This window comes from Colias eurytheme, chromosome 15 (genome assembly GCF_061535395.1).
Source record: "Colias eurytheme isolate Ceu_HAF_F1 chromosome 15, ilColEury1 Martin Lab GWU primary, whole genome shotgun sequence".
NCBI classification, from domain to species: domain Eukaryota; kingdom Metazoa; phylum Arthropoda; class Insecta; order Lepidoptera; family Pieridae; genus Colias; species Colias eurytheme.
The window spans coordinates 4,622,841-4,694,929 of NC_142994.1; the positions used below are offsets into that span (position 1 = coordinate 4,622,841).

Sequence of the window (72,089 nt, forward strand, 5' to 3'; positions counted from 1 at the left end):
ATCAAAAATATCATGAACGTTAAAAATAGTGTTTTTTCTTAATATGTGTGTGTATGTATTATCTTACAAGTGCAATGTATGATACATAAAGACATTTTAAGTTTGAAAAATCTGATGTTTTGCGCGAAGTGACAGTAGTACCCACCTCAACGCTTCGCTTATGAGGCGTGCAATTGATCAGAAGTTGTGATACAATCTATTTAGCCACAGATAGAAACTGCAAACTATAAATTATTTTTATATAAAAGAAATCCAGTTTTTTATACAATTAAATAATGAAGAATCTATTTATAGTCAACTTTTTGTTTCTAACGCAATTTTAAATTAGATTCATTTAGCGATTAATCTGACCGAATTATCACCTTAAGGTTATTTCTGTTCTTTTTATTTTGACCTTATTTTTTACTTAAAACTTTTTGTTTTTGGTTACGTATTGCATGGAAAAAGCGTTATTCTTATTAAATCTGTCCAAGTATTTGGAAATCTTATAATAATTTGAGGTGTTGCTTGCAAATTGCTTAGTTTTTAAGTAAATTTATTCAGCGAATTAAAACCAGCTTAATTCTCAGACGGGAGGACTGTTATTAAAACAAGTGGAGTAAACAAAATTCAAATGAGTAAAACAAACTTGGCTACACAGACTGCTTTACATGCCATCATTTGCTTATTATTACACCCTCTGTAGCAGTTGATGAACGTTTAAAATTATTCCACTTTAAAATATTTTTAGAATATAATTTTACTGGTAAATATTTGATTTTTATTTGACTAACAATTGTTAAAATTAAAATAGACATTAACGTAGACATAGACAAACATACAACTAACAAAAAATAATAATGAAACAGGATTTTTTTATTTTTTATTATTAGGTACAATTTACTAATTTACATAACATCCTGCAATACGTCATATATACATATTATTTAATTTATGACAGTTACATACTGTGTATCAATAATGTAATCATTCGAGATTTTCATTGAACGGTTTTAACAAAAGTAAATACTTCAATACTAAACAGTGCTTGTTGGTCACTCAATTTAAAAATAAATCATAAATTCATATTTTACGCGAAATGTTTCTTTAAATTACAATAAGTAACTCTGAAAGCGTCACGCGATATCAGTTCGCGTGAGAGCCCTTAAGTAGACATGCGCAAAACAGTACGTCAAATAGTAATGCAACATCACGCATCACTTCCACGGAAGTGATATTACTCCGTAACATCACACATTACCCGATCGATTTTTAATGAAATGATGAGATTAATAATATTATAATGTTTATATCTGAGGTTTATATTATATTAATGGTGAAATGTGAAGTATTACAGATCATATTGAAAAATAGCAATAATAACTGCAATACTTATTAGTTATTACATATCGTAAAATTACAATTTAAGTAAATATTTAAAAAATGTAGTTGATTTTCCTTCATACTTGGCCACGTACTTTATGTTGTTTGTTAATAATTATAATGAACGCAAGCAAATGTAAAACAAAATAAAAAAAAGTGAGTGATGCGAGTGATGTTTGTAACTGATGCGTAATGCGTGATGTTGCATTACGTGTCAAAGTGATGTTACTTTTGTACTATTACACGCATTACCTACCCATGTCTACCCTTAAGCCGTCTCCGTCATTAGCACACTTTGTAAACTGACGAAAGGTTTAAAGCTACGTTTAATTTATGTAAATTTCTTTTTCGTTTTCTTTGCTAGGACTTAATAAGGGACGCGTTAACAACGACTTGAGGATTATGCACAGACTTCACTTAACACATTTGTGATCAATATTTGCAAGTATAATTCATTAGCTTTGCGAATTATTCGCATGTTTTGATTTATTCAATTGTATGAATGTAATGTCTTTATGATAGTAAACATTTTTAAACTTGAAATAAATAAGAGATTTCACCTTTCAGAACTACGAATAGTACCTACCTCATAGCAAGTATGTTATATTTAAATGGCAAGTATTCATTTTAAATGAATATAATAATATAAAGAAAAGTTTATGTTATTCATTGTCATTTATCAGATTTTAGTTGCCAATGTGCGCTTAGAATTTTTGTCGCATATCACATAAGGGTGCACTCACACACATCAGTCACCGTCAAGTCACCGATGACTGATCGGTGACGGTTTGTGTACGTATCCACAAACACCAGTCACCGTCATGTTGTCCGTCAGTCACGTCGCCGGTTTGACTGAATCATTGAACACATACATCAGGTTAGTCAGTGATTAGACGTGTGTCACGCTAGAGAACATGTAGCAATTGACGGTAGCACGACGCTGACTGAACTGAGACGTGACGGCACCGGGTGAGTGGGGATAAAAGTATGATACATGTATGGAAAGATTATTTGACGTGCCTGACCGGTGACGTCACTGATAGATTTCGTGCCGGCGACTGTCGTGTGGGAACAGAGTCATACTAGAACTATTGATACATATTTTTTTTAAACCCTGTCCGGTGACGTGCCGTGACGGTGACTGATGTGTGTGAGTGCACCCTAAATCAGCTAACGTTTTCGTAAATCGAAACGTCAATGAAGGCAACCTTTTTATCGGGCGTATAATTGTATTTCTTGAGCGTATCTGAAGACTAATCGTGGGCTTACACTACGCGGTCGGCGACACCATCAGTTTCCAACACAATGGCCATTCACAATAGGCCAAAACGGCACACAATAGTGGCAGTTTACCCCACAACACCGGCTCAATGGTCAGCCGTCTATCCCTCATTCCGAAAAACTCAAGGAAACAAGCAGATAAGAGTGATTAATTGGTTTAAGTCGATTTCAATGAAAGCGGCAACGCTGAGCCGATTTTTTACGTAAAGGATAAGTTTTAATCTGTTCCGTTTATTTCAGATTCGTTGTAATATATCATTTCTTATTTATCTTGTTGAAAATTTGCTTACCGTAGGCAATTTTTTCTTGAAAATCTATTGTTAAAGATGATGTTTTTGTTTCATTATTACATTTAACCTACCTGTCTATTATTAACCCGTATGTGACGTTCTGTTGTCCAAAAGGCAAAAACTAAATAGGTTCAATTTGAAGTAAGTATCTAGTTCATACAAGTTATGTTTAAAAATATATTTTATATAATATATGCTACATCTTGTAACCTCTAGGGTATCGGAACCCTTCTAAAGCTATCTGACTGACAAAAAGGCGATGAAAATTGTTAAAAGTTGTCATGATTTGTTGGGTTACATGCTTCGAGTTACCCGGCAATAAATTTAGCGGGTATAAGAAATAAACGCGTCAATGTAAACCGGGTTGACGTGTCTCTAGTGATGTGCGCATGTTTATCGATTTATCTATTAAAAATCATCTTGATTATATCCCATTCAGTATTATGAGTTGCTCTTAGAGCTCTATGTTTCATTAAACACACATTTTCATTCACATTTTTTGAATTTTGCTTGAATATTTTTAACATTCTCTTGTTTACCTGATTAAACAAGATAAATATACAAATAAAGAAAAATATAACTTATACAGTAATTCAACATTTTGAGTCACCATAATGTGAGAAATAAAGCTTTCAACAAATGTTCCATTGACTTGACTTTGGACAGTGTGTTGAATAATATCGATTTGTAATCTATCGATAATGTCATGTAAACAATGACATCCCTAGCAGTGGGGCTGTTTATGAATGGATCGCAAATTGATACAGAACGCAAGGCGTTCGTGTCGATTTATTTAGGTTTTTGGGTATTCAATATTCGAGTCATATCTATGTTAATAAGCGTTTTGTACACGGGTTTCATATAATTTTGTCTTATTACTTATACAGACGTATGAATATTGAATAGATGAAAAGTGGTCGTTTAATTATATCACTTCAAAACAGCTCTACCATTTTGATACCTATTTATTGTGTTGCAATAGTCATATCAACTCAAATAAGATATCTTACAAAGAAAAACAAAAAAGTGGTTACAATCTAATTTGAATTGTTTTACATATTTATAGACTAATATTTTTGAATAGATTTTTGAAAGATATTGGTTAATAAAACTCATATCTAATAAAATAATTAATCTTCTTGTTATAAAATTTTGTAGCGTCGGTTATCACTTATATTACGTATCACTAATACTCGTTATAATAATATAATAGTATAAAGGAGTAATAAATCATTTTATGACAACCCTCATGTATGGCTTAATTGATTTAATACAGAGTAGAGCTGTAAGAAAGATGGATAACAAGACGGACAAAAGGTAATCCATTCTTATTCATATTCAATTTTGTAATATACATCTACGGGGATTGAATATCGTTGCATTGTAAAGAAGTGAATAGAAGCATAAGGAACATGTATAATATAGGAACAAAATATGTTGTTACGATGCAAGAATTTGTTTTAAATATAAAATATAAATTATTTTTGTTGAAATAAGCATATTTAATGAAAATTTCATATAAATATAGGTTTTTAATATTTCTACAATCAGTATTTAGCTGATAATGATACAAAATTTATTTATCTAATTTTTTATTATAAAATTTATTCAAAAGGAAACTTACTTGGCTAAATTGTCAAATTATATAATTTTTGTGAGTAACTCGCGAGTGACCTGTTTTTTAATAATAATGGATTTTCTACCATGTCAGAATGGTGTCATAAGCCTACTGAAATTATTAATTAAAATTTTATATATGATTTGCCTTAGAATGTGGACGCCGACGGACAGCCTTTGCCAATGGTTTCATGATGTTATCATCTTTATCCCTTTTCCACATAAAAGATTATTTAATATCATATTCTGAAGAGAAATTTTGACGATAATTTATGATTGTTTTTTTTAACTAAATAAAAGAGGGTCATTGACCACACTAGAATAAATTATAGTTTAGTAGATATAAATAAGGGTAAGGGTTGTTTCTGTGTCGGTAACTTGCGGCGTGGTGCCAACCTGTTTTATTGATGGTGTCTTCAACGAGCACCACTTATCTTTAGTAACTGCATTTAACATTTGAACATGTCATAAATGATGAAAATTATTTTTAATTCATACAATGTAACTTTATTATTAAGAGAAATTAATTTTATTAAGTATTTTTAAACCTAATTGTTAAAGTAAATATGTAAAAATTGTATTTAAACAATGCCGCGTTCTTTAATTTCCGATTTGGTAAAATAATAAATTGCTAAATCTCCTCAAAGTTCATCTAAACCTAAGTTCATCTAAACCTAGCTTAAAATAGTTATAATAATGTTGTTTACATTGTAATGGACCTAGTTACGTTTTTTTTTATGATCCGTCATTATCGGTACTCGCCTATCTATCTAATATAGGAAAATAAACTTCCAAAAAATAAATGGTGAAGCATTAGTACAGACTAATTGTCCATTAAATTAATAGAAAACGAATTATGCGGGACTTTATCATTTTAATGAACAATTAAGGCTGTTTTAATTTTGTAAAAGAAAATTAATACACCATTAATTGCTGAAAATAGATTTGAATATATCGCGTAACGACGTGTTCGTTACCTCCATATTGAATTGCAGTTTCTAAATGACAAGTAATCTAGAGTATAGACCGTAAAATAGTTAAAAGCTATCGTCCGATCGTAATTTGATTCAGTATCGTTTTTATTTAGGCCTAAATGCAATACCGCACAATCTGCCCACTTACGGTGCTAAGCGTCGTTTCAGGGGTAGAAGGTCGTAAGTGCGTAGCCGGCTTCGAACGAAAAGCTCTATTACAGTAGAGCTTGCGTTCAGAAAAAGGAAAGGGCACATCCCCGCTTTGGGGTACTATAGTTGGCTCATTCATTCGCTTCCCGCCGGTGGCAGCGAGCGCACGTTTCGCGACTCGGGCGAATTGTACTAAGACGATCGCGAAAAAACTTTTCAGTGCAGTGTCGAACGATCCTTGTAAGCACTCGAATATGAACAAGATTCTCTCGTGCTGTGAATTTAACTAAGTGAAAAGAGACTGATCGGCGGCTGGAGTGTTCTGAAGAGGCTAATTAAGAGCTAGGCTAATTGGCGGGGCCGGCGTTTCATGAAGGTGAGCCGACTTTTATTTCCGTTCAGCAATCCCTCTAATTGCGTCAATTAGTGTAATGCGGCGACAGCTTTGAAGAGTCCGCTTAATGATCTCCATGGTTGCTTGTGTAGCCTTTGAAAAACTAATGAAAATAGTGTATAACGAATTGTGTCTGGTTTCAGAATAATTAATATTGAGCCTTGGGCCGTCACCCTTCCCTGTATTCTTTCTTGCAGTTAATTAACTATTTTAACCGATAAAGAGGTGCTTTTAACAATACCGGTACACGTATTTTAAATTGCTTTTATGTGATAAGGAGGTGTAAACTATTTAAAAACTTTATCGTTAAAAGTTTATAAAGTTTTGTATGTAGTGAATTTATCATTCGTAATTTTATTAGCTTTAAAACAAAAGTAATTTATATAACTCCTTATTTATAACATTTCCTAATTATGAAAAAGCCTCTCTAACACAAAATAAAATAAAACATTTTCGCGAGTTTTTATTTTATTTTCAAAATCAAGTAATTACAGGGTAAAATATATTGTTTATTTTTTCATTCTAATTGGAGTTGAAAACGCGAACGTAACGAGTGAATATATTGCCGCTAAAGTTGTCAGTAAGCTCCTGAATCATAGGCAGTAAATTCTCTTTCTGAGAACTGTCTATTTGTACAAATTGTGCAAGTGACGTACGACATAAATAATATTCTAATAAATTATCCGGAAAACTGTTTATAATATTACCTACAGCAAGTTACATCACTAGCAGTAAAAACATGGAAAATAAATAATTTTATTATTTATTTAATACTTACATAATTTTTAGGCAAAGAAGGTTTATTATTAATTCAATAAACATATAAAATGTTCCACAAGAAAAAAAATCATGATTAACTATTTTGGGATATTTTATTAAAAGCTATTTGTTCAATCAATTTATTCCTATAAAACAAAATAAATAACTACGCAAAATATTATAAAATGAAGCCCATAACTGTAAACTGAGTATTTCTCATAACAAATACACCGAGTTCCATGAAAAACTAATAAGCTAATAAGAATAAATAAAACGCCTTTGAAAATAGCATTATTAAAATTGCCAATTAAGCGTACAGTAGCAATTCTTTATTCCCCTAATGAGCTCTCACAGATAATGTTTCCTGTTAATTTGTTTGTAGATATACCTACGTTTAGAATATTTCTTTTATTTACTCAAGTCGGATGTTTGTAAGCGTCGCGGTAGATTAAGCATCTTTAAATGTATGGACCAATTATTTTTTAAACTTACATTAATGACGAGAAATAAATTGATTGTGACACAAGAGCAATCAATATTGATATAACTGATGATAAAAAGAAGTTCAATGTGATATCTACTAACTGAAGAGAGCAGTCTGCAGTTTTTATCATTTATTAAAAACTACCTTACTATACCTAGCTGAGTATGATCTATTAATCAAAACAGGACACAGGTATAAATATAATATTTTGTCACTTAAAAGTAAAATCTTATCACTTTTGTCTAAAATCTAAATATAATGTTCTAATTCTAACTCTATCTATTTTTGTATAACAATACAAAGATAACGAATTGCGTTTGAAGTTAAAAATATACGAAGATTTTTGTAAAAGTGTAATTCCGTTGAGCTCGAAGCGACATGGTTGTACCAAAAGCCAATTAGAATGGCGTATCCTGCTTGTTTATTCTCTAATTAGCAAGTGGCTCATTAGAGGTACATCACTAGACCAGGAGAGTGCTATGCTTCATTCGTTTTAATTAAAATCATTGCTCATTGGGTTCTTATAAATACTAATGACAATTAAGGGAAGCTTTATTGCGCTTCTTAAATAATGACTATGATTCCACATGTATTTTATGTTGCTGATTTATGAATAAGTTTACACGTAGATCGTTCTAAAATGTAAGTTACACGTTTTTTTGTATTGTATGTAAAAAAACAAAAAGAAGTATACTTTCCTGGGAAAAAAAACCAAGTGATTTTATACATTTCATTTCAAATTAGTATAAAAAATTCCGCATTTACTATTTAGGTACTACAATCAAGAACCACGCTATGAAATACCCGTGGTTCATAAGCTCGTGCGCAGGTGATATAATAATAAAATCTGATTTAATTCTGAGTCTCGCGGGCAAGATCACCATTAAGCTTTAACGTATTTTTTACTTTATTTTATTAATGAATATTGTAGGTAGGTATGCCTGTTTCAAAAACCTAAAACAAAATTTTGTTTCCATTTGTTATTTAAATAATGATAAAAATAAGAAATATGCTTGTTTTAATTTTCACATCTGAATATTGAGCAATCTTTCAGTTTTGTTTATTAAGTCAATACAATTAGAAGTATTGTAATCTCATACTATTAAGGGATTTCCGTACCTCATATTCTAATCGGAATTTAAGCCATCGAAATTATAAATTTACTCTACTTACCGATCTAATTCCCACGATGTGATTTAAATCTAAACACAGTCAAAGAATAACAAAAATTATACGTAATTGATGTTAAAGATATCTAACCCGGTTTACCAATTAGTCTATTGAATACAAAGTTTTACATTACCTGTATAAAATTTTGTGCATGCAAATTAATTAATTTCAGCCAATTAATAAACCCGTTTTAATTAACGAGGCTGTTAGGATAAATTAATCAGCAGTGCTTCGTCCGTTCACAATGACCGCGTTTCTAATATTAATTACAGATAGGATTATATCATTTCTATCTGTCCGTAATTTTCTAAAATAACCCCACCGCGTAATAATCATGTTGAGTACGACCGCGGAGCTTATATGTTTTAATGGATTTAATTTCAACTAATTCTCAATCAGTTTGATTAAAAAATTTACTTAACACTTGGAGTTTCGACCTCACCCAGCTTTAGGTTACATTAACTTAATCACGCGACCGTAATTTTAAACCCATTTTTACTAAAATAATTGAAGTTCACTTCTTCGCTTATTAACCGTCCTATTTATTTTGTTACTATGCCGTTGAACAATAGTTTTATTTCAAATGATGTTTATGATTTAATTACGTAATACTATTTATACAATTAACGACACAGTAGGCACCTTTATCAACCGTGCCTTGGAAATTAAAATAACTTGTTTTATTATCACATACTCGTATTATAATTATTTATTACAAAACACTTATCAAACGTGTACTTATGCTATTTGTTTTCACGACTAGAAGACGATATGGAAAACATCTTCGCGAAAGCAGAGGTTTATTAACTAGATAATGTGGGAGGCCTTCGCTGTTCGAATTTCAACCTTAAAAACAGCCTAATTCATTCATTTAATAATATTTTAATAAATGAAAGTGACATGTGCGGCGCGCGGCCGGTCGCGATGCGGTAGGGTTGTCATTAGCGATTGCCTGCAGTGACACGGGGTCACCGGGCTTGCTAATTGGTCCGCTCCACAGTTTTCTCTTTCCTGTATAGCAAACAAATTAGTACGAGGAACACTTGACTAGGGTTATCGCTGGGCAAAATTGCGAAATATCGGACAAATTTCGGAATAGATTTTTTCATTTTTATTGTAAGATTAAACCATAAATGATTTCAATTTCGGATTCATACCTTAAACATCTGTAAGAAAATTATATATTAACAATGAAGCTATTGCTTCTATTATAGAAACAAAATCAAATATCAAGTAACATTTCAATCCAGCTTGAAAGAAAAGCCACTCGTCTTTTTAATTTTTTAGGAGACATTAACATTTACAGAAATGCTTTTGGATGCTATTTAATATTATATTTTAAGGCAAGTGGAAATATATATAAACTAGCACTGCGCATGTTTCTGGGCAACGGTTGTCACTAACCCAGATAGCCCGTGCCCTATAAAAAGTAAATTTTAATTGTTATCGGTAGCCCTGAAGGTCACTTGTAATTAGGTTGTAGTCGAGGCTTGTTTTTCAGTGGCGGCGGTTGCGCTTCCTCTTGTTACTTATTTAATTACCAGGCGGCTGTCTCCTACTTGAATAAGCCTTCGTCGAACAGACTGTACGACATAAGACCGAATACGTTTAATAATTTTAGTTACAATTTTACCTTTGTTTTTGTAGACGTTTACATCAAAGTTTTTTACTCTACATTTTTATGATATAAAAATACCATCATCGGTAAACTCGTTAGCTTTTTCCCGAGCAGATTATTTATTTTACAAGCAATTATCGACAATCCTACTCGTGGAAGGAAGTAATTGTTTCCCATCGAGGATTATATTGTAACAACCTACGTAAAATCTGGGAGAGCTAATTAAGTCAAAATCACTCAAGATACGCTGAAATCATCTAATTAAAACAGATACGCGAGAAAGCGTTGTTATTTCTAAAAATAATTTGTATCTTATCGCTTCGGTAAACGTTTCTATAAGTACACAGAAGTCAATTGTTTTACATATTATCTGTGTGTTAACTGTTATCTTAATAACATCGTATACATAATTAGAAAGTCTTGGACCACTCATTGGTTTATGTTTGACCAGATAACCTCTCGTGGCGTGACTAATGACGTGCGTTCGAGTACATTTGTTTGTATACAGGGGTACTACGTGCATCAACGTCAATATTGTTTTTCCTATATGAATTTTGTTTGCTGCTCGATGTGTTGTGTCGATAAAATCTTATTATTATTGATCTGATCTTCAATAAATTGTTATGTAATATATCTACATATTATATTTTAAATATGTTAAAGCCATTCATGTATTATTCACAATTAATAAAGTATTGTATATTTAGATCAATTCATTTATAAACATCAATACAAGCCAGGTAATTAATGTACCCTTAATTTTAAAATTGATGACAATTATCATAAATACAGTATTTTCTATTTCCGACGAGTCCCTAATAATTAGTGTTCCTACGTTAGCGACTTGAATGCAAATACTGTGTTATTAGGCAGGTTAATTAAAGAGTTATCGTTCGTAATTAACCCGTTTCGGTACAGTACGTGTGCCCATAGCTTGTACAAACACCACTAATTAAGAAATTCCTCTTCATTAACTCAATTAGATTTATTCACATCAAGACTATGTACCTAAATAGCCCAATTAAAAATACTGAGTTAATTCTAGCATAATTAGTGCATTTCAATGTAAACATTGACGTTGTGCATACATTCTAATACTTATATGCGTTGCATAATCGGATTACTTTCTTTGTCAAGAATTATTTTAATGAAAGAAGACTTTGAAGTGCGAAACTGTAGTAGGATATTGGTTTATTCTTTAATGGGCTTAACTTAATCATTTTCTCGTCTCGCATGAGCTTACTCGTAAAGTATGTATCGACTGCATTTGTTTGTTATCCAGTAATAGGTTAACAATACGTGAAGAGTTTATAGTAAATGTACAAACTGATATAAAAGTGTCACAATCGACAAAAGTTCGGAAATACAGTACCATTGTCAACATGGTAGGAAGTCGCGACCCGCCTTGGGTTATCTATTATAATTAAGAATGAACTATTGACGTCAAGAACGAAACGTATCACAGCGGTTGATAGCAACAATCGCTTTTTATTAGAGACCCGCTCTAGATAACCCTCATTAAGTCGAAAAAGTCGAAGCTTCATTAATGCCATTATCAGTTGAAGGATTCTTAGGACTAGGAGTTTACATATCACAACATAAAGACGTCAGTCTTTTATGGTTTGACGTTCGTAATTGAATTTAATTAATTGACGCAGGCTTATTAACTTTGTTGTGCTGTTAAATGATTTTATAACGTAATTACTCAATAAAATTTATGAAAGATATCATATTTTGCCTTCTTTTTTTTGTTTAAACTAGTCATTAAAAATATCTACGTCAGTATTTTTTAAATATTCGAAACATTATATAATATAGGTAGCAATACAAGATTTGATTGAACCTTCCTAATAAGTTGTACGAAATAATTTTATGTACAAAACGGTACGAAAACAGGCGTCAGACTAAAAATGAGGTCGGGCATTTATTGGTCGTTTCGATTTTAGTGCTTTTAAAGTACAGTCAAAGTTTGTAACGATGCCTCTGTTCGACAGATTTTATGCAAATTTCTGTAACTTTTCATTAAGTAGGGGACAAACTGTTTTCGTTTTTGAATACTTTGCTCTACCTAGAGCAAAGTGAGTAGGTACATATTTCGGCCCTTAAAGTTTTCTTAGAATTGGTCGAAACATAATGTTAAAAAAATACTTTTTTCTGATAGCCCTCCATGAAAAACTGCCAAGTTAATTTGCTGCCCAAGTTAATTTAAGCGCCTGTAAGAATTATGTTAGGCATGCGCATGATTCTTATTTCTCTTTCTATATAATATGATTATGGTGGTAAATAATTGATCAATTTAATCGTAATTTACCCTGATACTTTGAGAAATTCATAACGGGGCAAAATTTTCAAGTATCGAAGTAATTGCGCCTCCGGATCGCGACTGACCGATCAACAATGAAATTCACAATGGGGTTAATACCCTCTTGATAGAAAGCGCTCATTTCCTCTGTTGGTACTTCATTCGTGGAGTAGCAAACACAGGTCGTAATGAACGGCAATGGCGACTAACGCTACGGCAATTTGAACGTTCAGTGGCCCGGCGCGCACCAACAGTCCTCGAAATTAGTAATACACACTGCCTGATGAATACTTCACAATTACACATACGCTTTGCTGACTATTGTGATTCGAATGTAATTTAATAATTAATAATGCATGCCTTATAAAAAATCATAGACTATTGCTATCTGAGGGTATGCAAATAAGAGCACAACATTCCCGTTGGTATGTTTAATTAATGAATAAAAAACTTATTTTGCTGAACCTATACCTTATAGAAATAACAGTGAGAATGTGTATTGTAATAAGAAAATACGTAGTTTATATTACAACCACAATTTGTAATATGATGTCTCTGTTTCACGCTAGCGTGTGGTCGGCAGGAGTGATATTTGCGTTGTTATTAATTCCGCAAAATTGAAAGCTGATCCGGTCACAGTGACTCTAGCAATTATTAGATCAGATTCAAACTGTTTTGCTGTTTCTCTTTTTCACTCCTTAATATTTGTCGTATTTGTTTGCTGTTCAAAATGTTTGCATAACGTAATTTATTCATTACACTAACTAAATATGATTTGAATTATAAATATTAATTTATAGTCAAAATCGTTCCCAACATAATTTAAATAAAAATCAATAAATTATAATTGCCGCTGTTAAGGTTTTATTCACTAAATGTAGTCTTCACGGTCCAATTAAACAGCTTAACTGAGCGACGAGAGCTACTAATTTGAGACTTCTGTATTGCTCTCATCGATAGGAAGCTTGCCACCTAGTTGTTTCAAGTAGATACAAATTAGTAACATTGTTTATAAATTGATGTTTATAAATATTTTATTATGATGGAAATTTCCAAGAAAGTTACAAATAGATCAGATAATCAGTTTTTAATTTCGCTGAATGTAACATCTCATTTTTCCTATAAAATAAGATGATACGTGGGTGCAAGCGGAAGATACTAGGTATTAACGTAATGCAGAACCTTTAGTAACATCATTTCTCGAAAGTTCTCAAGCGGCTTAAAACATCTCCAAGAATTTTTATTATAACTAAACAACATCATTAAAAAAACAAATATTATATACTGCTGTTTTATCGATTTAGGCTTACATAGAAAAGTAGTGTACTGCCGTCGCATTCAATGCAAAACATAAATAAAAATATTAAAAGTCAATCCGTAGCAATTTCGCGTATGGAAACGGAGCAAACTCCCCGATTCAATTACAAGCGAGCATTTATCATCGAAGCTGACAAACGATGTCGACTTGTTATTTCCAGGACTAATGTTTGAGAACTATTGCGTACTGACCCCTAATTCGACGATTTTTCTCTGCAAAACTGGTTTGTGACAACGCCTATAAATATCACTAGTTTGCTGAAAATATTATACAAGAATTATACTTGTATTTGGAAGTAGGAAACAGAATAGAAATTCTGTATTATGAATTACTTAAACCTTTTCAAATATATAAACTAACCTTCATATATATAACGTGCAATACGTTTCTAAGAACGCACGTCTGTTTTTCTTTTACAAGTTCCTAGTACTGATAGACTAGAGTAGATAATTTTTGAAACAAAAAAAATCGCAGTCGGATGAAACCCATTAGAAAAGGAGGGGAATATGATAAAAATGTAAGGAAAAATAAATTACGGTCAATCCGAGTTCGGGAAGCGGGAGGGGGGAGCTTTAAAGAGAAAAAAATGGTTTCTCTCGATTTCCGACAAAACTACAAGTCCTATAGAAAAAAGTTCAATGGCAAAGTTGTAGGTAATTAAAAGTTCTACAACTTTTGTATTCACAATTTTTTCACATAACCTAAAAATTTAGGTGAAAAATTCAAAAAACCAAGTTTTTGGTCTTTTATTTCTATCTACTTCAAAATTTATTTTTTTTCTACGAAATTTGGTGGAAACTTACTTTATTATGTCCCAAATACACTGTAATTTATTTGATTGAAAATATTTATTTTTTCGCCTTATTTTGAATTAATACCAAAAAAACAACCTAATTTTCAATCGAAAAGTCACCCGTCAAAATATCAGCTTTTTTCAAAAACTTGGGGTGCCTTTTATTCATTGAAATCTCTACTTTCATATGGTGTAAAAAAAATAAACACCACCATAGTAAATGTTCTCAGGAAATGCATACAAACAGTCTGAAAATTAGCTTTTACTAAATCAGGCACACTTCTTGAACTCTATATCTTCTCTTGTATCGGCTTTTCGGTAATATTTCAAAAGAAAAATAATTATCTGTTCTAAGTTTAATATTTTACAGCATATTCAAAAGCAAAATGATGTCGATAAAAACATTTCAGGTAGTTCGAGAAGTGTGCCTGATTTAGTAAAAGCTAATTTTCAGACTGTTTGTATGCATTTCCTGAGAACATTTACTATGGTGGTGTTTATTTTTTTTTACACCATATGAAAGTAGAGATTTCAATGAATAAAGGCACCCCAAGTTTTTGAAAAAAGCTGATATTTTGACGGGTGACTTTTCGATTGAAAATTAGGTTGTTTTTTTGGTATTAATTCAAAATAAGGCGAAAAAATGAATATTTTCAATCAAATAAATTACAGTGTATTTGGGACATAATAAAGTAAGTTTCCACCAAATTTCGTAGAAAAAAAATAAATTTTGAAGTAGATAGAAATAAAAGACCAAAAACTTGGTTTTTTGAATTTTTCACCTAAATTTTTAGGTTATGTGAAAAAATTGTGAATACAAAAGTTGTAGAACTTTTAATTACCTACAACTTTGCCATTGAACTTTTTTCTATAGGACTTGTAGTTTTGTCGGAAATCGAGAGAAACCATTTTTTTCTCTTTAAAGCTCCCCCCTCCCGCTTCCCGAACTCGGATTGACCGTAATTTATTTTTCCTTACATTTTTATCATATTCCCCTCCTTTTCTAATGGGTTTCATCCGACTGCGATTTTTTTTATCTTTTCATTATTTTCAAAGGCTTCTACCCCAGTCTATGATTGAAAGCATTGGTTTAAGAGAATGCATAATGGGCGGAAAAATGTCAAGCGTAAGTGTATTAAAGTTGGGGTCCGTTAAGTTTCCGCTGCGTGCCGTTCCTGATGTATGGTTGCGACGACAAATTGAAAACTGTACCAAATGGCCCGCGGTTCGCAGAGGGCACAACGGTTACCGTTTAATAAAAACCCACTGTTTTGGATAATTGAAACGTACGTACATTTGTAAATATATCGAATTATAATCGTATGATTGTATCGCAGATATAGCTGGAATATGTAGGGCAGTTGCGAAATGCTTATATGCAAACATAGCGGTAATACGCAGTTTCGATTTTATTGAATAATAATTTAATTTAGAATATAATTCAATTTGTTCTATTTCAAGAAATTATGATTGCAAAACCGTAAACAAAAATAAACATTAAAAGAACATGACATCAACATTAACCATACCTAAGTAATGGTATATTAAATAAGTGTCCTTCTTATTCTAATTCAATTATAAGTATTATTGTTTCCCGTAAGCAATGTGGAATGAAGTTTCTGTTACAGTTGTATTCAATATAGAGTTTCGTTCGGCCAGAAAATAGTTGGGGGACGCGTGAGCGCGCTTCATACGGGACCCGCGTCGCAGACCTACGAATTATATCGGTAAACAATTGTTACAATTTTGCAACCGATGGAACCTCGATTTTGAGTTAAAGTAAATTTAATATACAAAAAAGGCCGTGATATCGAAAACATGGATACCAGTTTGATTTTTGTTTTATGAAAGCCATTGCACGAAAAATAACTGAAAATAAATGAGCGATGATCAGATATTCAGATGCAGAATGAAAGTTAACAAAAACATACTTAACACTGTAAAAAATAGGATTTATTCACTCCTGATTGAATGCGAAAAAGAATAAGTCGAACCGAATGTCGCAAAGTAGTAATAAGTAATATTACCCATCTCATATCCCTAAAAATAAACTTTACTCTAACTAGATGTATTTTTCGTAACTGAGTCAAAATAAATAATACCGTAAAGGGTGCTTGTCCCTAACAAATAGTTATATTACATAAATAAGGCGGGCGGAAGAGTTTAGGCGATAGCAATCTGCGGACGGACGACGGGATGAAACCGTTTCTACTTATATTAAGTGGGCTTTACATACATTGTAGCCTGAATTTATATAATTTGTTATCTCCTTTCAAATTTTGATAACTCGAATGAAAGTCTCATTTGATAATATTCTCATTACAAAGCAATGTCTGGAATTTAGGTCCCTGTTTAAACGGTTGTGTTGTCGCGTTATTGGAGCCGTTGACATGATAGTTCTTGGTAAATGTAAAGTATAGTTTGTGGTTTGGTATCGCGGTAACTCGATATGGAGACGCGTCGCCGCCCACGGGTAAACGGGTTAAAGTTACATTTCTATCCAGCTTACTGATACGTTACAAATGGAGCCGTTGACACACGATACGGATATTGGCTCCGTGATTTAATTACTCTCGAATATTTGCTTTAATCAAATCATCAAGCCCGTACGCCCTGGACTTTCGTTTATTTATATTTTACAGCGGTTATGGATTTATACATGACAAGCATAATTGATCAACAAGCCCTTTTACACGTAGTTGAATGTTCATCAATAAAATACTGATGTCAGGATATTAATAGTTTGCACTATGTAGTGTTCTGTTCCGATAATTATGCATGTAGATATTAAATATTTATTTAAATAATATATTCAAGCGAAAATGTTTAAAGTTTTACGGAGCGGTCGATTGAGGGTTAAATCGTGTAATACACGGCATCAGACAAAATCTCGGCTCGAAAATAAGAAATGCAATCTTAAAGCGAAATCAAACAAATAGCTCAGTTTCTGCAGTGACCGTTTCAAATTGTAGGAACAGACGGGTCCGCAGCGGGATGGAATCCAATCAACGAAACTAGTTTCACTGATGCCTATCGCTTGTTTCACATTCTAAGATTTGTTTCTCGAGATTAAATCAAAGGCGAATTACAGTGGCGGCGAAAAAGAAATATGGTGAGTCCGGCCCCGCGCAGGGCGGGGGTGTCCTGCTGAAATTGCTTTTCAATCCCTCGGACTTTGGACTTGTAAAGAAGTTATTACCTTCCTACGAGATAGCGGCGGGTCCGGCGATACGGATATATGTCTTTTTCATATGTAATATTCCTTTTTCGCGTTTTATTAATGGAAAATGTTTCGTGGGACAGTGCGGCTCTCGCCTCTGATATTAAAAAGCCTCAGCCGATACAGTGTGGCGTCTTTACGAGATGCCCGTAAATAGATTTATGTTTCGAAGCTATACATGTTTTTATACTGAGATTTGAGCAAATCAGGCAAGTATTGTTGTAGATGAATTGCTTCTGTGCTACAATTGCTAGAGTTCGCGGATTGTCAACTTTCTTTCACTTGGTTTTCTTATTTATAACGCCTTTACACCCATAGTAAATTTCTTTAAATAAATAACCTATTCAAAAATAAACTGCATACGCTCGAAATATTTTTAATATGAAATATCCAATACGCTTACCTACGTATTGTTCAGTACCTGTGTGCATTCCCGTTTAATAATGATGCCTACTCTAATTAAGTCCACTACACCAATTGCAATGTTTGGAATTAATTAGTGTATTGTTTAATTGGCATCTCTTGTTATCTGTTTGTTTGGATTATTTATTCATTAGTGGTGCTTGTGACAGCTGTTGCTGAGGTAGATGTATTTTATATAAACGATTGTTTAAAATATCCTAATTAGTGAAATGTTATATAATGATTCTGTTTCATAGCGATTAGCGACATTTGTGTGATTAATTAGAACGACTGTCAATTACATTAATTTATATGACGCGATGTTTTAAACATTTTCGAGTTTTGTTGCAAGGCCATTTGTTAAGGCTAGTAACAATTATTTATAATATCTAGTAAAAATGTGAATTCTATGTAGCCAATGTGCACGGTTGGTGCCGCGCGTCAAACGCAGGGACATCATGCGCAGGACAATAACAACGCGGTGCTTGATTACACCTGTCCGTCACGATTAATACAATATTGTGTGTGATTCAAATTGAATTAGCCCTCCATTGTGGAATTACCCGTGTATGTTTCGTATGGAGTATTGGTTTTGAATATTTAGTAGCCAATTTAGATCGTGTTGCTATTGTGATTTGGTAATAGAATACGGCGTTCCCAATGTTTTGTGGGGTGTCATTAAATTTGTACTAAACTATTAGCTGGTACGTTCAAATTCATAATTAGTTATTGAATTACGGTAGCAATGCGGTTGCGGTTTAAATTAGTGTACAAAGGGTGGCAATAAACGGTATTATCACACATAGTGTTGAGAACAATTGTGGTAAAAGGATTAGAAGTAGAAAAATTTATTTATGAACAGTTATGACTGTTATGACTTCTAACAAGATGCCATGCTGCTCTCACAAAATAATATTATTTCTTATTTTTTCATTTTCCTTGACACTGCGCATCTATTGGTAGTACCTAATGTGCATAAAATTTTCTTTGGATTAAAAAACCCAAACATTTCAACTCTACCCCGTATTTCCTGAGTTAAGCTTGTTTGTTTAAACTTTAAACAATCAAATAAACTCTCCACTCTTACGCATTAGTATAGGATAGATTCTGTGTCTCTCACCAATTTCCACCCAATTGACCACGAATACCGTCCACTGATATTCACTAGGACTTAAATACAGCTGGTTCGCGCCATGTTTAGACAGCTGTCATTTGTTTAGGAATATATTGAATAGCGTTTTGTTTAATTTGTTTGTGAACGCTCACAACTCAATAATATTGTTTACACAATTCTAAATTTGCTTGTATATCTAGCGATCCATAAATTTAAGTTCATTAGTTTGTGGTTTTGTTATATATTTATGTAATCGTGTTATTTTACACAAGAAAATAAGTTTCAAAGGTAGAGAATAATTAAAGAGTTAACGTGATTTTAAAGACAAGTGATTTTTTTTATTAAAATCAGTAGAAAATAGAATACATATATTAAATATGGAAATATTTTTTAAATAAACTTTTTACTAGTTCCATATCAAAACATCGCACGGAAGTCAGACAGGGAGACTTATTTTTTCGTCAAAACAAATGAATGCCAACTAGATAGGTCTGCATCACAATAATTATTGAACTAGTAAGCGTTGTAGTCTAACAAAATAGCTGAGCTAATAATACCCTCCCGTTGTATCGATTTTCTAAACTTATTCACGTCCACTTTCAACATTAAATATAAGTCGTAATAACTTCCATTTGATGTGTGGAAAAATGGAATAGAAGGGAAAAAGAGCATCTGCTATATGCAATCAGGGACTTTTAAAAGACATATCTGGGTCGTGAATGTCGTTAATGATTTAATACAACAATTAAACCACGCCCTGTAAACCGTTCTGAACTAGCACAATTAAAAAAGAACTAGTTATTACTAGTTCTTTTTTAATTAGGAAATTACTATGAAAATTTAAATTTACGCTTGGACCACAGTTCTGTTAATTGCTCCAATAAAACTGCACAATATATTTTAATTACTAAAATTTGATCCGTGCAGTTACCGGCGCAAATTACAGAAGCACCGTGTGTAATAGAATATGGTTGTGAAACTAATTTAGATGGAAGATCATCCACGTAATTAATCCACTTACCAAGAACGCGGCCGCTTTGTAACTAGATGCTCAACTTCACAACTTCGCTCTGAGCTCATATGCTTAAGTGACGTTGGCAACAATACGTCAGCTCGAGACCCTGATTAAGAGGAAATCCCAGCTTCCAAGAGCCTTTTGTGAGGGATATACAATTAGGAAATCCGTAAATATGTACGGAAATACTAATTATTTTAACGTTACTATTTGAATAGGCCAATTAAGGGTGCGTATAAAGCAAAATTACCAATCTTCTATTAGATGATACGTGTAATATTCAAGACCACTTTTATCGTGACAAAACCAAACGTTTATCTCGAGAAAAAAAGAGCGTGTCAAGTAGAAAACGTAAAAGTGTGAAAATTAGAGCTAACTTGGTGATTTTTTTTATCGAGTCAATTTTAATATTTTATGTTTTTGATTGAACAGAATCGTTGAACATATCATCTAGTTTGATATATATTTTTTTTTTAGATTTGGTCTTGAATATTACACGTATCATCTAATAGAAGATTGGTAATTTGCTTTATACGCACCCTTAAAAGTTAAAACCATACACATTTCAGTATTATTACTCCTCAATATAAATCCACGCAAATATTGATCGTTTACTCGAACATTTTATAATTCCAACTAACTGCTATATTAAATTTTACCAATTCTTCTCGCCCGCCGGATACATCAGCTTAATAAGTTAATTAAAATAATTCGTCAAACTGAACTATTTTGCTTATTCAATTATTACAGGCTTTTGTTACGTCTCTCATACGATTCATTTCAATTTATGATATTTATGCCACATTTTGATTGAAATTTATTAATCAGCTTTTAACAAACACATGTTATTATAATTTAATAATAACTGATAAAATGATATACCTAATGTTATAATATCCATCGTAGGGTCTTGAATTATTATTGGACAGATTTGTAGATATAACTAAGTATTATGAGAATTTAGTTATTTCAGCTTTTAGCTATTTATACCTAACTAATAAACTTTATGAATAGGAAAATTAGACATATAATACACTTAATTAAGAATATATTCGCGATTTTTTGCGCGTATCCTGATCGCGTATTGAAGTGTTCAGAATCGGCGTTTAGGGGGTTGCCTTGAATGTGGATTGATTAAGTTGACTCAGTGTGAATGCTTCTTAATGAAGCTCACAACGGCATATCTAAAGCGTTGAGGTATTTGTTAATTGTATTGTCCTTTTAAATCGTAGCTGATGTATTCGTGACTTCACAATCAATGAACAAATTCAATACTTTAATATATTTATTTATGTAACTTGTTTGGCCAAAAATGAATATGCAAATATTCTCCAAACTGTATGCTAAAATAAAAGTTAAAATGGCTACTCTGAATATGCTTCTGCCAACTTTCTTTGTATTTTTATTATTGTCCAACTTGTGGAAGAGTATGCCACTCTTGCATTGAACTGTAATACAAAAACATTGCTAAAATATTACAACAAGAATCGTCTTCAAAAGACGAAAAGGTCAACGACGATATTTTATGGGAACAAAATCAGATAGCTCGTTTATTATAAAATTAATACCAATGCAGCTATTGCATAATATAGTAAAATAATTCTGCTAAGTGCTCCCGGCTTCATGTACATTACATACACAGCGAAATTAAATTTTAATTACAGGAAATCAAATTAATTTTGTAACTAATTGGCACTATCGAATCAGAACGGTTTACATACCTTCATGGGTCGGTGGCACGCATCGATTTAATCAAATGTCCGTCAGTGGTCCAATATTGTAAGTGTATTGTGGTTTAATTGCAATATTATGTGAAAACGTGATTATACACCCGTTTGCGTTAACTCTTTATTTAGGTCTCAATTTACTATGCGTTTTGTGAAATCGCTATTTTTTAATAGTTTTACGAAATTTTTGTCGGACTATGTAGAAATGGATGTTGTTGAAAACGCACTTTTGAACGCACGTTGGCTGATTTTTTATTACATTTTTTTGGTAGTTTTTAAATTAGGATAGTTAAATGTTTTATTAAATTCTACTATCCTTTTGAGGTTATATTGAATAGATACCTAATTATGTAAACAAATAATTACAATGAATATTATAACCTTTATTTGAGCTGTAAATTACAAAATGATTAGCGTAAGTCTAGAAATTTCTTTAGGTTTCTTTGAAGCCCTTTCGCTTTAACAGGATCAACTAGTTATAGGATCATGTGACATAAAAAGGTAAAGATTCACTTGATACAAATTATACAATGTTTTTTTCGTATTTTATGAACATTTTATTAACTACAGATAATGAGCTGGTTTTAATCGTAGGTACTGTATTTCTATCGTGTTGTTTGCCAAACTAACTAAATTAAATAATCTATCTCAGTGTGGGAATTTTTTTTGCGTATTTTAATTTGCAGTATTCAAAATTAATTTGAGATTATGAAGTTGATTCATGACAAATAGTTGTCGCGTAAATTTATGAATGAATTTTAGTCGCATTATTTCCAAGAATCGTTATCCTGTTCTATATTATTAATTTTTTACCCTGTATTACTCATAGTTTGTGGTTTTACAAGAGACTTTTAAATTGAGTATAAAATAATAATAAACCATTTTCCTTTGTGGTTATCGTAATACCTATTCCTATTTTTATTCTTGTTAATGCTTGTTTACAGTATTTGTTTACATCATAATAAATTTAAATTCGCCAGAAGTATGTCATTCTAACCACATGTTGAAAACCTATTTGTACATTTTTTAATGCAGGTTTTTAATTTAAAGAAAGTTTAATAAACAATGTCAACTGATACCAAATAGTGTTTCTTCTCCATAGTATCGAAAAGTATATTTAATTATAATTGTATATAAATAATAAATAAATAAATAAAAATCGTTTATTTCGAAACAATACATAAATACAAAAACAAATTAGACACGACGATCGCCTCAACTAGGAACATACCTGCCCCCCTAGTCAAGTGGCTTTCTGTTAGCGTAGCGTTCAATAGAATAGACTACGAATGTATGAGATTGACGTAACCTGTAGCTATACGTTTATCTACAGCCTACGTCAATCTCATACATTCGTAGTCTATTCTATTGAACGCTACGCTAACAGAAAGCCACTTGACTAGGGGGGCTGCGCCTTTAGCCAAACGTCAAAACGCAATGGAATAGAATCTGCTAGCGATACTAATTGTCATAAGCGTGGGATATTTTGCTAAGGATTTGTTCACCCTACCAACGACGAAGACGACCACAAACAAAATTTTCATCCAGTCGCAATTTAACAAAATTGTGAAAACACACTTAAAAATAAAATATTAAAAAATTTCCTGTCGTTCTGGTGATTGGAATTTTTTTTGAGCTCAACGAATGAAAAAATAGACTTTTCGTAGAAACGGTGGCTCCTAGATAAAAATGTATTTGAAGTTTTTTATAGATAATTTTATGAACTACAATTTTGGTAAAAGGTAATTATATGATTAACTTACCGTCTCAGCGAAAATCGCAAAAAACTTATCTTTGTATTAACTGTACTCATTTTTTTTCTTTCCGAGTACCAGTATAACGGGAAATTTTAATATTTTATTTTGAACAAATTTCGGCAAGATTGGAATTTTGGTCGTGGTCGTCGTCATCGTTGGCAGTGTGACCGAATCATTACCAAAATGTCATGAGCTTATGTCAATAATTAGCGTTAGCAGTTTCTATTCCATGGCGTTACGTACGTTTGTCTAAAGGCCCTGTGCTAGAGACGATCGACGCCTTCCTCTCCAGACTTAGCCAGTATTGTTTAGTTAACTTATATACTAGTAGACTTTACATATTTTATAAAGTACAGAATAATAAGAAACAAATTGATTTTTTAAATAAGGTTAATAATAATATATAATATAGAGTGCATCATAGCCATCAGATACAAACTGCATTTAAATAAGTATTCTTGGACTGATTTTATATTTTTTATCATTAAACAAGTAATATCAAACAAACTCTATTTACTGTGAAATAAAAAAGACAACAAACATTTTCGTTATCCATATATCCATACAATCATCACATTCTATGAAAGTCTGTATCTGAATATACCTATATACAATATCCAGATATATCAAACCACATCGGTCAGGCACTGCACCAATAATACGCTCAATTAATTAGCGCACCGACTGACGTGTTCGACGTACTTACCTAATTAATGTCCCAGAACCAAGGCTACAATAATGCTGTTATTATAATACCACTGGCTGCCACTGATTGAGTTACTCACACAAACAAACTGATCTAATGAACACCGCGTAAGATTATCGCGACGATAGAATTATTGAGGTGTGAACATCTGCAACGTTATACAATATAGATCTATTTATATTATTAACATGTTGCATCGTATCATATTATTTATGTTCAAATTTACCAACCATAACTTCCAAGATCATCGTCATTAAGTAATTATTATTATACAGTATACACGTCAACGTCTTTTTACATTCGATTATTGAGATCCATAATTACTCTTTATTACCCGATAACAAAGCTGAGCGGCTATGTATTCAGTAATACAATCAAATGAAAGGCCAATAGAGACGGATTAATATTATTGCATTAGTACAATATGCCGTCAATAATTCACCTTCATCCTACGAAATTTAAGGGGAGAGAGGGGAACAATTTAGCAGCAATTTTAATAATAAGTCCCTGGTATTTCTATTATAGCCGGGAGGCGATCAGGTGGGTCCCCGCGAGGGGTTTAATAACTGACGATTAGCCTATTGGATTCGCTATGAATGTTTGCTATTTTTTCTATATTGCCTCAACGCACGTTTAAATGAAGCGGAAATTAAAAATAGTTTGTTTACTGAATGCAAGCTTCTATGCGTTTATTAAATTGCTAACGTAATAAGTGGAACGGTTCAAAGCATTGGATAAACTTGGCGGACATGTTAATGAAGTGATGTGGTTTTGCAATATCCGTGTGTTTCATCTACCTATACATTCCGCTAAATGAAATGGAATACTCTCATATCATGTACAATGTAGATACAACCGGACTATGTTTGAATGTACCTACATGTGTTTTAGGAAATTGATTAAAAAGTCAAAAAGACGTTTAGCCATGTAGGCTGCTATGAGAAATTTTAATTAAAAGTGATAGCGCGTAAGGTACAATGTGTGCCCTTCATGGTTGGGGTGATTTTTAATTATTAAAATTTCAACGCCGGCGGCGGTTGCCGATATTACTTTGATGTGGGGCCCATCTAGATATTACTACTGATGCACATATTGGACAGATAATAAACAAAACAGCACAAACATGACATAAATAAGAAATTAATAAATACGGCGCGGCGTTTAGCCATGTGTTAATATTTTCTGTAATTTAATTTTTAACTATTATAATTTAGCATATTTAAGAATAGTAAAATTATAAGTACCAAAAGTTGTTTTTATAAATTACAAATTTTCATATTTAAACCATTTTCAAAACACAGTTGTATAATCAAACCTATAAGATAGGTCCATAAAACAATCTTACCCAAACAATATTTGTAACGAAGCAAAAAGTTATTATTCAAATCACAATAGCCCGCGGTACGTAGGCTGTGAATTGAAAATAATACCGGTATGTTTTAATTTCCCTGCGAGTGACGGGACACGTGGCTCCCTTCGCGACTGTCATCGTCACTGCGTGGACAATTAGCCAACTCATGAGATTAAATAAGTGCACTGAATATTTGCTCAATTTTTCATACTTGGATGAATTTTGTTGGAACGTATTGCTGGCAAATGGGTGCACTGAATGTAAATGCATAGCAATGTTCTTTTATATGTTTGCTTATTGTTTTTAGGAAAAAGCCTTAGTTTATTATATAACATAATATAGTATGTAATGCATATTTTATCATATTGTATATTATGTATTGTATAACATACTAGAATCTTTAAGATTTATATTTATTGTAGACTATAGCCCCTCTTCTTAGCTCTGCGTAGTAGAATGACAGCATTTTTCGAGATAGAGTAAAAGAAATTCAATTTATTTCCATTTTTTTAGATTAGTTTAATCCAGTAATCTATTATTACAGAAAAGTAATATTTCCTTATCTTTACACGTTTTTCTTTAAAATGGTGCATATTATATGAGATTTAAACGAAACCAATTTGATTTATTTATAAGCAACTTAAAGTCGAAAGGCGGCGGCATAAAAAGCACTGGCGACTCGATTAGTGTACGCGGCTTTATTTGATTGAATAATCTTTATGTCATAATCTGACATTGATTTCTTTGCATTTGAAATGGAAAGAGTGACTCGGAGTCGGAGCTGAGTTGCACGAGCGTAAAATTAATACGATTGTTGCAAGTGTGTTGAATTTATTGCGAGTGGCAACCCGGGGGTATAATGCATGGATTAGAACTGGGCATATTCTATCACGCGTAAGTGATATTGACTTCATTCAGGTCAAGTAGCTCGTGACATTCGTCCTTTGGGTAGGTATATTTGTCTTGTATAATATCGAATAACAGTACGTTAAAATATGTATAAATGCATTTTAAATTTAAGACACAACGTAAAGGCGTCTAATCCCTAAGCCGAGCTTGTTTTATTAAGATTAGGCAAATAACGAAAATAAAATTAAAAACTCTACACAACTTCGTTAACAGCTGACAGCTGTTATAGAGATTTCAACAAATATATGATTTAAAAAAAGAAGTCCCTCACTCTTTCATTGTATAATATTTTTTATTTCGAAACGGCAAATAAATTCTTATATAAGAAACCGTAAAATAGCATAACCTACTATCTCCTATTAAAATCTCACGCAATTTATAGTTTAAAACAAAAGTAGCCTCTTAGCATTTGTTAGCATGAAACTAATTTAAATACAACATAACAAGCTAAAATTACGATTCTAAAGCCCGAGGGGTCAAAAGTCGTGCATACAATAGATGCATTGCGATCCAATTAAAATTAATTAGCTTCAGAAAACACTACGGGCAAAGCAACAAATCGATGAAAGATATAACCTCGGATAAAGGCTCCGTGGATAAGGACACGAGTTGCATTGTTATAAATATCATTCTAAATAAATTATAATAGAGTCGCAATTGGTCCGGATTTCAGACACCTTTTTGCTCCAATTTGCTCATTTGTTGTATTGATCATTAAGTTTCTATGAGTGGGTTAATAAATAGACAAAGACTAGTACTAAGGAACCATGAAAAGTTTCATTTTATTAGAATTGGTATTATTTTTATTTCACAGTTATCAACTAGGTATACTAATTAATAGGGCAAGCAATAAACCATTCAAGCACTTTTATGGGATAATATTACAACGAGTTTAATTAAATTAGAAGTAAAATTAAAATATTCGCTTTAATTATCTTTGCGTTCATTGTTTACTTGCGAGCACTAATTAGTAATTGGCCGTTGCGTGACACGTGGCGTTTGAAACAAGAACAATATGTATGATGTATGTTCTCATCGATGTCTTGAAATTGGGCCGTTTATAAAATAACGGTTATTTTCGTTGTCAATTTATCATTGTACTGGGCGGGAGACGTTAATCATAAGTGGAGTGATTGCCAAAACCCGTGCTCTAGTGTGATTTATGATATTAGTATGTTAATTACGATTAGTGTCCGACCGAACTTTCGGTTTCGGTTTCGGTTTCGGCCGAGTTTCGGCCAAAAATCAAGTTTCGGCCGCAGTTTCGGTTTCGGCCAAAATCGGCCGAAACTTTTGCCGAAACCGAAACTTATTTCGCAAGTTCAGTGAACTTAGTTCACACACGTTCACACTCGCTTAACTTCGTTTTCCTCGGCAACGCTTTGACGGACGCTGTCAAAGCGTTGGTTGACCCACGCTGGTGGAAACAATTTTTGATTATATATAATGTTGAGATTGGAACTGGTTGTAATAGTAATTAATAATTATTTTTATATAAGAGGTACCTAAAAGAGACTGATTATTCTTCTAAGTACAAATAGCAATCCAAAGTATTAAAGACTCTTTAATAAAGAGAAAGATCTCAAAATACCAAAACTTAGTATTTAAAGTAACAGTAACAATTACTGATTTGATTTAGATGACTGATTTTACTGAGAACTTAATTTGAAAAAATAATAAAAATAAAAATTGTTATTATTAATATTTTAAAAATATTTTTTTTTATTTTATATTAAATAAATGATTACAACAAATTTAATATACTGTGTTTTCATTTCATGCCCTAATTAAGGCAAAATATGTAATAGGTAAAATGCACCAAAGTTCAGTATTTTTAGAAATTTCATACTTGACCACGTGAGTTTCGGTTTCGTTTTCGGATTCGGCCGAAACTGTAGCCACGGCCGAACATTCGGTTTCGGTTTCGGTTTCGGCCTGGAAACCAGTTTCGGTCGGACACTAATTACGATGTACTGGGTGTCGCTCAGGTCACGCCTAATTGACAATCTTTATGAGCTTTGTTCAAGGTTGCCACTTCGGAGAGAGTTTATCTTTGGTGCTTTCAATGCTCCGTAGCAGACATCTGTATAAGATCGGACATATTTGAATGATTGTCGTGCAATTAAAATAAAATGTATGTAATTACTGTAATTACTAAAATTAATCGTCGTTGGAGAAATATCTCAAAAGTCAGACCCATACTCAAAGAGATCACAAGATTGTGTTTACGTAATCAAAATTGCATTCGTTAATTAAATGTATGCGTCTGCATAAAATGATAACATACCTTCACAATACGTCACACGTGTTATAAACTTTTCAGGTGTTATAACGTATAAAAATCTCGGCAATTCAATTAGCTGGAAAGCTTGAAGGGTGCGGAGGGCAGGGCCTAATAAACATAATATAAATAATCTGTGGCGATAAATCTGCAGCGCTTTATGGCAGGAGTGGGTTGTCACTCCGCCTAATTAGCGCTAGTGCTGCTGCCTTATACTCCTTAAGCGCTTCGCGAGCGCTTTCGAGAGCTCTTTAGAAGATAATAGATTAATAGATTACTTGTTGGCATGCTATAATAACGATATCGAAATAATTATTTGTCCTTGTTATATAGGTACACCTTGGAATTTTGGTATTACCTACCCATATTAACATGAGATTAATTTGTCTACGTATGTAAAACTTGAAAAAATCTCCACGATATAATTATTAATTACTAATTTTGAAATATGCACGCTCTGTTCATATTAAATCTATTAAGCACAAAAATCCAAGAGTCAGTTTGAAGCGCTGCAAGCGGTTAAGTTGTACAGTCCCTCAAAGCACTCTTCATCAGGCTTAGTTAATTATGAGGACATATCAGTTTTATTATAATTACTCATTTTAATATAGCTGCGCCTAACGCGTGTCGTGTGTCGGCTACAATTTCGTGGCTATGCTGCGCTCCGTAATTGAATTCCTGCGCGTCGTTTAGCATTTTAATTTGAAACTTTGTTTCACCTCTGCTCGTGTCGTATTGTCGATGTTAACAATTACTGTAATGATGGTTATTAGAGTCATATATTAAAATATCATTTTCAGACAAACAATGATTTTGAATATGAATTTGATTTTGAGAGTGAGCCCGTCAGCAGCATGCTTTTTGTCAGTTACTCTGTAAGACAAAGGAAGTTTTCTGGCAAAAGTTTTTCTAATAGGCCATGTTTCGTAAGTACACTGATAAAGATATTCAACAATTGTTTGGAAAGAATTCATTCTAAGTGCGCCGTGAATAAAATTGAATCCGAGAGTCAGCATGGTAGAGTTATTTTGTTTCTCAAATTAATCTCGCAATGAAACTAATTCAGAAATATTTTTTTACATTTTACAGCACCCAAAAATGCTTATGAATTATTATAATTTAATTAAAAATGTAAATGTGATCTGACAAGAGAAGAATAAAAACGTAAAAATAGGGATAATGATATCGGGCCGCGATGCAGGTGTTACATATTATAGTGCTAGTTGAAATTCCCTCTCATCGGGTATCACATGCATGCACCATTACCTCCATAATTTAATTAGTTTCAAGTGATCATTTCATTAATAGAGGCGATATTTGGCGAGCGCTCTCGTACGCCCGCGGCTTTGTCAATTTTAATTAATACCCGATAGGTGGACCGAAATGTTGAAATTCTTCTTTAATGGCTCGAGATTTCTAATAATTTAATTAAAGAGAGAGTTAATAAGCGAGCCAGTCCTAATGGTATTCCTGTAACGCGCCGGTATTTGCTATCTATGCTGGGGTATGCATATAGACGGATTTTATTATTGCAACGTTTAATTACCTACTGAATAGTTATAGAGCTTATATCTTTCGTGTAATTTTTAGATTGAACTTTGTTAAATCATTTAATAAGGTAGCAATAAACAAGGTTAACAATGACGTCATGTGTTGTGAGGATGTTAAATATGTATGCAACTTAGAAACGTCAAGATAATGTCGACAAAATTGTCTGATTATTGGCTTGAAAACAAAATGAATGCCGTTTTCCGCTTAAACAAAATGACATATAATCGGTATCCGTTTTCAAATAGAATGTCAAGTAAATTATAGCACGTTGCATAATGTTATAGGCAGTAAGTGTGCACAGGGCCGGCTTAAGAGCGTAAAACTAGGGCGTGCTTCTTGTATGTTAATTTTTGTTGCTTATTTCTTTTCCAATACCAATTCAAAGTACATATTTGTTCCTTATTATAATTCTTACAGCAGAATAGTTTTTTTTATGTTATTATTAATAAAATTTCCGTTGCGTCAAAAACTCTTTGTTAGTTGGCGTTTCTAGAATACCTCTATGCCCAGCAAATATTTTTTTTTACTGTTTAACTTTTTCAAACCTGTATTTTCCAGCTACATTTTGTATACTAACAAAACTACTGTTTCCAATAATTATCGTTTCATGAAAAAATGTCTCTTTAATTCATCACTGGCCATAATTAATCGTTTATAATTTATATGAAATTTAAGAACATAATTTATTGGAAAATAAATCACTTTTAAATACTCGATGATTGATCATATCTCGAAATTTATGTAAAACGTTTTACCTTTAAAACGTTTTTTATAAACAATAATTATTTCTTATGAATCAATTTTCCTTCAAGTCACGTATTTGTACGTAATTGTAAAGGGTAAGGTTAGTAATACAGAATCATCATATTTATAACATTGAAAGCATGAGGGGGAAACCACAGCAAACTTGTACCTATATTTGTTTTCCTTTCGATGATGTTATAATGAATCCTATACTTGTTTTACATGCATCAATGACATAATGTAATTACCACTAACAATGATTTAATAATACAATTATGATTTGAAACAAGTTCTCAATATTGAAGTATATTTTTCTTACAGGTTATCGATATTTTTTAATCAGTACGTTTATATCGCAATTATATACCTTGTCTTTATTGGACAACAGCTACGTTATTTTTTAATAAACCTCATGTGTCCCATTTACAAATCCAAGGACCATACGTTCCTAGATTCAATAACGCGTCAAAAGTAAACAGATAATATGATAGATGACTATAGATTAAAGATAATAGTCGGATATAACTCTTTACGTCGGTAATACGTCTAGCGGTCCCGACTCGATCTTCAAAGGAAGCTCCGTGCAAACATTGGATAATAAAATATGTTAATATTTTAGTTTCCTGTCCTCAACGGATACTTTGAGGTGCAATTAAGCTTCTAACGTAATAAGCGTGTGTCAAAGAGCGTGGGAAATGGACGTGTGTAAGGTAATAGTTGTAAGTAGGTATATGACTGTTATTTTACAAATTGCCAGAATGTTACCGTAATCTCTATGGAGACTAGCCTTCTTCGTTGTCATAACTCCTATTCCTTTATCAGTTATATGGTCAAGGTGCTTGTACAAAACTGGTGAGAGATCAAGAAATAGATCTGACATTGGGTAGGAACTCTGTTTGCCAATTTGCCAATTGTACTGGTTTGTACAGAGAAATCAGAAAAATATATGGCAATGTGCACGAGAGCACAATAATTATGTCATACATTTCAAAAGCGTACTTGCTTAAACTTAACAAAATGCTTGTAAAAAGTGATTCACCCTTCCAAACTACTGCAGTAATTGGCGCGATACTACAGATATTAGTTTTTAGTATTGTACGCTATCAAACATGCCAATTTGCGTATCAAACTGATTCGTCATTACCGGTCTGGAACACAGATAAATTGGAATTAGTTATGCGATCGGCCGCGAGAGGTCGCGGCTTGAATTGAAAACGTGCACCACGCTTGTCAACGATTACATGCAATTAACTGATACGCTTTGATTCGTGAACTCCGATTCTCGCGCTTCAGTATCCTCCGTGAGGTTAATAGTCCGGGATCCATCGCTCATTAATTTTGCAAGTGATTACTATCAAGCTAATTTTTCGTGAGTAGCTTTATTTTGATGAGATGCCCAATAATTTCATGTACGAAACTCTCGATTGTGGTAGCTTACAGAGGTAACAAGGATAAAAATTTTTGATTTGACGGTTCTCAAATATTTATTACGCAATTTGTAGGACAATATGTCTGTTGAATTATATAAGTATTAAATAAGTGAAAATAAAAAAATCAGCTGGTTAGTAATCATTTATGATGACCTCGTTATCGATACACATTGGAAAGGGGGACTCTTTGATCAAACCATAGATTTTGTAGGACAAATATTTTTTTCGAATAATTTAGATAATTATCTTGAGATTGAACAAAAAAAAACATTCAGTTAGTAATTAATATTTGAGAACCATCAAATCAAAATATTTTATCCTTGTTTCCTCTGTTAGCTACCACAATCGAGAGTTTCGTACATGAAATTATTGGGCATCTCATCAAAATAAAGCTACTCACGAAAAATTAGCTTGATAGTAATCACTTGCAAAATTAATGAGCGATGGATCCCGGACTATAAATTTATCACAGGATTGGTTTAAATTTGCGATAATTTCGCTTTTTTCCCTAACATGATAAGAAAGCTAGACGTAACGCTCTTTTTAAAATTTCAAACGCACTCTGTAAATAGCGCAATGTTAGTTACAATATTTCCGCATACTACTCATAATTAAATAATGAATTCATTAAAAAATGGTGACGATAAAATAATATGAACAATAAGCATTATTTTGATACTTGATACGTATGAACATAATATGCATTTATATCTTGCACAATACACATAAATATTGTTAACAATTGAATAATTGTTTAGTTTATATTTACTAATTGTTATCTTATGTGTACTCCGTAATAAATTAGTCTCTTTGACATAATAATGGATTCGTTTACAATCGTAAAAGTATCAGTACTCTACCTAATAATAACTATAAGGAACCGCGAATTATTTCCCTATTTCACAAAAAAAGTTTTATTGTAAAGGTTTTTTTTATATTGATAAAGGTAGATAGTATAGACATACGTTTATGTTTAGCGAAAAATTATGAAGTATGTATCGCAATGATTCTACCAACACTATTAAAACGGAATTAAAGTATTTGTTACATAAAATTAGCACACAATGAGAAGTGCAGAGGAATCGTAGTTTATTTTCGAGATTGCACACGTGCACGTTGTAGAAAAAAGAGTAATATTATTTTTCAATTCCCATACAAAGGTGGTCGGTACGCGGCGGTAAATTGGTTGTATTGTCAATTTGGGCAGTGCGTGCCGGGGCGCAGATGAAATGTTTATTTTCAATTTCCGCCATTTTCCCGCCGTGGCAGCCGCAGGATTAGAATTTGAAACAACTACACTATCGATTATCACCTTCCACGCCTATTTGATGGTGTATCATAATTTATATGCGGCAAGATAATATGCATTTCTTCACAATGCCGCCTTCACTATCACATCATAATGGGCTGACCGTTTGCATAGGTAGTATTTTTCTTTTCCTTTCAAAACTTATGTCATATTCGGATGTTTACGGATAATTGATTTTACTATGATTAAGCCTTTTGTACCGAAGTACAAAATATTTTTTAAATAATAATTTAAAATGCATTTTAACCTGCTGGGCTTTTATAGAACTATATTGGAAAATTTATAATAATTGCTATTGTGATATTCCCAACAAATAAAACAATTACACAATCAAAGATCCATAACAAGTAACGTAATATTATAATTATCCTTGTTTAGTTAACAAACACGTAATTATAATTAATTTATGTAATGTCACTATAGTTTCAAATAAGTACAGAGGGCTCATTAAGGAAACAAGCTATCACAGGAAACCGGGCGATAGTCCACATTCATTCATACTTCATTCAGTTTTCAAAAGGAGCGTGAATCGTAAACACGTGTTTTTAATTATTTAAATAAAGTGCAGTGTCATTTGGTCATACTTCTATAGAACGTTGCTTTTATACTACGTCGTCTTTTTGAAGTTAAGTTGCTGGTAAAAAGTAAGATGTCTTAATTTTTCTTATCCTAATATCAGTTTTTATTTCTTAAATTACCTAAATGTAATATTAAGCTTGTTTTTATGATAGAAAATAAATTCAGTAAAATAAATAAAAGTTTGTAATTACTTACAATAATTGAAAGCGATATTTTATAGTGTATTTTTAAATTTCTTTACCATAAATTTCTGGCATTTTATAATTTACTGATTGTTAAATTTTACATACCTAATTAAATAATCAATAATAAAATGAATTAGAAAGGAGATCATTTATAACGAAAACAAATCGAGATATTAAAAAAAATCATGTAAATCACAACAAAGGGCACAACTAAATGTCAGCTATGATCCCAAAAATGGCATAACATACTTAAATAAACGTTTGTTTAAACTGACAATAGACTTTAAAAAAATTAACATTGAGTAAACAGTGAAAAGCTATCGCGCTATCATCAGTATGGCACCAACCGCAATGTTAATAATAAAATTTTAATTAATTTAAGCACTACTACGCTATCACATTAAAAGAGGCGCGTAAATTATAATTAAATGAAATAGACGTCACTCGATGAGCCGCAAATGAATGAATGTAATTGAATGACTCCCACAAATAAAAGCAATTTTCTTACAGCCCAGCCCTCAGTTAATATCAGTTAATTGATAGTCTGAAGCTTTGATTAAACTATTTTTGATATGATCGCTTAATCCGTTCGCAACCTGAATTACGTTAAATAATACGCCTACACTTCGGATTAATCAGCAATGTGATACCTTCGTGTTAAAAGTTACAACTCTCAATATAAATCAAACTATATTTTTGTTCAAACACGTACCTTCGGATATATCTCGCCTTTCCAGAAACTAGTTACATTATTTGTTGGAATACAGCGAAAATAGCAATCCCATAAGAGATCATAAATAAAACATTGAATCCGATACCTCCCGATAGCTATTGTCTAAGCTAATAAATGTTTAATAAGAATTAGGTAAAAGTGGCACTCCCTGGATAGCAAGTGGGGATCTTCATTGTATTAGTGAGGGCTGCATAATGTCAGAATTGACAGAGCCGAGGGCTCTAATAATACACCGATACACTTTAATGGAAACATACCTAATGAAATTCTAGCTTCTATCTTTATTACGTGGATTAATGGAAAAATAATAAATAGCTTCATATCTAATTTAGAAATTATGTATACAGAAAGTTGAAATCGAAGTCGTCGAGCTCGTCTTAACGATGCATTTATAAATAGGCATAATGAATCCCTTAGCCAAGCTATAATCTTAGTGGCACTTATCTCGAAAACAATTTATTAGATTAGTTCTGCCAGAAAAACTCGTTCTATTATAGATAGATTTACATCTCGATTGAATTTTAATTGAGGTAACGAGCGAGTGCACTCCAATAATGGAGTAAGTTAATTATAAAAGGCAATTGATTTAAAAGGAGTGGTGTCGTGGTCGCGGTATGAGTAACAGAAAAAGTTTTCAATTTCACTAAAAGGGACTGGTTTGTGTCTCAGAAGTCTCGTCTGGTTATCGGCTTGTAATGTATGAACTTACTCGCCGCGGCTTTATTTTATAACTCACTTCACGTAATAGGCCCCGAGTTGGTTTAATTCACTTTGCCCCTCGCCACGCGACTCGTTTTCTAATTTGGCTTTGTGCTCATCTTGTAAAACGTGCTAATCGAAGCGGTCGGGAGAAATCCTCCGTACATCAGATCCTACTTACATTCAGACTATATGTGCGTTCCTATTTATCTCCATAAATTCGTCCATAAACATGCTCCATAAATTATCATGACGACGATTTGGAACATTTTACAACTGCCATCAAAAGATTCTTTACGATCAATGGAGATGGTGACTGTAGTAAGTTTCATAATTAATTTGAGACGTTCATTTTATAATGTAATAAAATATCAGCAATATCGGGAACATCTGATAGCTAAAGCATCCCTTCAGTTACGCGCACATTAAGTTAACATGCGTTTTATCTTCCAGTCCTAATCATAAAAGTTTACATTTCTCTCGCTTGTACCATATGCCATAAAGCATAAACAAAAATGTAATATAAAGTTACCAATTTATTTGTTGTATCAATTACACTAATAGATACCTAATATACACTCAAGTAATTATAGTCCTTTCCACCTAAGATGATTTCTGTGACACATGGATTTTTGACACGTGTAGAGATGTCTTTACTGAAATCATATCAATTGTTTTCGATAATCGATAATATTTTATATGGAAATGAAATCGATTTGAATAAAGTACCAAATTTAGTTTTTTCGGCATTTCGCCAACAATTAACTAAGGAAACTTAGCAAACAACAGCAACAAAAAGTCAACAATAACAATTAGTAACAATAACAGAATACCACGTAAAGTATCATTATAAAAATGCAACTTGTATGCACTCGTACAGACGATTGACTCGATTGACAAACGATCACAAGATGGGCGCCGATTATATGATTTTCCAACTCTATGATTTTTCAACGATCCATTTCATGTACACAAATTGCGTAGGTATTATATTTTTGTGTTATTTTATTTTATTTTTCATTATATTAAATTAAACAATACTGTTTTCGATTTATAAGTCTAAGTTGTTTTATTTTTATATTTTTGGCAATAATTCCGCCATAAAATAAAAATATTATGCACTAAAATTATTTTGGCGTTTTAAACATAAAATACGTAATTCGGAACACAATGAAGTGTCACAGGAATCATCATAGGTGAAAAGGACTATAATACCCCGTCATTTCGCCCTTTTTTATTGGACAAAATTAAAGCAAATGGAATACTTCAATATTCTTTCTCATAATGATTATTTTGTAGATTAAAAATAAATTATATGTTATTTTTATGAAGAAATGAAATAAAGTTATTATTGGTTTAAAATAATGTACACGGAAAGTTTTAAAATCCGGAGTTAGTAAGACATATCCAATAGATAAAGTGATATCCGCCAGTTATAAAACAAACTTTATAGTTTTGTTTTTGGCAGTTTTGACACTGCTTCTATCTACTTATTTGTTCCTTCACTCGGATCTAACCGAGGTGGAAACTTCTAACTTCTGGAACTATCTCCGTGAGTATCACTTACTTTAGTTGTCAGGGGATTTTGTTTATTGCATTTTCAAAACTATAATACTCTACCGTTTTCAACGTTATAGGGCTAGGTAAAGATTGGAGATATATAAACAATAGTAACAGCGTAGTTTCAGTTGAATTTACAATAATAAACGTTTACACTAAGATTTTACGGGATTGTCTCTATTGAGAGATAGCGCTCGCCGGGCCGGTATTGTGTAGACTGTAGTGTATACTCCTTGAGGACGCCGGGTGACAGGAGACACCTGAAAACAATAAACACGAAATTGCCACAATAATCGGCCCTCATGATCAGCGAAACGACTGTCAGACAATGGGGCAGATTACGCGATAGGGGTTTAACCGAATAGCAGCTAACTTGATTATGCGGCCATCCGTGATTGTGTTTGAGCCTATTAATGTTTGAATTTCGTTATATTATTACGCTAGCCGGGCGCTGCCGGTAATCCAATATGCGGGGTAAGGTATTAACGAATGCCGTTCCCGATCGTATTAAATGCATATGACTTAGAATAGATATGAAAGACAATGGCTCGTAGAAAGTGTTCAAATTAAAAGAAGTGTCATTCCTCATTTCTATGGTAATGTGTAATGTTTTGATACACGTGTTGGCGAACAAACAATAATGTGTAGGAGAGGAGTGAGCGGATGTTGTGTCGAGACGGAGGGTGCGAAACGGAGCCTCGGTCGACACGCTCGGCCCATCGCTAGATTAAAGAACTTAAAGGAAAGCAATCTGCTAAATAAGTGCCACTCTACTCATTTCCAACTGAAGCATACTCTACCTGTACTTTTTGAAATGAGTTATTTTTTTTTATTCATATCATTTAAAACAAATCAGTCCTTCATTACTTTATGTTGGCTTATGAATTGTATCAGACCAATTTGGAAGACATGTTTTTATAATTTTTGTTTTTAAGTTAATTTAAGAGTTATTACCATTTTTTAGTTAGTTTGGTGTTTTTTTCGTATTCATTACAAAAATATGACTGCCTTAGATAAACAAACATTATCCTAAAAATTTAAAGAACATGACTTAATTTCGTGTGTCAAAAACATTATCCATATCCGAGGTAAACAAAAAAAAAATATAAATAAAAAGGACCTAGTATTTTTCTAAGGACGACATTAGCGATATTACTATGGGCAACATAAAAATAACGTCGAGCACAGTTTAAGGTATAGTCCATTGAATAAAAAGTTCTAGAGTGCGTGAGTTAGTAACGTAAGATGTTTCTTCGGAAACATGTCAAGAGTCCCTAGGTAATAAACATACTAAAACCCCGGGCCACTAGGAGGAGCCCCGGAGTGGGGGGAGGGGGAAAATGGGTCCATTTTTTCATTTTTCGCTTAAATCTCAAAAACGGTACATGTTAGAGAAAAACTTTCAAGGAAAAGTTGAAAGGCCATAAAATTATCTACAAGTTGTACCTGAATCATTTTTTCCTATATCCTACCGTTTCTGAGTTATACGCAGTAAAACATGATTTTGGCTCAAACAATTTCCACACCAATCGATCAAAAAATATTTCTTTCTTCCAAAAAACTCAAAAGTGCAACTTGTGACCGGTACTGATAGATTGCTCTTAATTAGGTCTATAATTGGTAAAATAAACACATTCCTCCATGGAAGCCTTTAGGAGGAATCGATTGTCAAAATATTATATTATGGTAGTTTGAGTTACTGAACTTGATCTTTTTATTTTTTTCTTCCAAAAAACTCATAAGTGCAACTTGTGACCGGTACAGATAGATTGCTCATAATTGGGTCTATCATTGATAAAAATACCAGATTCCAACACGGAGGCGTTTACGGGGAATTGAATTTTATTAGGGTAGTTACGATACTTGAACTTTTTATTTTTTTTCTCCAAAAAAACTCAAAAGTGCAACTTGTGACCGATACTGATAGATTGCTCTTAATTAGGTCTATAATTAGTAAAATAAACACATTCCTCCATGGAAGCCTTTAGGAGGAATCGATTTTCAAAATACTATATTAGGGTAGTTTGAGTTACTGAACTTGATCTTTTTATTTTTTCTTCCAAAAAACTCAAAAGTGCAACTTGTGACTGGTACTGTTAGATTGCTCTTAATTAGGTCTATAATTGGTAAAATAAACACATTCCTCCATGGAAGCCTTTAGGAGGAATCGATTGTCAAAATACTATATTAGGGTAGTTTGAGTTACTGAACTTGATCTTTTTATTTTTTTCTTCCAAAAACTCAAAAGTGCAACTTGTGACCGGTACAGATAGATTGCTCATAATTAGGTCTATCATTGATAAAAATACTAGATTCCACCATGGAGGCGTTTACGGGGAATTGAATTTTATTAGGGTAGATACGATACTTGAACTTTTTATTTTTTTTCTTCCAAAAAAACTCAAAAGTGCAACTTGTGACAGGTACCGATAGATTGCTCATAATTAGGTCTATCATTGATAAAAAAACCAGATTCCACCATGGAGGCCTTTAGGAGGTATTGAATTTTATTAGGGTAGTTATGATACATGAACTTTTTAACTAACTACCCTAATAAAATTCAATTCCCCGTAAACGCCTCCATGGTGGAATCTGGTATTTTTATCAATGATAGACCTAATTATGAGCAATCTATCTGTACCGGTCACAAGTTGCACTTTTGAGCTTTTTGGAAGAAAAAAAAAAATGTTCATGTATCGTAACTACCCTGATAAAATTCAATTCCCCGTAAACGCCTCCGTGGTGGAATCTGGTATTTTTAGCAATGATAGACCTAATTATGAGCAATCTATCTGTACCGGTCACAAGTTGCACTTTTGAGTTTTTTGGAAGAAAAAAATAAAAAGATCAAGTTCAGTAACTCAAACTGCCCTAATATAATATTTTGACAATCGATTCCTCCTAAAGGCTTCCATGGAGGAATGTGTTTATTTTACCAATTATAGAACTACTTGAGAGCAATCTATCAGTACTGGTCACAAGTTGCACATTTGAGTTTTTTGGAAGAAAGAAATATTTTTTGATCGATTGATGTTGAAATTGTTTGAGCCAAAATCATGTTTTACTGCGTATAACTCAGAAACGGTAGGATATAGGAAAAAATGATTCAGGTACAACTTGTAGATAATTTTATGGCCTTTCAATTTTTCCTTGAAAGTTTTTCTCTAACATGTACCGTTTTTGAGATTTAAGCGAAAAATGAAAAAATGGACCCATTTCCCCCCTCCCCCCACTCCGGGGCTCCTCCTAGTGGCCCGGGGTTTTAGTATGTTTATTACCTAGGGACTTTTGACATGTTTCCGAAGAAACATCTTACGTTACTAACTCACGCACTCTAGACCCCCCTTGGAGGGACTCATTCAATGGACTAGTAATGGTAGTTGTTTGAATTATTTAGCTCGTCTCGTTACTCTCGCTATTTCCGCAGGTGTGGCAATCATATTGTTTCCGAGGGCCCCTCGGAACTCCCCCTCCTCGCGTCGCTTATTCTTTAATCTCGCTGATGAATTATGATTAGCGAAGTGCACTCAATCCTATTAGTCTTGTCTCACAAATATACAAAACGCTTCTATAGCCTTTACTATTTACGAGCTCGCCCGTCCTGTCATCGATATTTATATCTCCCGATTGTAATTTCGAAAGTATTATTTATCAGACCGTAACATTTTACCTTAATGCAGTTAACTGCATTCGAAACGTGCATTAAAATTTTCCGAGAGCGAAACAAAAACCTTTATGACCCGTACAGCCGCGTAATAGCTCGCCGAGGGACCACAAACTCCGATTATCCAAACAGAGAGCTCCCAAAACGGCGTTGTGAAATTTTAACGTATAATTGATTATGAAGTTGGCCAGTAATGGGCGAAAATAGTTTCTAATTTGGAGTGTGGCGGTGGCGCGTAATTGGTCTCGGACCGCGTCTGTGTTAATCATTAATACTAGAGCGGACGAGCTCGGGCTCCCGGCACTCGGCTCCCCGGTGGCCCGCGCAGCATCCTTCAATTTAGCCGCAGCTCAATGCATCGTCAAAAGCTTCTACATTTCAGTTAACTCAATTCGCCGAATGACAGTGATGTGAAATCAAAGCAGTAGTTTTATTCTCTTTCACGGCAGCGAGTTAAATACTAATTCGTGCGTATTGACATTTGAAAGTCAATGGTAATGGAAGGCGTGAGCTTTTTTGTGCCTTATCTGGCCCGGCCGCGTTAGCTACGGGTTGTTTTCGAAGTGCCATGGCATGTCGCTGTCACTATACTGTTTGTAATTATTCACGACTGTTCTTTTGTCTATCTACTTTTTAATGGTTTTATTTAGTGTACCTACTACTTGCATTGCATTTCACGAGGTTACTTGAGTGCAGTTGAACGGAAATAAAAATGTGATCAAGTTATAATTAAGTTTAATATTTTTTATGCTTACGGTAGGTATAACATACGTTGAATCTAATTATTGTACCTCTAATATAATATCGGTGACACGTTATTACAATTTTTGCAAATTATAGTTTTAAGATCGACCAACTACAAAGGGTTTTAATTTAAATCACTTTTAATCCATCCAGTTATTGTACTGGTAAATTATAACACACAAAAGCAACCGAACTGAACTTTCTAACACACTCCGCTTTAATTTATAAAATTGTCAATAGCCCTTTATCCTATTTAGCAGTAACAATGCACAATACACTCGATTAACTGTACTGAGAAACAATCACACAATCATTGACACGATTTAAGTAAACGGGCATGGTTCCGTCCAATATCCGTGGCCATTATTTACGCCCGTCGATCCGTTCTCAAAAACATACAAAAATGGTAAGCTACGAACATTCGTCACGGACACACAATGCTTCATATTGTGTTGGCGGGTTCTTACCGCCTGCACTAGAAATGAAACAAGAATTACGTAACTATTCCATTGTTTAAAATGTTAGATTACCATTGCTATTATGTTTGATGACTTAATCATAAGCCGATTACAAAATAATTCTAAATAATCTATCATTAGCGAATGTTATTTGTGACAATTTTGGGCGCATTATTAATGCAATTGTTACTATCGCCTTGTACAAATTGCAAAAAATAGTAATTACGCCTTTTATTGAAAATATGTACAATAAATGTAAGATATTATCTAATTAATTATTATCCATATTAGTCATGATTAGTGATGATTAATTTATTACGTAGCGATTTAAAGGAAATAACGGGAAGTGACCGAATGTTTCAGAGACATGTTTTGGCAAAGGTTAGAAATTCCTTGCCCCATATAATTTACTTCATCGTTGTCTTATCTATCCAAAGTGTAATTGGTTATTATATTCGAACACATAATATACTTAAGCTTATGATGTTGGCTGACGGCACTTATTTGGGCGTAATAAGCAATTTGGAATATAAATGTACGAAATCAAAATAGCAAGGGTTGTAATAATTAAATAAATACTTACTGCACCTGTGTCCAGTCGTTCGCCGAAATTTAATTGAAAAATGTTCGTATTTAAAGTGTTAATTAACCGTGACGGCAACCGTGCTTGACTTTATTGCTACGGGACTGTTTTTTCATTGGACTGCTCTAAATTATAGTTTTTGCCATTTATCCGATACCTTTAAACTATTTTATTTATCACGAAAATGTTGATTTTTGTTTCGCGTTATAATTAATCGCTTGACTGGTTACATTAATATTGAATTATTTGCTTTGGTATAACATTATAATTTATGATCTCTCATTTATCATGTATATTAATACTATTCACAAAATGTTTTGTATAGGTACATTTTGTAATATGTATAACTCACATTAAGAGAAAATGATAAATTATAAATATGTACAACATTTATACACTATTTAAAATAGCAATCAATATTATTTCCATTCTCAATCTAACGTGTATCTTGGGACCAACGTGTATCTTGGGACCACCAATCTTTAAAAATTTAAAATAATTAAAACCAATTTTAGCATTTGTCTTAATTACTATTTCTCTTACAGTCCGAAAGGCGGACGCCGCAGCAGTCGAGCGGCGGGAGTCCATCGCTGGGCAACCAGATATACGCCATGGACGTGACGAAGGAAGCCCGCGCGTCGCCCCTGCCCACCGCGCAGTCGGGCAGCGGGGCTTCGGCTCAACCACCGCAGCCTCAGGTAATAAAAATTACAAAATTTATATGTAAACTTTATACATTACCAGCTTGAGACTCTGAGTACCAAATTTCATATAGATCAGTTGATTTTGCGTGAAAGAGTTACAAACATCCACACTTGCAAATTTTCGCATTTATAATATTAGTAGGATGGTTGAATTAGTTTCAACGTGACTGCTAGACTTTGAGTATGAACTATGAACGTATGTTTAATGTGCATATAGCTTTATAAAATAAATTCAGGCATGTAAAGACATAATATTACCACTTCTGAACTTCAAAATAGAGAGAATTCCAGTAAAATCTCATATCTTACTTTATTTATGGTATGTATAATATATTCAATTAATCTATTATTTTAAATAGATCTGTGCGGGATGCAGTAAGGTGATAACAGAGAGATATCTGCTGAAGGCTCTGGATCAGCTGTGGCACGAGGATTGCCTGAAATGTGGATGCTGTGACTGTAGGCTTGGAGAAGTCGGCCACACTTTGTATACTCGTGCCAACCTTATTTTGTGCAAACGGGATTATTTAAGGTAAATGTTATTTCCTACAATTAATTTAATATGATTTGCTGCTTGAGACAGGTTTTGACACTGAATTAAATTGTGCGGTGGATTGAAATATTGATAAGATATTTTTCTTTTATATTTTTTTTAAATATTGTGTTATTTTGTATCTTTAACATGGCTAGAAATTAGAACACAGATACAAGTAAATACTTATTAGGATAATAAATACTTATTTACCTACTGTTCTTGATGATAATCGAAAATTGGCTTAGGGTTTAAATAATATGCAAATTATTGAATGGAAAGACATACTGACTTTATGATACCGAAAAAAGTCGCTGTATTTGGTTTGAGCTAAATGTTGTAGTCAAGAATATTACAACTTGGAATTGACTATTTCAAAACTATGATTTATTTTGAGATAATTGTCGCAAAACATGTACCTATTGTCAAGTCAGAAATGTACACTGTCAATCTTGGAGTGAATTAGGTAAATCGTTTAGAATATTTCTGTTATATTGTGTAAAATATTAAAGTTGATATTTTTTGTCAGATTTGGCGGTTTATTTAAAAGGCTGTGTACATTTTGCTCTTGCAAAATTATTTTATTGTTAGATACTTTAGAATGTACTACTAAATCTGTGATTTACACTCTGTCAGTCAGTCTCTATCTCACATATATTTAAGCAACGTTTACGTTTACGTCACATATTATAGGGTTGTAATTTAGAAGATATTAAATTCCTACTTTACTTATTTACATAAACAAATTATTTTAATAAACATTTTTGTCACCAGGTTATTCGGCAACACGGGTTATTGCGCGGCTTGCAATAAAGTGATCCCAGCGTTCGAGATGGTGATGCGTGCGCGCAGCAATGTCTATCATCTGGAATGCTTTGCTTGTCAACAATGCAATCACAGGTAATTATATTATGTATGATTAAAATATTTTTTGCCCGATATATGTATAGATATATATATATTAATAAATACAGCCAAGAGAATTCTTAATTCTACGTTCACGTTGTGTCATGTTCCATCAGATAAAATGTTATTCTAAATAAAATTGGAACATTATATATTATTATGATATAAGGATAAAGTAGCCTATTGACTCCACCTAAGACAATATCTTTACAATTTCCACGGGACACGTTATTAAAAACTATCGGAGCATCTAAGCCTATTGTCCTGGCAGAAGCCTTACGGAGCACACTCACTTAATTTTCTCACCTGTCAAAAGCGATTGCGCTCCTGAAAATTGAACGGGGACTCTATATTGAACACAAGTCCACTATGAGACTTCTTTTATAAGCGAGATAAAATATTCAGAATAATGTGATGAACGAAAGGGACAGGTATATTGTTGAGCGAAAACTTTGTATGGTTTATTCAACTCACGGACACCAAACAAAGAGCGCGATTAAATTTTCCGCTACATAAGAAAGCTACACGGAATAAAGAAACGCTTTTTAAAGACTTGCGATTGTTTATGTGCACGGCGTAAATCATTTTGGTTGAGGAAACAATTTTATGTTGGTAGAATTTATGTACGAGTTAATAAAGATATTAGATTATTGCAAATCCTTTTTCAGATTCATAATACAGTTCTATAGTCGCAATAAGATTAAATGTAGGTATATAGTTACTTTGATAGACACATTGTTTTACTCACCTTTGTTCCGTCGCTAGGTATATAAAACAGAAATTATAGTCAGTATTGGTAAACAAAGATAAACTCTTTGATTTCCCCGGCGCTCTCAACTTATCAAACGGTGAGCGATGATCTGTCTAGCTCAAAGAGCGAACTTATTGATGAAGTTATCGATACGAGTCTAGTGTGATGCAATAAACGACGGCTTAATATTCCCTTGCAGGTATACTAATGTTTGTTGGGAACGTATGCACATTTATTAAACTAGACTACGTCTAATGGATATAAGCTGTAATTGATACAGATCAAATGATAGGTAGTCTGTAATATTGTGGAGCTATGACAGATTATAAATCGGTATCTATGGCTTGATATTAAATATGTTAGTGTTACAGTTATTAATATTAAGCAAAGAGATTAAAGTTTTATTGATTTGCAATACCGACTAATTTGAAATGGTGGGACTTATTTAACGTATTTTATATGAATAATGTAGTAATCAAATCTTTTTTAACCATGTATTAAAAATTACTGAAACATTACAATCCAACACAACTAGAAATTTCAGTACATTGTCTTTTACTTTGCAATACGTGTGAGATTGAATTTTGAATAAGGTTTTAGAAGAAGAGCAATCTTCGCCGGTCTGTTCGCTTAAATAATAGAAAGGTCGCGAAGATTGGAGCTTCTCTGAATGGTTTATACGTCACTGGTGGACCTTTCCCGTGTTTGTAGATCTCGAGTGACATCTTTCCCAAATTGTGTATGCATTTTAATGGTTTTAGTACGAAACAATATTGCGCATGTTTTAGGAGACGTCTATTGTCTTTGAAATACACTATAGGTACTAGCTTTTTGATAAAGATGAGTGGGAATATGTATTGTAGAGTCTTTTTGATATAAAGTATCATTCAAACAATAAATTAAAATAATGATTTCTTTCAGTAACTTATTAACATAATGTAATTTTGTAAATTTTTAAAAATTCTGCCTGGTGTCTTTTGATTTTTTGCTGTACATTGAAATGAGAGTCGGTCAGTTTAAAGAAATAAAATTATTGAGGATATACGTTTATGGGTATAAATAAATTTAAAAAAATTTGTTTGTATTTTATCTAGAATCACAAATCCATTTTGAATAGAAAATTAAACATGAAACGCACGTGTCCATTTATTTCGTCAAAACATAATTCTTTGTAAAAGCCTTTCATTTCAAACTATTGGAAAAATTTAGACATACGCAGGTACACTTCAATATCTGCACGTGTTTACGTAACAATATGGAGCAACGGGTATTAAATATCACATACAAATCTATTTCCACGGCCGACAGAAATCTGAATCCAATTTGCGGGCTGTCCGATTGCAGCGAGGCCGGCAGGTATCACGGCGAATATCGCTAAACGGTTAAATAATTTAGTAGCAATCTGACGGCGCGGCGCGCCCGCGGCCGGAGCCCGGCTATCGCGCCGCTGCCGCTACTGCGTCGCATCCTTCTGACGAGGTGACGTTTATCAATATCACAACTTTGGCTTATTTTAATCAAATGTTTACCTAAGATTTAGGTTAGCTTTTTTGAAGATTAAAAGTTCTTGTTTCTAAAATTATTAATGGTAACCTTTGCTCTGTAATCTTCTTTATCCGAGGACACTTCTAATTCAGATTTAACAAGTCTGATCATTTTGTGTCGTACAATATTGTAGGTACGTACTTAGGACTGTACTTAATAAAATCATTATGTCCTTCGATGCGTTCATAACAGAAAAATAATTAACTTAATTTAAGTTACGTCAGATTAGATAAATCGTCAACTGCCAAAGCTGCCGCGACACAATGGCGTGATACACAAAGCCTAACTTGCGCCCAGTCATTAAAATTTCGTTCTACATCTTTTCCATTACGCGACTGCAGACAAAAAATAGCAAAATAAAAAGGACAACCCCCAAAAACAAAAGTCGGGAACGGAGAGAACAGGAAATAAAGTTAATTAAGAGCGGCGAAATCGACTGAGTTGCGGTGGAAATTGGCCCCTTAAAAAAGAGACATTTGTAGCCGAGCTATTGCGCTTAATTTTTGTGACAAGTGAAACAAAAGAGTTGGCAGGGTGGTCGGCACTGCAGGGTGCGGAAAGACGCGGGGAGGGGTGGGAAGGGAGATAAGGTTTGGTGTTATCACCGGCGGTTCCGGACGGCCACTGGCGACTGCCGACTCGAAGGATGCCTTTGTTTGCCACATTGCGGGATGCGCTCGCGTGACGTTATCATACCTTCTTCGCGTTGACCTTTCCTACGGTAACGGTAAATTTTATTTCCAAGACGTTTCGGTGGGTTTCTGGCACCCCGTAAAACAATGATAAACCCGCGATATCATCTTAATGGTTTTTACAAGCTTAGTCGTTGTATCGTTTATACCCCATAGTTAAATTGTACCATACTGAATCAATGCCTGAAAGAAAGTGGGTATAATATATTTGTAAAATAGTGCAGTTATCTTTTTTCGTAGTAGTTATCTTATATTAAAATATACGTAATGAACAATTAATTAAGAAGCGTTTTCATGTTTAAAAATATGAGAAAAGCGCGTAACATATTAAATATAAAATTTAGTATCATAGTTACAGTTTTTATGAACACATTAACTGTTTAATTATATTAAAGCATACTGGTTATTCTGTTTGTAATTATGCATGTAGCATGTACTCTGATGCTAATTTTACGAAAAATGTTTCATATGTTTCGAATTCCTGGAAAGGATTTCAATGAGTTTTATTCGAACAGTTAAAGAGATTTCTGGAATTAATAAATTGGTTTGTTGTACATATTTTGTATTCGGAATACCGTTGATAAAAATATGGTTAATCAAGTGTTCATTTAAATGTTTAATAAGAGACTGCAATATGAAAACCCACGTAATAAGTACGCCTTTTTCTAACAAGTAATTATTTTGTCGTAGATTTTGCGTGGGTGACAGATTCTACCTCTGCGAGAATAAGATCCTTTGCGAATACGACTATGAAGAGAGGTTAGTGTTCGCAAACATGGCCTATAACCCGCCGCCGCTGGCGCATCTCAAGCGACAGACGACGCACTTGCCTCCACCACCGGTAAGCATATTGTTTATCTAACTTTATACACGTCTTACAACATTTTCGCATTGAATAAATTACAGACTGTAAAATGAATTGTAAAAGTATTTATTCAGAATTTTTTTAATCGATAAATAATAAATATATCTTGTTGAGATATTATTATTATTATAAGCAACATCTAATATATTTAGCACAAATCAACTGCGGTGTAAGAAAAGTTATTTCGTTTAATTTAGTTTCGTTTCGTTAGCTATGAGAGAGCAGAACGCCGGATGATCTGGATTTTGATACACTATTTACTTATTGATATTTTTTTTATTTTTTTAACAGACAAGCAGTGCAATGAGTGGACTGATGAACGGGTCCAGTCGATCTGGTGATCTTAACAACAACATGTCGGGGTCGTCCCCGGCCCCCTTCGCCGCTCCCCCGCACCTCAAGCCCCTGGGGCTCTCTGCGTCCAGCTGAGATTATCGCGTGTGAGGCCTACCCATGTATGCCAAGTATCAACCGTAATTCTGCATTTCACATTGGAAGCAGAAATGCATATTAAAAAAACTTTCGTGCTGTAAACTCTGTGTAGTGACATACTCGCGTTTTACGCACTTATCGAAACTTTCGTGTTATAGAACAAAGAGCAAAATGCCAAAACTTATATTCATTTTTAATTCGCCAATATATTATATTAGATAGATTATTGGTTATATTGAAATGTATTTAGTCTGTTTATTAAGGTGATCTCATAAGGCAATTGTATTAGAATAAAATAAATGTTACATGTAAAGTGTAGATGAACAGCGGGTGAAAGACTATGTTACTTATTAAAACTATATGTGTAAATTTTCTACTAAAGTAATCCATAAAATTTGTAATTAATAAGGCTGTTAAGCTTGGGTTTTCGTAAGTACCCTTATACCTCAAATGTTAATATTCTATAGACCGCATTATAGGGTCAAATCACACCATCAAATCGTTGTTTATTAAAGCACTAACTTATAGTGCAAATACACAGTTACGATGGCACAATTTACCAGAAAACCTTAGCTTTAGTAATACATTTTATTCCCTGCTGTTTTTAAAGTATCAGGATTGTTAACATCATTTTTAACTTGTCCCAGGCTAGAGAGAAATCCTAGTATTGAAGGAATTTTCAAATTTTTTGCGTTAAGACCGCCATAAATACGAATAGAGTTTTCCCTATCCTAATACCATCAACATGAATTTGTTATTATTGTTTATATTTTTTTTATTATTGGCCTGGCCATATTATAAAATTTATTTTATGTCTTACCCGCTAGCAACATTGTTATTTTTTGTAATTATAATTGTATAATATCTGTTAAGTTTACTAAACATTGTTATAATGTTTGTATTATTTATGTAAATAATATTCCTATGCTAAGTAGATTATTGTAATTTATAATAATGAATTGGTGTATAATATGTAATATTAAATCATAGAAAAATGGTACATGTTGATAAAATTTAAAATTCATAATTATTCTAAATAGTTCAAATTAGTTACTTAGCGATATTTTCCGCATTTAATTAGGTGAATATAATGCATTCCTAATTAAATAAGAGATGTTACTATCTTGTGTGAATACATATTGTGTATATGAACATGTCAGGCTCCTAACCAATGATATGACCAAAGACGTAGATGAATAAAAATTTTGTTCAAACTATAATTTTGTTTCATTTGTATATAAGAATATTACGATAATTTCAAAATAAAATTAGGTATTTTCCCGAATTTTTATATGGCTGCCTTACCTTTCTCAAATTGAACCTTGTGTTCGTGACTGAAGTAATTCTTCGTGGGATGCTTATTAAATTTTACATTGAACACAATCCTATTAAGAAGCCATCTTAGTTAATTTGTATCTAAAACAATCAATGTTAGATATTCGCCGTCATCTGAAGAATTCAATGAAATCGCTAGTCATTCAATCAAATAGCAAATTCAACCAGATGACTGCGACATATATAACAGTGAATATTCACCAGTGAATATTGGTGGCCACGAGTGAGGTGAAAAGAAGAGAAAAATCACCCCAATTTCCTTTCACCCGGCCCTCTTTGTCGGCCTAACGCACTCTGATAGAATTGTTATCGATACCATCTTTAATTTCGACGGTAAACAAAGCGATAGTAACTGGAAAAAGCTCTTCACTTACAAGAAACTGTAAAATACATGCAAATTTATTACTCTCTATATTTTATGTTTCATATTTTAATTGTTTTCATGTATTATTTATTTTTGCCTTAATCATTGCCCTTTCCAATTGACCAATTGAATCATTATCTAATACAATATTTATTCAAGGCAAAAATATATGTATTTATCAATTATAAATATAATTTGTTTAATTATTTTTGCATTTTAAAATATAAAAATAAATAACATGACATACAAAGACACGTTTGATCGTTAAATGCCGTCCAAGTATAGTCCAAGCCCAAGGGTTGTCTAATGAGTAATCAAATAAAATCGAGACGCTTGACTAATTTCTCGAACACTGCTTCCTCAACCATGAACTGTACAATGAGGTGCATGGAAATGGTATGGGCCGACACGGCACAATTAAAAATTTGAAACCTTATGACACAAAAAGTGGAAATATAAAAATAAACAACGTAGGAAGCCGAGCGCACACCACTGATGGCTTCTTGCAATAATTTCCGTTTTCAATGAACGCGTTTTTCTTTTTCTTATCACCGCACCAACTTAGATGGTTGGGAATAAATTGAAATACAAAATTGATTGTTGACTTTTCCCGGTCGCTTTATTACTGCCATAAATGGGAAAGAGATTGAAAATTGCCTATAGACGCAACAGATTTGACGATTCCGTTATTCTTTGATCGAATTTATTGTTGTATTTTGCTATAATTATGGCCTAGTTTTCCTGCACATTACCTACAGCTAATCAATTTCTAATATAACGCTCTACTTATACTGATTTGTTTGCGGCCTTACCTTTTACCTCAGACTTATGAATAATCAATTAATTTTGTCACTGATTGACATAAAAATCATTAAAACGACTACAAATAACCATGTAAAATATTTTTGTAATTATCATCTATGTAGAGAGCTCTACGTATACTCTGTCCATTATATTATTTGCTTTTTGACAGCTTCACGCCTATGTTTAATTGAATTGTCTATGTTAAAATGTCATACAAGTAATTATCGTACTTCATGGACAGGTCCCGCCCACTTAGTGATGCCTACACAGAATTATTCAATGATGGGTCGATGGATTAAAATAATCGATAGAAATACTTTGTAAAATATATCCGATACAGAAAAACTTTTCTATTATGTTATATAATTTAAACGTAAAGACAACCAAATTGTAAGATAGAAACCAATAAATAATAAAATATTAGTTTAGTTTAGTTTTAACATACAATGCATAGATATGTGGTCTTATTATTACATATCTTATTAGTACGTTCACGTTGTAATTATTATTTACGTACCTGATTCGATTTATGATAATATTTTGAATTTATAATTGAAATGGTACAACAGTCGATAATCTTTTGAACATCACTTCTGGTATCACCCGTCGAGCTGTCAAAAAGCAATTCTTATAGTGGACAGACTATAGCAAATATGATGATGACTTAGGAGAGTCGGTGATCTAATGCTCTCTGTCATTTTAGTAGTTATATCTGTATTATTTATTTTTGGTGTAAAATTTTTACATAAATTCGTAAAAAAATAAAAAATACATCATACTGAGAGATTTGTACTTGGTTTGTATCTGTTGGGTCATGATCAACACTAGTATTTCTTCAAAACGAGTAACGTTATTGTAGTTATTATTTTATGTCAAAATGTTAAAGAAGCTTAATATGAGCTATAAATAATGCAACAATCTACTCACCTCTGTTAAATAATTAGCTTATTACCTTTTCTTCTGTCGATAGTCAGGCTTATAACTACTTAAATTCACTATTAAGTTTTAACGGTACAATGGCAAAATCCATTTATAATTTGACAATTATACCTACATGAAATTGATTTTGTTTACGTGTATATTTGTGCACTAAATAATAATATATCTATTATAACATAACATCTTCTACGCAGTAAGCTTAACCAATTTCTTGTCTCTCCATTTACAACATTTTTAAATCCATACGATTAAATATAAACGTGATAGTCTGACTGTTATGCTAAAATAAGTAGGTACCTAATAAAAGTTTTTGCCCGTAGTTCTGTCCATGCCACAAACGACTGGGCAAAGCTAAAAGGTAATTATTATATGCACAGATACATAAACAGAAAAACTGGAGAACTCCCAAAAGAGCCACAATCATTATTTTAATATCTTGTTTAGCATTTACAGTTAATGTCCAGACAAGATGAGTTAACGACAGTTTTCAGTTATTCACCCTCCTGCCTCCAGTTAGGGATTTATCCTTGGAAATGGTTCCGCGTCGTGACCAATTAAAAAAGACCCCTAACAAAGAATGAAATCACATTTCGTCCTCTGCGTATACAGCGAAACTGAAAGAGTACAAAAGCTTCACGGCAATGGTATTATCTGGTCGGCATCTCTTATTTTTATTCGAGTTTTAATTATTAAAAGTTTTATGAACTGCTTATTCCTTTTTATGAGATTGTTGAATTAATTTCATTTGTTTGTTAACTCATTACATTAAGTAGATTGCTTAAATTTTGTTCAGCTTAGAAATTTATGGACAAAGTATGGTATAAAGAAAATTGCTCAGGAAGCAAAACAGGCGCTTTAGTTTTCTTGTGAGTAATGTTTTATTGTGGGTGGCTAGAACACACTAAGTTTATATGTAATGCATTTGCAAGTTATAATTTATGATATGGGTATGAAATGTGATGTTATAATAAAAGAAGTTTTTAAATAATAAGTAGGTTAGAGATAACTAAATATTTATATTTTATATTCAGATTTAACATGAAACATTAAAATACCTGGTTCTAAAACACATAATATATTCATTTCAGAATATATCGTTGATCAATTTTATCTTGTGTCGAACATAAAAACATTTGAAAGTTCTTACAGAAATATTCAAGTTGAATTTTCATTCGGTACGTTGAGTTTGCCGTAAGTAAATTTGGCTTTAAAATATGCATAACAGTTCCCAATGCGAGCTTCTTTCGGAATTTAAACGCATCGAATCGTATTAAGATACATTTCGACGGAACATTTTAAAAATTTCAATAAGAAAATACTCGTTTTCGGAAAGAATTCAGCGTTAGAAGTTAGAACCATAGGATATAAACATCTGGAGATTTTGGTACATTATAATTTGGACAAAAAGCTATTTATAAGCACTGCATCATCACTACATAGTATAAAAAAAGTCGCTTTCTCTGTCCCTATGTCCCTTTATACGCTTAAATCTTTGAAACTACGCAACGGATTTTGATGCGGTTTTTTTAATAGTGATTCAAGAGGAAGGTTTATATGTATAATAACATCCATTAAATAGTGGGGAAGTACTGCTATTTTTGAGGTTTCTAATGTGATGTCGTAAAAAATTACATGTTTTCCGCTTACATTGCAAACGCAGGCTGAACCCTACGAGTTTTATCAAAATAATGTACACGTATTATAGTACGTATTATATTATACGTATTATAGACATTGAAAAGGTCTACAGAAAAGTCTGTGATGGTATATGTCTATCTCTTAATGGATAACCCACAATAACTTGTTTTTGTCATTTACTTTTTACGACAAATAATGGCTAATTTTAAAAGCGATTTTAACCAATACAGCATTAATCCTTAACCAATTAAATACATACCTTGAATACATTGTTCATTTAATATAGATCTATATGGCCCTATACACCGTATGATTTAAGTGAATATTTTCGAAGATATTACAGATTTAAAAATTGCGGGACGTAGCGTTTGCGGCGGTCCGGCTATATATTATTTACCCGTACGAAGCCGGAGCGGGCCGCTATGTTTTTATATACAACGCTCACAGTTTTTCTGTAGTATATTTAGTATCAGCATTGCACCCGTGCGAAGCCGGGGCGGGTCGCTAGTCTAATTATAAGACATAATTAATGAGGTACTTAATGAGGTTAAATATTTATCTAAAATAAAATCAAGAAAACGAAATAAATTATATATTCGTTACAATGTTATTATAGACACCTACAATAATGTAATTCGAAATTTTTCGATTATTGCTATTTTAGTTAAAAATATTATTTTCATCGCAATTAAAAAATATGTTTAAACTAAGAACAAGGAAATTCAAGCGGTAATATTTGGAGCAAGATGTTCCGGTCTGGCTGTAGCGTCAAAGTTTTGCGAATAAGTAGAATTAAGTAAGGTTGCAGGCTTAACGCCTCCGCAGTTTGCTCTAATAGCATTATCAAGTTTCCAGACCGTATTGAGAAAATACTCCTACATATTGTACTCATTTAAGGTTCCATGAAATAGTTATCACAATTTCCTGTGAAATAAAATATCGATTTATTATAAAATATGTTTATTTTCCATATGCATGTGCTTTCACAAACAAAAAGTTAAACATTACTTCCTGAAAATAAAATTATATTAATTGATCGATATTGAAAACTTAAATAAACGTCATTATCGTCCAGATGAACGGCAAAGTGTGAAAGACTGAAAATGGTATGATAGTAGTGGATGAACTTTTAGTTTTCTTTACTGGTTCATGCTGAGCTTCCACATTGGACCGTCTCGCGTCTTCATCATCATTGCTCTTATCAGGTGCAGATGTAGATGAGGTAGTTGAGCTTTCAACGGTTAAATCTTTAGTACTAGAATGCGTTGAAGTAGTTATCTCGTCATCCTTTATAGTAGTTGCAGTGGGCCTGGCAGGACCACTTTCTTCCGATATAATAATATTGTCTTCCGCTTCGAACGGTCTAGTCACTAACACTGTAGTAGATTCTGACTTAGCTTTTTCAGAAGTAGTAGATACAATGTTTTGCGCATATTTTTCAGTATCCTTGTTTATAACTGTGCACACTTTAGCGCATTGTTTCTCTCCGCAAATGTCTTGTATGCCACATGATATAAAATCAGTCCAACCAGAAAATAGTTGATATAGATGTGGCTCTTGACAACCATCACTGTACGTTTGCAACCCATATACATCACTGTCACATAGAAGTGGTCCACCACTGTTACCCTAAAATTAAAGAGAAAATAGATTAAATTTACAACCAAATGCTTTTTCTTATTTTTTTTTTTCAATAAAGATGTAACTTACACGACAGAAATTGGTTGCATAGGACGTATTCTTCTTATCGTCAATGTCCATAGCACAAATCATCGTACTCTGTCGAAAATGACTTCCACAATGTTCTAATGTCGGCGGAACGATGTCAACAGGAATTTGGATAAGGAACCTATCTTCCGTTATATTTGTATTCTTTCTCTAAAAAGTAGTTTAAATATTAAATACATGATTTGAATATCATAAAATATTGTTTCAAATAAATAGATTTTACCGCATATACAAGTATAACACATTCTTTCTCAGAAAATGTCCGTTTCGGTGAAATTGACGTTATTGCAACTGAAGTAGTAATGTTAAATGGTACTAGGGTTTTTAATAAGGATATGTCACTATACCACCATTCAATGGCACTAAAGTTGTAGGGTCGGATGATCTGTATTACCTGTAAATAAAGTAGAGTTTAGCATAGCATTCAATTAAAATTTAAAAGTAGTATAAATATTTTTGTTAATACTTCGCACTCCTGTTCATCCTCATCTTCGTTAATAGTGAAATGTTTATCAATAGCCACACTTCCAAGTCTAGCAACAAGAGTTTTCTTTGGAAAGGCTAGAGGAACATCGGTCTCCAACGATGATGTTATTAACCAATCTGGTTTCACCAAAATACCAGCACGAGTAATTCGATCTCCATTCTTGTCTACTACGGAGTCATCCGGATAGTATATGAACGCCTAGAATAACATAGACATATTGTAAGCATGCTTAATAATTTCCTCTAATTTTCAAAAAGACATTAGTGATATTACCATATAGGGATATGTCCCTCGTTTGATTTCAATTTCACCTTCCGAAACCACATTTTGCACCAACAATGCTGAAAATTAAAAACACATCTGTGATTTATGTAATAACAAAATAAGACATGAATTGAGAAACTTAATCTTACCAGACAATAAGAATACCAAACTTTTACGCATATTTATATTCAGGATCAGAATTTATTCAGAAAATTCACCATGTCTTTTTTGGCACACGATAACTGTCAACATATATTTTGAAAGAAGAATATAATTGTCTCTTTAATGTTTTTAAGAAAATTACGTTTAAAATTGCATTAAATACTTCTTTCCTAATTTATGTAATATGTAATCCATACTAATATTATAAATGCGAAAGGAACTCTGTCTGTCTGCCTGTTACTCAATCACGCCTTAACTACTGAACCAATTTGCATGAAATTTGGTATAGAGATATTTTGATACCCGAGAAAGGACATAGGATAGGTTATCCTAAAGGTCCTATCCTTGTTTTATACCTTGGCATAAAAATCAAATTAGCCGAATCACTTCTCTTTATTCACTGCTATCTCTAACAAAGTTGCCGCGACTCCAGCCGAAGACATTAATCAGAATCGTAACCGAGCTAAGACGTATTATCCTCTATAACGCAAAAAGAATGAGTTTGCAAATTTAAACGCGTGTTTTACAGATAAGATGGAGGATGAATCCCTAAAACATCTAATTATTCATGTAGGGGTGTTTAAGGACGCGTATTAATACGCTCTGAGTGCCGTCGCCGTTTGAAAAATATGCTAAGAATGTAAAAAGAGCCGTTTATTTTAAAAGACTGCGAACACGACTTGGGCGGGCGCAATTCTACATGCCGGCTCCACGTCTTTTCTGTTTTGAAATTGGGTAAATGCATAAAACATTTAGCGAATATTTTCGACTCTTTTTTAGAGGATCTAAATCGTAAAGTAAAGAATAATTTTATTTTTTAACTCTAATTTTCGGTAAGTTATATTGTGAACAGACAAAAAAGTGAATGACTTATAAAAACAAAAAGACTTTCGTTCTTTACCTATATTATGTAGCCTCATGTTTATCGACACTTCAATTAATTATTATACGTACGTATTATAATAAAATCGTCATACGATTAAATTGTAGGAGACTATTTTATGTTTAGAGATTTTACGAAACTTTTTTAAATATTTTAAAGTCGAAGTCGAAGTCGCGGGGACAGCTGATACCTATTACATAGTACACGTCTACTATGACATTAAGATGAACATTTCTACCTTCGAAGCGACGATCATGAAGGCATTTAACTCTACAGCAATAAAAGATTCAAAGGGGAATTTTAGCGAGTTCACTGAAAGTTTTCTTTATCATACAGTATAGCTACGACGCGAAGGTGATATGAATATTAAACGGTTGAAGAATTAGAAGATTTATACGACGATTCGGAAGTTGGGCGGACCCTGCGCACTTAAATGAATGTTTAACATTATCTGCAGAGTTTTAAGGGAGTTGAGCCTCTTAAACAACTTGCGAAGAAACTTTAATAGGCAGAGGCTCTCGGGCGATTAATTCGGGAACGTGGAAAGGTAGACGGGAATTCTTAATGTGAAAGGGTGACTCTCATTCCAATCAGTGTAGTTATGGCAAATAGCTAATGCGTATAGACTTCAAGATGTGGATAAATAGATCTGTTCGTTTTCGTTTGATATTCCATACGATGAAACAGTAATGTTATAAATAACTAGCGGTCCGCCCCGGCTTCGCCCGTGGTACATATGAAAAATAGATGTTGGCCGATTCTCAGACTTACCCGACATGCACAGAAAATTTCATGAGAATCGGTCCACCCGTTTCGGAGGAGTATGCAGACTAACATTGTGACACGAGAATTTTATATATAAGATATTAAAATAACTGGTTGAGAAACAAAATGTTACACGAATTTCGAACAAAGAGAATTCCTATAATTAAATACACGACAATATTTTTCTCAAATGAAATAAACATGTAGTTCGCAACATAAAGTTGATAGGCTCGTTTGGCAGGTAGTCATTGTTTGACGGCGTCATTTTCCGATGCTCTGTCCCACACTATTGTGTGCCGCACTTTATTGAATTTGATTTACGCGCCAATTTTTGTAGGCTTCGGTTTTTATTAACCCATTAGTGCATAAAGTTAATTAGCGCTTTTTTCATTATGATCACTATAATATATCATCATTTAGAGTATCTTTAATGATTAAATTACATAAAATATTTAGTTTATGTAAAAGTTCAGATATTATAGCCCGTCCGATAAATCGGACGTTATGCATGGCGGACACAATTGATGTTAAAAGGAGGTTGAAATAAAAGTACGGATTTTATGAAGAAATTTATTATAAAAAGCAACAGAAGATAAACGTATTATAATGTACAATGTTATATGCCATGTGGTATTTCGGGTGAAGACCTACATCACATTTCTGACACTGAAATTTACATTTTCCTCCACATTGGTTTGCACACCAACGTTCAGTACTTATTGGAACCAGCCTATGAACTTTACCGTCGTACCTCATTGTACATAATGGTTTCGCTGGCTTGTGACCTTGATGTGGTGGTATGCCATGTGACGAAAGTAAGCTTCTTGCTATGAAACGTCTAAAAACGAATAAGGACTCAGTGTCTCTTGTGCAGCCATTCTTCCGAGCAAGTAACCAGGCGTTTACTACTGAAACGTCTACTAAATATGCAAATATGGGCCACCACCACTTTTTTATATACCTACATTCGAGTTCTTAAATTTTCAACAGCCTGGTCGCATTTGTCTACTACACCCATATACTTATTGTAATTTGAAATAAGTGATGGCTGAGGGACTTGCACTCTGGCTTTTTTTTTTACCAGCGGGTTGCAGATGCAATTTCTAGATTTTCAAAGTTAGTGGCTACTGTGACAACATTCTTATCATTCCACCGGCATACGAAGACATCATCAGCTAGTACCGACTAGCTGATGATGTCTTCGTATGCCGGTTACCGAATCGTAATAACCTCGCACCTCCTTCTTGAATTTTTTGACGTCTTTGACCGGGCAGTTCTCAGTGCGATTAGCTCTCAAGGCCCCTGTAGCATAATAGCCAAGCTCCTTCAGGTGTCTCATCAGGCTCAAAGACGTAAAATAATTGTTGAAAAACAATTTTATGCCACTGTTAGGCGGAAGTTTGCTCAATGTAATTAGGCTGAGAATCCGATCCGATCAGGTCACTGTCTTCGTCAGTGACCTGATCGGCATTCTTGATGGGGGGCTTAACGTAAATTATATTTTCTGTATAATCATCAACCTCCTCACACTCCAAAGCAGATAATATTTCATGAACTTGTAACCTGTAACAATTCAACAAAACACGACATGCAGTGCCCACAGTGCATAACGTGCGATAAATCGGACGGTACGAAATTCGCAAGCATAGTATTCAAAATGACAGTGGCTACGTAAAAATTACATTGAAAATAAATAGTCGAATAGTTTAGCAATCAAAATATCCATTTATCACCCATAACACTAAAAAAAATATAATAATAACACAAAATAATCTTACCTTCGCCGCGAAGAATTTTGACCACGTGCCGCCATTTTACGAATTGACAGCTGTCACGCATGCGCGTTAATATATTTTATAACAACAGTGTTTCCGAGTTTGAAAATATATTCAACAACTGTTTTATAAAGATAAATCTTGAGTAAAATATATAATACTCCTAAAATAACGATTTTATTGACGTCCGATTTATCGAACGTTATGCTCTAATGGGTTAACTGACCTCGGCGCCGATGTAAACTTAATTGAATCCGCCAACAAAAGGCATCGAATGAAAAGAGCGTCCAGCAGTGTGCGATGCAGATTATAATAGATTTTTCTGAATTTGCATGGGCTTTAAGTTACCCGATATTGAATTTTTTCACGGTGGTTGAACTATTGTTTTCACAACATTTAATATCCTGAAAACAAATTGAAATTTACTTGGTGTATCTGTTTTAAAATAAAAATTAATTAATGCAATTTGCAATGACGTGCATACGATTTGAATTCTTACGCAATTATATATATAAAGGAACATAAAATTTGAGGAATTAATAGAATGTTTTGATGACAAAAACCTCTCGTTCTATAATATAATTTTACAATGGGACAAATGTATTTACATTGCCCTGTGTATATTTCCATGAATATTGTGTTGTCTTTCTTCAAATTTTCTGCAACAAAAGCGAATTATACGCTGAGACCGTAATCTGAGTTAATTATCTGAAATTCGGTCGTATTTAACGTCGTTTCAAAACGAGTTTTCGCAATTATTGTAGGCGAGTCAAAAGAGATTTCTAAAGGAATCGCAAACACAATTAGGAGCAAGTTGTTGTTTGTTGAAATTGTCAAGGAAAGAGTGTACATGACATGCCACTCTATATGCCTAAGTTTTGTATGTTTTGGGTCTACAATACAATATTAATTAATATCTTCAATGTATTTTTAGATGCAAGTATTAATGGATTACCTATATTTATATAAAATATACTGCTATATCTAAAATAAAATACATTTTATTTGAGTTTTAGGAAACAAAGTGACACTAGCTGCATCATTGTTTACCGATACTCGGAAGCTTGCTTTTTACGCAAAATCGAAAAGTAGCTTATAGTTTCAAAATTCTGAAGATAACGAATTTTGAATTATGCAAAATTACTAATTAGTTTTCTTCAGAGTTTTGGTTACCACACTGCATATTATATATGCAAAACGTAATATAATATAATGTTAACAACGTTATTATTACAAGATCTTAAATTTTCATTCATTGTATTATTGCTTAAACGCTCATAACCAAGGTTTGACGAAATTTGAAACGGACGTTCAATTTCAATGGTTTCTAAAACACGTGAATCTCATTCGTTGTAAAATAACTTTTGAAAATTTAATTACAATTATTTCCCTGGTTCTTTCGAATGCACATTCAAGTTTGGCTTAAAGCTCGTTATTATGATTGTACCCTAAAGAGAGATACACAATCAAATCAAGCAGAACAATGGTGGTGCAATTAAACCTAGAGGGGAGACTCGTAACCGACGCCAAGAGCCAATATTTTTCTTCGCTGAACTTCGGAAAGATATGAATCAACATGACGTTACAATTACGTCGGTTTTCCTTGAATGAAAGTAAAAATTTTCCCCACATTAAATGTTTTAATTTCTGAGGTTTCATTATGGTTTCTTGATGAATTACGTCGCAATAGATTATCAATTATTGTGCAAGATAAATTACTTTTACTTCGAAATGACAATCTTTATACCTGTAAACTGCATCTTATAATCGAAGGGGAATATCATACTAATATTATAAATGCGAAAGGTTGTAAGTATGTATGGATGTTTGTTACTCTTTCACGCAAGTACCTATTATACTGAACCGATTACAATGGGTATGTAAGTAACTAAAGACCCAGAATAACACATAGGCTTTTGAACTCAGAAATCTCACGAAAACAGGATCTATCCGGGTTTTTCTATGAATTTACGTAAGCGAAGCCGTGGGCGGAAAGTTCTCATAATTAATTATTAATATGCAAGGATTGATTCGTTGCTGATGATCATAGCTTAGATTATAGAGCGAGAATAGAAAAGAGGTCTTCAAATTTTAAACTTCCTTCCTTCTTGTCAATTGAAAAACATAGTTCTAATATCATCATCTGCTAAATGAGATATTATGTAGCATATACATACATATAAAATTTACTACAACCATAAAGTCTGTTTCAGTTGTTTAGCAACTAGAATACATTCAATTCCATTCATTATCAACTTCCAATGCAAATTCTTGCCTGAATAAGGTCTGTTTACTTCTTTGCTCCTTTGTTTTAGCCGTAACGAGCAGAAAAAGGGCCCATTCAGAGCATCCGAACCTAATTACCCTACCCTCGGTTACAAAAGAGGGTTTCTAATTAACGACATTATGTCAAATAATTTGTTTGAGTCAACGTCTTACTTCGTTTCATTCGCGGATTGGATTAAGTTTGCTTTCGGTCGGGTACGTTTGTTTAATGGATAAAGGCGAAATTAGCCGATTGTTAAAGGCTTACGAATCAAGGGACATTCAAATATACGCGCGTGTTATGAAGAAGTTTGAATATCACTTTATTTGTTTGCGTATCTTTCATGATATTAATACACCTTATTATTTGTAAGATTTACTCTTTCTTATAATTATTGATGCTCTTACACAGTAAGTTTATTTTTTATTCCATAACTCTACAATATATATTGGAACTAAAATGATAACCGTTATACGTATTACTCCGTCGGTAATTAATATCCAATAGGTAATTACGATGATAGATGCCCGTCACAGTGCACAGTGGTTGTCTCGTCAGCTGTCAGCTGTAAATACCTGTAACTGGTAATGAATTATCCTAATGGATAGTGCTGCTTTTTATTGTGTATGAATAAGACACAGTTTTTATAAGGAACTAGCTTTCCACCCGCAGCTTCGCCCGCGCAGTCAAAGAAAAACCCGCATAGTTCCCGTTCCCGTGGGATTTCCGGGATAAAACCTATCCTATTTCCCGGGATAAAAAGTAGCCTATGTCCTTTCTTGGATATCAAAATATCTATATACCAAATTTCATGCAAATTGGTTCGATAGTTAGGGCGTGATTGAGTAACAGACAGACAGACAGAGTTACTTTCGCATTTATAATATTAGTATGGATAAGAAAATAGAGTGAATAATTAGTGTTAAATTTTAATATCCTTCATTCTTTTATATAATAAAAAAATAATAAGTTCCCTCATTTAAATTCAATAAAAAACCATTAGGAAACCACATCTTTATGTAATAACACACGGTTTTCATTTAACTCACCCATTATTAAATTGTGCTTAAAAATTTTCAATTTAATTGTAGCAGAGATGTTATATTTTTCAAGTCATACAACTTCTAGATTTTTATGTTTTGTTTTGAAACTCTAAATATGCATTTCCTGATTATCTAAATTAATATACTAACCAGTAAATACAATATTACTAACAATAGCGCTAATAACACTAGCTGGGTGCGCAAGAGCATAAGAAGTTTGTGTAGGTACCTACAAAAATACTTATCTTTTTTGGCCTTTACATACTTAGTAAACTAATATGCGCTTTAAATATACATACATTCATAGGAATTAGATTAGTAGAGTTAGAAAGTATTATTATTTAATTATATTCGAATTTTCTAGATCATGGGTAGCTTAGGGTCTACGGATTACGGAGTCGCTACGATCGCGATACAGCGAAATACGTGCATTCGAATTATTGAAGTGAAGAATCTATTGCTATTTAAGGGCCCTTAGTAGGTGAACACGGCAAAATGGACTGTTTTCTATGAGCTATAATTGAAAATATTGAAGTTTTTTCGCACTGAAATTTCTAATATGTATTATAGAACGTATGTGTGATGGGATGACTGTTTCCAAAACACGATTGGAAAAATTTTGCTCGATAAAAAAAAATCCTGAAGTTACCTCTAAAATATCATATAAATGCTCATTACAACTGTATTTTACGATAATAATTCGTATAAAATCACAAATACATAGGTATTTACCTTCTCGATTTTTGATAAAAATGTGAATGGCGCTTACGATTTTAAGTTTCGAGCACGTTGATTCCATACTAAACGCGGATCCCCTCACCGCTTACCTCAGGCCCGAATAGCTGAATTTTCGCTGACCGCCTAACCCCTCTTAACAATAATCATCGACCAAAAGAGATGCTATCATCATAGAAAAAAAAAATGTTTCTTCTGTAATGTTTAACATACTTGCGATTTATCTCTTTATTGTATAAAATAGGCACTGTTTACTTAAATGTTGTCATGTAATAACATCAGATTATGCTTATCCAGTATTAGATCGTTATTCGTAGACTAATCTGTCACAGCTAACAAAGCATTTGTCCCTGTGATTGGATGCAATTAATTGAATTAGTTAATTAACAATTACATATTACGAGTAATGGATAATATGAGTACCACTGTGGTTGATTGTGTATCGATATCGCTAATGGATAAGCCACTTGCAAATAAATTATTAGTACATAATTAAACGTTTATAATTCAGCTCAATAGAATATATTATTACGTCGTGATTTGATTAATATCTCCTACTTATTTTTAATTGACTTATAGTACGAGAACAGTCAAAATTGTAGTTATTAGTTACAACTACTATTTTATACGTAAAATATTTAAGCGAAGACAAAAATTGTAGAGCCATAATGTCATTAATTTTTGTTTCATATAATAAAATGGCATTCCTCTCCTTCATTTCATTTTAAAGTAGGCAACTTTAATAAATTTATCTATACTTACCTTAAAGCATCTTCTTGTAAATTTTATATCGTAAAACACAAATTTCAGACCATTTCAAAAAAGTTTTTAAGTTTTACAACGAAATGGAACGCAAAAACGTGCAGAAAAAGACAAAGATAGAATCCCCTAAGAGGAGTGACCATTGCTAATGCCAGGCGGCTTTACAACGAAGGGATTAGCAGACATTTGAATGGCGAGCGGGCGTCTCGTTAGTAATTGAGTTAATATTTGGTTATCGGCGGCGCGCACTCGCTTGCGCGACTAATCCTCACGAATTAATGACTCAAATTTATCATTATTAATGCCCACATGAACCCTACCTGCACCTGAATTCATATATGCCGTAAGCCCCTTTGTTTTATGTTATTTTTGGGCTAGCAATTGATGCGCTATTTAAACGATCGCCGTAAAATTGGTGGATAAGTTGTTTTATGCGTTATATAGTTTAAAAATATTATTTTGTTTTATTGTAAATAAAATTTTGAAAGAACTAAACAATTATGTAATTGAATATACAAGTACCAACCAATAACCAAGAATATACAACCACTTAATGTTTTATGAACTTAAATGATACTAATTAAATACAACACATAATTTTTAAAGTGAAACTTTTATTACATCGTCTCAAACTTTTTGGTCTGTGTAGCGCATGTCGCGTACGTACCGCGTCACGCGACATGCGCTACACAAAGCAGTGTTCGGAACCGTTCGAACAGTTTCACTTTTACCGTGGTTTCATAAAACCACACAACATTTTTAATAGGATTGCCCATTTAACTACTCCTGAAAAACTGCGTACGATTAACGATAAAACAATTTTTACTTGGTTTATATAACTAAAAATAAAAAAAAATTGTTTTTCAACTGAAAAAAGAACATTTTTCAATTCACTTTTGGCGTCAATACTCTGGCAATATTATATTTAAACAGGATTCTTACTATGTCAGTTCTAGAACATTTCCTAAAAATGTGTGAATGCAAAATTAATGCGTGTACACATTTACCGCCAGTGTATCACAGTTTCATTAAACAGTAGTGTAGAATTAATTAAATCTCGAAAGGGAATATGGCCGTCGTTTACAGGGAGCCGATCCGTAGCCCGGTCACCTGAAACAATTCAATCCGACAGTTTTACGATCAAACGCTGCGTTTATTTGCAGGTTGCGCTTCGCTTACTGGCTTTATGACGATTTTTTATGGTCCCAATAGTTCATAGTTTGATAGGGTTAAGGGAGAATGGCTTTTCGATTGGTATAAAGTATAAACAACCTAAAGGAACAATATTAGCTGTTTTGATATGGAGTGACATAAAACACGCTTTTATTACGCTGGATATAATATTTTAATACTATACATAATTTCCTGTGATAAAATAAATATGTTATGAAAAAATGCAATCGTATCGCTTATTATACTTTAACGTGTCTATGGAATAAAAGAGTTCAATATAATAAGTATTTTAATTTATAAAGAGCAAACTTATCAACGCATACAACCAACGCTACGAATATACTCGACCAATTTTTATGGTATGTACCTACCTATTATTAATTTAACAACCCTATTACGAAGTGACAATAGCAGGAAAGTCTAGATATATCTGTAACTGTATATAAAAGTCCAGTGATAATGACGGGAAATGTGTAAAAGGGAAATATATCGGTATATAATCCCAGTTCGCATGTGCAGTACTGAACGATTAATGCGCGATCACATCACGCTAATCACACGCGATTGACGGCGCTCACAAATGACGCGCTATCGGGTTACCGAATGACGCCCGCTAATGAATTAGTGCTCATAACACTATCCGATTGTCAGTTCAATTCGATGTCTTCTAATTGATTTCGATTTTCAGCTTTTATGTTACATTAAACTAGTTTGAGCGAGCAATGGGTGGAGTTTTTAGGATTTTATTCGGTGAGATGCGTGAGAGTTTGATATATTTGTTGATTCAATGGGTTGCATATTGAAAACATTAGTGGTGGACTGGTGGTACATTTTCCCCTTCATTCACATTATTTATTACAATATACACAAAGCAATACACCTAATCTATACCTACTTTAATATTATAAAGCTGAAGAGTTTGTTTGTTTGAACGCGCTAACCTCAGGAACTACTGTTCCGATTAATATCATCACGCTAAGACCAACAGGAGTGGAGCAATGCGGGTGAAACCGCGCGGAACAGGTAGTACAATAATATGTACAAATATTTACATAATTAGAAATAGTGTCAGTATTCCAAGATCGATATTGCAATGGTAAATCGGCATGTCACTCACGGCGCTACAAATTCTCTAGTTATCGATGATGAAACAAGACAATAGTCGAATGGCTGATCAAACTAGATGCGACAATTACAACGACATGACAAATTACATTAAGTGGGACATGACAGTGCAGTGCAGATTGTGCACGGATTCGCATAATGACGTCACGCGCGACTCGCACGATATAATTAACGACTGATTAGCGTACAATTAGCTTACTAAGCTGATAACAGATGCAGCTAACATCTTAGTAGGTCTATAATGACCAGTGTTGAGTGACTTGAAGAGTATTTTTATGTGAAATAAGTTCTAGAATAATTGTATTATGTGAGAAGAGAACATAATTTTTTTTAGAGTTTAATAAGGTTACTTTTATTTATTGTATGTAGGTTCCTTATAACTAGAAATTACAAAATAAACAGATATCTATAGGTGCAAATACCCCATTTCTTGAGATAAAATTCTCAGTAGTTCAGGAATTTAATTTAATTGTGTGCTGCAATATTTCGTATGTTTGGGATACATAAATGAAAGAATAAAAAAAAACTTTCAGTCAATAGGTAAGTACCTACCTACTACTTCTAACGGTGCATTTAGATCAAACTAGCGAATGGTCATTCAAACCCCACCATCTCAAATTATTTTAGTGTACAAACAGGCGCTGAGCATTTTGCGTTGTTCTTACTGCATTCGAAAAGATTCTATGCTATATTATAATACGAATATTAGTTTTTGTTAACACTAAAAGATCACGAAATAATGCTCTTGCTCTAGCTCTAGCTCTATGTTCGTTTGGTCTAAATGCACCGTAATATGCATAAGAGCGTTTTTTTCGTTAATAATTTTTTTTTCTCGACATTGTTATGACTACGTAAAAATCCGACATCAGTACTCTTACATCTTTATTTAATATGGCTAGGATCTATTGATCCTTAAATAAAATAAAACCGGCCAAGTGCATGTCGGAATCGCGCACCGAGGGTTCTGTACAAACTTGTTTTTATGATATGCTTTACTTTAAATATGATCTGCTTTTCAGAATTTATTTCTTTATCTGAGATATAAGGCTAAGGACTCACGAAGCGTTTTACACCCGCGCCCGCCGCGGTTGCGGAATAGAGTTTTATTTTCAAAACTCACGAGACCGGAGTTTTTTGCGGTTACGCAGCCGTCGCGGTTGCGATTATCGCTCGCAAACTTGGCGTTTGATTATCGCAAGACGAGCGGTTGCAAGACGGGCGGTTAAACGATCAGTTGAGCTCCAGACCGCCATGGACACACACCAAAAACGAGCTGTTGCGTTATACTTACTTCACAGAAGAGTTAAAAAAAGAAGGCCTTAAAGGTTCTGGATACATCCACTGATTGCGGAAAGAGATCGTTATGGATTATTTGTTACTCTTATTGATGAGTTAAATAAGGATGATGATAAGTTCTTTAATTATTTTCGAATGTCCCAATCTAGTTATTTAGAACTTTTAAGAAAAACAGAGAGTGTTTTTAGTTTTTCGCCCGCCAACCGATCGCAGAGCGCGCGGGAGCAACCCGCCGCGGCTGCGGGACCGCGAACCGCGCCCGCCGGTAGTAGATGACCGCCGGTGCAGCGGGACCCGCAAACAATCGCACACGCCGCGGGCGTAAAACGCGTCGTGAAATGTGCTTTAATTTTTTACATAAATATCTGTATTCTACAAAGGCTGCGGGCCCGCAACCGCGGCGGGCGCGGGTGTAAAACGCTTCGTGAGTCCTTAGCCTAAAGCGTTGCTTCGCATCTTTTAAGATTCTATGTTGAGTGTTGACGGAAAGTAAAGTTGGTTTTGATACTCAAAAAAACTGACGGGTGTTGGTTTTGAAAAACTTGACGACTTTATTTGTTTGCAGGGAACCTTGAGGGAAATGCCAGATAATTTTGAAGCTCGTGTGGTATTCGGGGGATTATTTTTCCGTCCCAAATGTCGGCCAATAATTTCACAATTGAATTGAACCTGTCAGTTTGACGTCAACGACCAGAGAAAATTTTCAAAACATTATCAGTATAATACCATGTAGGTTGTACCACGTGACGTCGAATGGTGGTATGGTCGATATTTGGGTCGGAAAAATAATCAGTATAAACTGCTGTATCTTTTGAAATTTAATTGCGTTGGAAGTTTGATTTTTGTGGACCTGAGTATTTGATATACATTTCACCTCAATGTGTTCCTGAGAAAAAGGGTCTTGACAGACAGACAGATAGACAGACGGACAACAAGGTGTTCTAAAGTGATCAACAGAGTAAGTATGAAGATTCAGTTTTCTTTCATTTGTGGCTCGGCACCCTAAAAATATTTATAAACATACATATGAAAGTTTATTTATTTATTTATATTTATTTATGCTTCACTGTATAGGAAATACAAGATTAAGACGACACAAAATAAAAGATACAATCGGCATACAGTGGGCGGCCTTATGGCTATAAGCCATTTCTTCCTGGTAACCGTCGGGTCCGTTAGTTTATATTTATTTTTTTACTATATACTTAAAAAATGGTAAACCTGGAGACTTTGTTTTCCCTCTTTTATATTATAAAGATTTTTTGCTTACTTTAGGTGCCTTATTAATTTTCAAGAAATTAAAAAAATATTACAATTCACTTTTCATCATTTTCATCATTTTCATCATTTTCATCATTTCATAACCAAAAATAATGTTTTCTTCAAATATGTAGGGATCAGGTTTGATATTGGTATAATTATGGCATGTACGATTACAAACTTGGTGAGTTATTAATTCACTTCGAAATATACTAATAGACAAACAATTTATAATTTGGAATTTATATCTTAAAAGTGAATTATAATATCTATTGTTATTATTATTTCGTAGCTAAGACAAACAAAATGCAACCCCTTAAGATTTAAAACGTTGTGCTAATAAATTCCTGAAGCGTCGTCTTCATTTTCAAAGGATTCCTATGCATGCTGTACCCTCGTTGACAATCTCAGGATTAATTAATTGTAAAGATTTACCCTTAATTATTTGAGTTAAATACCTGACGTAAAGTATGCTTGGCGCGACTATGCCAGCGATTTGCTCAAAGACATTCTTGTAACATCTCAGTCGGGAACTGCTTTGATAACAATAAAACTTTTAACATCTTTAGAAAGGAGTACAAAAAGAGTTGCATGTTTTAAATAACATTTCTATTTTGTATGTGAATAGTGAAGACCATTTTATTTTTTTTATATTTTAAATAAAACTTATTTCTTAGCAATCTTTTTACATTTGCCAGTATTCATAATGAACGCTCGAAATGTTAAGAATCATCCACGTGAGTATTATGAAGATTAAATCTTTTCAAAACATTTTATTTAACCGTATTTATTTTTTATAATACCTTCTCCAAAACATTACATTAATTTTATTAAATAAAAGTTAAACGTTAAAATAATTCATCCTTCTGAAATTAACGTTTGGAATAAATTTTAATCGACATTGAAGTTAACAAATTACTTGATAAAGTGTCCATAGCGACGATACTTTAGAGGGACGCTCCTCCCACCTGTCAGGTTTTTCATCCAGCAGAGGCGTGGCTTCGTGTGGGCGGGACCACGTATAAATACGCCCCGCCTACCCGAATGCTCCTCAGTTGGCAGCGGGACGCCACGGGGGATGAATCTCTCGTCATCCGTATGCTCATGATTGATGCTGCTCATTAGAACTTCTTGCGTCTGTTAATATTTCAGGCCAAGAGTTTTAGCCTTTAGGCTATACGAGCGAGGTTATACTATGTTTCCTTTGCATAATTTATATTGATTTTTAGATAGGTAGATGATATTAGTTTCAAAATCACTTGGTTTGGAAAGAGACTTATTAAGGATTCTCATTAATTCTGTTAGGTTCGATTATGTTATAGGAATTCTGTGCGCTTAAGTATGGATTTAAATACAAAATAGTTTTTAATATGAAGTTAAATTTAATACTAGATATTATTATGATTTAAATTACATACAGGAAATTAATAATTAGAGTAACATGATTAATATAAGCTTTCCTACAATCACATTGCAAACGCAATATAAAACAATGACATTGCTTCTTTAACAAAACAAATGTCTGCGGTAAATAATTCATTTAATTATAAAAAGTAAAAGTATCTTGCTATCGGCGGTCGTATTTTACATTTAATCTGCGGTGATTAATTAAGATGTCAACAGGG

The 72,089-nt window shown here is 33.1% G+C and overlaps 2 protein-coding genes across 3 annotated transcripts; one reads left to right on the forward strand and one right to left on the reverse strand.

Annotated features, from left to right (window-relative positions):
- The first annotated feature begins 5,825 nt into the window (after nt 1–5,825).
- On the forward strand, nt 5,826–50,880 carry Bx (LIM domain-containing protein Beadex). Of its 2 annotated transcripts, none has more exons than XM_090110221.1 (6): nt 5,826–6,050; nt 43,779–43,931; nt 44,297–44,469; nt 45,244–45,369; nt 49,054–49,204; nt 49,520–50,880. In XM_090110221.1, the coding sequence occupies exons 1-6, from the start codon at nt 6,045–6,047 to the stop codon at nt 49,655–49,657; spliced, it is 747 nt and encodes a 248-aa protein (XP_089966347.1). In that variant the 5' UTR covers nt 5,826–6,044; the 3' UTR covers nt 49,658–50,880. The 2 variants fall into 2 exon arrangements, with proteins under 2 accessions (XP_089966347.1, XP_089966348.1); XM_090110222.1 differs by lacking the exon at nt 5,826–6,050 and adding an exon at nt 34,545–34,672.
- Nucleotides 50,881–55,790: 4,910 nt separating this feature from the next.
- LOC149902249 (granzyme D-like) lies at nt 55,791–57,399 on the reverse strand. The gene is made up of 6 exons (XM_090109911.1): nt 57,369–57,399; nt 57,229–57,296; nt 56,935–57,153; nt 56,692–56,862; nt 56,451–56,618; nt 55,791–56,369 (listed from the first exon to the last, which is right to left on the reverse strand). Exons 1-6 carry the CDS (start codon nt 57,397–57,399, stop codon nt 55,791–55,793), a joined length of 1,236 nt encoding a protein of 411 aa, XP_089966037.1.
- Between the last annotated feature and the right edge of the window lie 14,690 nt (nt 57,400–72,089).

What these genes read in the sequence shown, in the direction of transcription:
- LOC149902249 (XM_090109911.1), bottom strand. Translation starts at nt 57,399, where the DNA reads ATGCGTAAAAGTTTGGTATTCTTATTGTCTG. An exon ending in AGGATGAACAGGAGTGCGAA is followed by an intron (nt 56,863 to 56,934) that starts GTATTAACAAAA and finishes CTTTATTTACAG; the next exon opens with GTAATACAGATCATCCGACC. An exon ending in ATGCAACCAATTTCTGTCGT is followed by an intron (nt 56,370 to 56,450) that starts GTAAGTTACATC and finishes CTTTAATTTTAG; the next exon opens with GGTAACAGTGGTGGACCACT.
- Bx (XM_090110221.1), top strand. An exon ending in TGTCAACAATGCAATCACAG is followed by an intron (nt 45,370 to 49,053) that starts GTAATTATATTA and finishes ATTTTGTCGTAG; the next exon opens with ATTTTGCGTGGGTGACAGAT. An exon ending in CGCACTTGCCTCCACCACCG is followed by an intron (nt 49,205 to 49,519) that starts GTAAGCATATTG and finishes TTTTTTTAACAG; the next exon opens with ACAAGCAGTGCAATGAGTGG.